The sequence below is a fragment of the Epinephelus fuscoguttatus genome, linkage group LG19 (genome assembly GCF_011397635.1).
Source record: "Epinephelus fuscoguttatus linkage group LG19, E.fuscoguttatus.final_Chr_v1".
NCBI lineage: Eukaryota > Metazoa > Chordata > Actinopteri > Perciformes > Serranidae > Epinephelus > Epinephelus fuscoguttatus.
Genome location: NC_064770.1, coordinates 15,683,329 through 15,753,692, shown reverse-complemented (window position 1 = coordinate 15,753,692; position 70,364 = coordinate 15,683,329). Strand labels below are relative to the sequence as shown.

The 70,364-nt window shown below is 41.1% G+C and overlaps 6 protein-coding genes across 8 annotated transcripts in view; 4 read left to right on the top strand and 2 right to left on the bottom strand.

Annotated features, from left to right (window-relative positions):
• The window catches only part of aclya (ATP citrate lyase a), a 22,908-nt gene extending 13,910 nt beyond the window's left edge, over positions 1-8,998 (top strand). For all 3 annotated transcript variants that reach the window (XM_049561648.1, XM_049561649.1, XM_049561647.1), the window contains 20 exons: positions 422-558; positions 654-715; positions 808-925; positions 1,043-1,197; positions 1,916-2,009; positions 2,752-2,893; positions 3,048-3,216; positions 3,303-3,407; positions 3,501-3,697; positions 3,775-3,856; positions 3,944-4,054; positions 4,185-4,312; positions 4,421-4,514; positions 5,837-5,991; positions 6,084-6,234; positions 6,330-6,473; positions 6,669-6,782; positions 6,893-6,975; positions 7,159-7,235; positions 7,327-8,998. In XM_049561648.1, the coding sequence (XP_049417605.1) occupies positions 422-558; positions 654-715; positions 808-925; positions 1,043-1,197; positions 1,916-2,009; positions 2,752-2,893; positions 3,048-3,216; positions 3,303-3,407; positions 3,501-3,697; positions 3,775-3,856; positions 3,944-4,054; positions 4,185-4,312; positions 4,421-4,514; positions 5,837-5,991; positions 6,084-6,234; positions 6,330-6,473; positions 6,669-6,782; positions 6,893-6,975; positions 7,159-7,235; positions 7,327-7,421 (2,413 nt within the window). In that variant the 3' untranslated portion in view covers positions 7,422-8,998. The remainder of the gene's footprint in view (positions 1-421; positions 559-653; positions 716-807; positions 926-1,042; positions 1,198-1,915; positions 2,010-2,751; positions 2,894-3,047; positions 3,217-3,302; positions 3,408-3,500; positions 3,698-3,774; positions 3,857-3,943; positions 4,055-4,184; positions 4,313-4,420; positions 4,515-5,836; positions 5,992-6,083; positions 6,235-6,329; positions 6,474-6,668; positions 6,783-6,892; positions 6,976-7,158; positions 7,236-7,326) is intronic.
• A 1,710-nt stretch (positions 8,999-10,708) lies between these two features.
• Positions 10,709-14,963, top strand: LOC125879942 (kelch-like protein 11). The gene is made up of 2 exons (XM_049562115.1): positions 10,709-11,494; positions 11,722-14,963. The coding sequence occupies exons 1-2, from the start codon at positions 10,941-10,943 to the stop codon at positions 13,304-13,306; spliced, it is 2,139 nt and encodes a 712-aa protein (XP_049418072.1). The 5' UTR covers positions 10,709-10,940; the 3' UTR covers positions 13,307-14,963.
• Positions 14,964-15,565: 602 nt separating this feature from the next.
• LOC125879944 (cytosolic 5'-nucleotidase 3-like) lies at positions 15,566-20,447 on the top strand. The gene is made up of 10 exons (XM_049562117.1): positions 15,566-15,669; positions 15,848-16,348; positions 16,752-16,850; positions 16,980-17,049; positions 17,153-17,199; positions 17,825-17,910; positions 18,002-18,091; positions 18,417-18,579; positions 18,660-18,860; positions 19,159-20,447. The coding sequence occupies exons 2-10, from the start codon at positions 16,346-16,348 to the stop codon at positions 19,267-19,269; spliced, it is 870 nt and encodes a 289-aa protein (XP_049418074.1). The 5' UTR covers positions 15,566-15,669; positions 15,848-16,345; the 3' UTR covers positions 19,270-20,447.
• Positions 20,448-23,955: 3,508 nt separating this feature from the next.
• fkbp10a (FKBP prolyl isomerase 10a) lies at positions 23,956-29,743 on the bottom strand. The gene is made up of 10 exons (XM_049562204.1): positions 29,433-29,743; positions 28,498-28,643; positions 28,222-28,411; positions 27,995-28,140; positions 27,037-27,226; positions 26,813-26,958; positions 26,507-26,696; positions 26,168-26,310; positions 25,916-26,079; positions 23,956-25,791 (listed from the first exon to the last, which is right to left on the bottom strand). The coding sequence occupies exons 1-10, from the start codon at positions 29,627-29,629 to the stop codon at positions 25,603-25,605; spliced, it is 1,701 nt and encodes a 566-aa protein (XP_049418161.1). The 5' UTR covers positions 29,630-29,743; the 3' UTR covers positions 23,956-25,602.
• A 4,197-nt stretch (positions 29,744-33,940) lies between these two features.
• Positions 33,941-41,148, top strand: p3h4 (prolyl 3-hydroxylase family member 4 (inactive)). The gene is made up of 7 exons (XM_049562229.1): positions 33,941-34,526; positions 35,686-35,835; positions 35,921-36,092; positions 37,142-37,270; positions 37,357-37,502; positions 38,003-38,086; positions 40,573-41,148. The coding sequence occupies exons 1-7, from the start codon at positions 34,086-34,088 to the stop codon at positions 40,720-40,722; spliced, it is 1,272 nt and encodes a 423-aa protein (XP_049418186.1). The 5' UTR covers positions 33,941-34,085; the 3' UTR covers positions 40,723-41,148.
• Positions 41,149-43,724: 2,576 nt separating this feature from the next.
• Positions 43,725-69,108, bottom strand: LOC125879825 (disintegrin and metalloproteinase domain-containing protein 11-like). The gene is given in 27 exon segments (XM_049561922.1): positions 43,725-43,858; positions 44,232-44,249; positions 45,479-45,569; positions 46,401-46,512; positions 48,193-48,361; positions 48,487-48,606; positions 48,723-48,828; positions 48,919-48,982; positions 49,066-49,116; positions 49,202-49,282; positions 50,577-50,669; positions 50,764-50,835; positions 51,081-51,180; positions 51,772-51,823; positions 52,275-52,365; positions 56,832-56,916; positions 57,022-57,188; positions 57,383-57,454; positions 58,781-58,968; positions 59,358-59,418; positions 59,540-59,603; positions 59,732-59,814; positions 61,702-61,768; positions 62,161-62,237; positions 67,423-67,613; positions 68,560-68,694; positions 68,697-69,108. Coding segments are annotated over 27 exon segments (2,490 nt in total). The 5' UTR covers positions 68,761-69,108; the 3' UTR covers positions 43,725-43,842.
• Between the last annotated feature and the right edge of the window lie 1,256 nt (positions 69,109-70,364).

Genomic DNA, 70,364 nt, shown 5'->3' with positions numbered 1-70,364 from the left:
AAGGAAGACAGTTCCTACATGAAACTGCTTGCAGCAAGGCATGTGGATTATCTTGAGTAACCTGGCCATGATTTTTGGAAAGAGACATTGCTGTTGAATTTTTCAAATGTAGTTTTTTGGCACTTTGCGCACCACAAGATGAGTGCCATCTAGTTCCATTATATTGGAGAGAAGGCAGACATCTTTCCTGATAACTCCAAAACTCTGCAACTCACACCAAAACAATCTAGACTGATAAATAGCACTACAGGTAAGAGGGAACATATATATGTATTTGATTTTAGGGTGAGCTGTCTCTTTAAGTTGCTGATCATCTCATTTCACGTTAAAACATTAGTATGACTGGCCCTATCAGAGACACAAAGCTGCTGTTGCTGTTGCTTTTCCCTGTTAGTGGTTGACTAATGTAAAACTCTCCTAGTGACACAATCTGTGACCTGGGTGGCGTCAACGAGCTGGCCAATTATGGGGAGTATTCAGGAGCACCAAGCGAACAGCAGACCTATGACTACGCCAAGACTATCCTGTCTCTGATGACCAGAGAGAAGCACCCCGATGGTAGGAAAATAGTTCTGTTCAAAGTTTCTCAGTGCACTCAAAATGGTCTTTGTTTTCTTCTTTTAAAATGATGTATCCTTCATAATGTTTTCCAGGAAAGGTTTTGATCATTGGGGGAAGCATTGCAAACTTCACAAATGTTGCAGCAACATTTAAGGTACAGTATCATGTTTTTTTCAATATGCAGTGAGCTTAATTGTACTTAATCAGTGTCAAGGTATTCACTGAGCATTTCCATGTCTTTGTTAGGGGATTGTTCGAGCCATCAGAGACTATCAGGTGCCACTGAAGGAGCATGAGGTCACCATTTTTGTCCGTCGCGGAGGCCCCAACTACCAGGAAGGTCTCAGGGTGATGGGAGAAGTTGGTATGTCGTACATTCTTACTTTACATGGACTTAAATATCTTGGGTTGCATTTTTATCTGCAGGCACCTGCTGATTTTCTGACACCACACTTAATTTGGTTCTGTCTGTTCTCCTCAGGAAAGACCACTGGGATCCCCATCCATGTTTTTGGCACAGAAACTCACATGACTGCCATTGTTGGCATGGCACTGGGCCACCGGCCAATCCCCAACCAGCCTCCTGTTGCTGCCCACACTGCCAACTTCCTCCTCAACACCAGCGGCAGCACATCGGTATGACACATACTGACCCCACGGAGACAAATAGGCTGTCGTGCTGTTGTGTAAGCTCACTATGCAGTGACTTTACATCATCAACTCCACCAGTAGTGTGGTGCAGTTTAGTGGCAGAGTGAGCAGAAGACTCACATGCCACAGCCTCTGTTTCAGTTACTGTCTTGTCCTCTTAGTGAACCAGATTATCAGAGCCCCAATGGCTCTTTTGTATGAGAGCATTGTAAGGCATTGTGGACTGCTCCCACTCACATAGTCGTGAGACCACGGTCAGTAACGCACTGTGACTGCCCCGAGGCATCCATTAAGATTCTGCAGTGCAGAGGCTTTCAGCAAAGTGAGTGTGTTTGCCAGCACGTGTGTGTACATACACACATGCTTTTGCCTGTTTGCTTTAAATCTAATGATAGATATATAACTCTAAAGCCAAAAAAACTAAAATTCAGTGAAGCATCCTTCAGGAAAATGTACTTATAGAGCCAATAGCATGAAAATTCAACACTCATTGTGTAACTTGTCTTAGAAAATAACCCGAACCCTGCTCTTTCATTAAGCATCTTAAATATAAATATAAAAGACGAGTGTTTTGCCAGATTTTTACCATTAAATCAGATCAGTTCTCAGCAGAGCTGTCCTCATTAACACACAGACTTCTTTAAAATGTAAACAGCAGAATAAAAAACTGATGCATCTTTTTTGTCGTTGTTGTCATTTTCAGACTCCAGCATCCAGCAGAACTGCTTCTTTCTCTGAAAACAGAGCCAGAGGTGAGGGCTCACCAGCCAAGAAGGCCAAAGCTGGAGCTCCCATCGGTGAGAACACACACACACAACCACACACACACACACACACACACACACCATCGCACAGGGAAATCTTGGCACTGTGAATGCCGAGGCTTTGAGGCTTTGATGTGTGTCATGCTGGGTCCACCGCTGGGCAGCGTGATAGGTGGAAGCCTTGTGATCATGCAAGGTTGAGTTAAGGTATTACAGCTCCCCCTTTGGACAGCAGGGGGGCTCTGCATCCCAACTCACTAAAATGGAGGTTTGGTGTGCTGACATACGATTTAATACAAGATCAATATGTCCATGTTGTTTGTTGTAATTATCAGTAGGGAATTAAACTAGGTTTACAATCTGTGTTCTGATATCAGTGTAGTATCTGACATCAATAGATGCCAAAACGGGCTTAGAGGGCAGACTGTCAGTTTCCATGTGAGACTAAATGTAAATTATATTGAAACATGAATTCATTCTTTTGTATTATTCAGTCTAGTTTGCCTAATTTTCCAAGCATTAGAAATAAAACCAGCCCACTCAATCCAACTTTTCATTTTCACCAAAAATAATTCAGGATTTGTGTTATGCATTCTCACACAGGTGCACACACCTTATCATATAAAGAAATGAATGTGCACTTATGGGTTGAGATGGTCTGGGTGCTCGCTGAGGCATGCACTGCTGCACCCATTTGGTTGAAATACCAAGTCTTTGGGGATGTCCCATAAATTTTTGTGACCTTTATTCTGTAACAGTGTTCCTTTTCCTCCAGCTAAGGTAACTACCCTCTTCAACAAACACACCAAGTCCATAGTGTGGGGTATGCAGACTCGGGCAGTACAGGGTATGCTGGACTTTGACTATGTCTGCTCCAGAGATGAGCCATCTGTCGCAGCCATGGTCTACCCGTTCACGTAAGTGTGCTCTGTTCTTCCTCTTTAATTAGTTTACTTTTGTTTTACTAATCTAATGAATCCTAATTATACATTTAATGTGATAAAAATCTCTTGAAGTAAATGGTGTCCTTTCACTGTGTGACAAGTGCTTTTCTGCGTGGCTGCCTTTCAGTGGGGACCACAAGCAGAAGTTCTACTGGGGCCATAAAGAGATCCTCCTCCCTGTGTATAAGAACATGAGTGATGCCATGAAGAAGCACCCAGATGTGGATGTGCTCATCAGCTTTGCCTCTTTGCGCTCAGCCTTTGATAGCACCATGGAGACTATGCAGTACCCACAGGTAAATACACTGTCATCCTGAAACATCTGCAAAGTACTAACAGCTGAGAAATACAAAGTCAAGCCTTTATGTTAATATCCTTTCAGATTCACACCATTGCAATCATCGCAGAGGGAATCCCTGAGGCCCACACCAGGAAGATCATCAAGGCAGCAGATGAGAAGGGTGTCACAATCATTGGACCAGCAACTGTTAGTCTTGCTTCACTTATCATTAGATTCATCCAGTGTCACTGTGTGTTCTTTTATCTGAACAAACAAGCAAATCCTTGTGTTTTTGTCCAGGTTGGAGGAATCAAGCCAGGCTGCTTCAAGATCGGGAACACAGGAGGCATGCTGGATAACATCCTCGCCTCCAAGCTCTATCGTCCAGGCAGTGTGGCCTATGTGTCCCGCTCAGGCGGCATGTCCAATGAGCTCAACAACATAATCTCCCGCACCACCGACGGTGTTTTTGAAGGCGTTGCCATCGGTGGGGACAGGTATGTAACTGCGTTTTTATCTGCAGTATACAAGCTTATGAATTTGAATTAGTGTGTAATTTTGGATTCTTCTGCAGATACCCAGGCTCAGTGTTCACTGACCATGTGCTGCGTTACCAAGACACTCCTGGAGTAAAGATGATCGTTGTGCTGGGAGAGGTGAAGAATAAATCTACACATACTGGTGTCTGCAGCTTCTAAACAGTTCTTGAATCGCTACATCCTTAATCTGTCTGTCTTCTACAGATCGGAGGCACAGAGGAGTACAAGATCTGCCAGGCTATAAAACAGGGCAGGATCACAAAGCCAGTGGTGTGCTGGTGTATCGGCACCTGTGCCACTATGTTCTCCTCAGAGGTGAGAGGGCGTGTGTACAGTCTGGTGCCTTTCAGACACCATTAGGCAGCTGCATAATGAAAATGTCAATGAATTGCTGACTGTTTTAATGACATTTCTGACCCATGTTGCACCTTTTTGTTCCTCTCAGGTTCAGTTCGGCCACGCAGGAGCCTGTGCCAACCAGGCCTCTGAGACAGCAGTGGCTAAGAACAAGGCTCTGAAGGAGGCTGGAGCCTTTGTCCCCAAGAGCTTTGATGAGCTTGGAGAAATTATTAGGTCAGTGCACATTGCCGTATTCATTTAACATTTAACATTTCCAGTGGGTTCTTTATATGATTCCTGAGCTCATTTCACAATTGTCTGTGTCTTTTTTAATCCATACAGTTCTGTTTATGATGACCTCGTTGCCAAAGGAGTTATCCAGCCAGCTGAAGAGATGCCTCCTCCCACTGTGCCAATGGATTACTCCTGGGCACGAGTGAGTATGCCTCTAAACAAGATTAGTACAAGTGAAGCAAAACAAGACTGGAACAAATCATTGTTTTTGAGACCAAGTGGCAACCTCTGAGGCTGAAAAATGAAGCCAAAAAGTGCAGTTCATCAAATGGCCACTTGAGGCTGGCTCCAAGAGCAAGACAATCCCCAAAGACTCCCATGTGAGAATGCCCAACTTTACAGCAGAAATAAACATGTTTACAGCCTGGTAATTCCGAAAGCCGAAGACGATGACTCTCGGTACCCCTCCCGCTGACATGTTGATGCCTATCTGATATAAGAGGGCCTGTTTCTCCAATAAACACATAAGTTATGTAGAGAGGGCATGACTGATTGACAGGGTAGTGATCCAATTATGACAACGCCATTCTCAGCCTGCGCTCCGACCGGGTAATCGACATTATTTTTTAAATTAATTTATTAATTTTATATTCTAACCGAAAACATGATGTGAATAACACTCAAGTCATTCAAGTCATCACGTCTCAAGTCAAGTCAAGTCCTGAGTCTTTAACTTCCAAGTCTTCAAGTCTTTTATTTTTTGTCAAGTCAAGTCACAAGTGATCAAAACAGCGACTCAAGTCGACTCGAGTCCAAGTCACAATTCCCCATCTCTGCAAAAACGGTTTGGGGCTCTGTAGCTAATATCAACATTGGGATAAATTTTTATATAACTCACCTGTTTCAATGTTATTAATGCTTAAAGTTATGCATAATTGAGGGAGTAGCCGCTTTGAGTGACAGGTACAGTAGATGCCATCTGTCTCCGCTACGGCAACAAAGTTGGTCAGGTAATAAAACAATGGCGTAACCCCAGATTTACAGAGTATAGCTCTAGCCATAGTGGTTGCTTTTTCAGTGTATTTTCAGTTCATGAAAGTTACCTCCAACATTTTGGTCTCATAAAAAGGTCTTATTCTATGTTTGGTTGTAGTTAAGGACCCTCTAAAGAGTTGGTTGTTCAGTTTGTCCTGTAAGTACATTTTGTTTTAATGGTTTTAAATCTGTTTTTCACCAGAGAAATTTAGCATAATCACATTTCACCATAGACTGTAAATACACTGTAATAACCAAGCTACCAGCTGGCATTAGGGTTAGCTCCACCCTCCAAATATGGGCTTTTCTGGCTCCAGAAATCTAAAATAGTGACAGCCGAAATGCCAAACTCCAGGCTTCAAAACATGAGTTCAAAAACCAATGAGTGACTTCACAGTGCTTATGTGCATTATTGTACAAAGTCTATGGATGAGACAGATGGATGACAAGTACATGGAGTGAATTTCCCCTTTTCTGTTTGCCCTGCAGGAGCTGGGTCTGATCCGTAAGCCCGCTTCCTTCATGACCAGTATCTGTGACGAGAGGGGTCAGGAGCTCATCTACGCAGGCATGCCCATCACTGAGGTCTTCAAGTCGGAAATAGGCCTGGGAGGAACTCTGGGGCTTCTCTGGTTCCAGAGGAGGTAAGCCTTGTAACCCAGTAGTTCTGATAAACAAACTCGAGAGAAATCTTTGGATGACAAAACTATTGTTGTTTCCTTTTCTTTGTGTTCAGGCTGCCGAGGTATGCCTGCCAGTTCATTGAGATGTGCCTGATGGTGACTGCTGATCATGGCCCAGCTGTTTCTGGTGCCCACAACACTATTGTCTGTGCTCGAGCTGGCAAAGATCTCATCTCCAGCCTCACCTCCGGACTTCTCACCATCGTAAGGCACTTAAGACACATGTGATTCATGTACTTAATTAACTGACCTGCAAAAGTCCACCATGAGCATGTGCTTTTCTTTTTGTCACTCTTCAGGGTGACCGCTTTGGAGGTGCTCTGGATGCTGCAGCAAAACAATTCAGCAAGGCATTTGACAGTGGCATGCTGCCAATGGAGTTTGTAAACAAGATGAAGAAGGATGGAAAGCTTATCATGGGCATTGGACACAGAGTCAAGTCGGTGGGTACTACAGCTCTGTAATGTGTTTATCTGGTGTGGACAGTAGCAGAACGATCTGTAAATCGGAGTTATTATTGAATAACAGCTGTACTACACTGCTAAATTGCTGCTAGGAGAGGTACTAGAGGTAGAGGAAACCAGATTGATTGGGGATGAAAGATTCCAACTGAAAGGGAATTTTCTGTGCTTCCCCAGATTAACAATCCAGACATGAGAGTCCAAATCTTGAAGGACTTTGTGAAGCAGCACTTCCCATCCACCCAGCTGCTGGACTACGCCCTTGATGTAGAAAAGATCACCACATCCAAAGTAAGATTTATCACTTCATCGTGTCATTCACAGCCTTTACTAAACAGCAACATATTCTGTTTTAAATTACATGATCTTCATTTCCCTGTATGTTGATTTTGTTCTGTTAGAAACCCAACCTGATCCTGAATGTGGATGGCTTCATCGGTGTGGCCTTTGTGGACTTGCTCAGGACTTGTGGTGGTTTCACACGGTGAGCTAATAAATACTCTCCATGTTGTTGTTTTTTGCCTTAAATCAAACATGTCATCTTGCACTTTCCTAATTGTCCATATGTTTGAGTTTAGGTACAAAATAAGTCGCAATATGCCTACATTTTGTGCAGAAACCTTTTAAATTCATGAGCTTTTATCCTTGTCCATCACACCCACCACAGGGATGAAGCTGATGAGTTTGTTGAGATTGGAGCTCTGAATGGCATCTTTGTTCTGGGACGCAGCATGGGATTTATTGGTAAGCCTTTTCTATGTACAGACACACAGCTACGGTAGCGTATGCAAGATGAACACTCGACATTCAATCCTTCCTCTTTGTACCTCCTCAGGACACTACCTGGACCAGAAGAGGCTGAAGCAGGGTCTGTATCGCCACCCCTGGGATGACATCTCCTATGTGCTCCCAGAACACATGTCCATGTAATCAGAGGGACTACACCAGAGTGTCGGCCTCTGTCTCCTCACCCCAGCCGTCAATACCCCGCCCATACTGTGATCTGTGCCCCCGAAACAGTGGTGTAATATATAGGGAAGATGTTACTATTAATATAGCTGTAAATTGCAAATATTGAACAGAAGAGTATGTTTTTAGTTTTGGAAACCTGTCAGTGCTGCAGTTGTGTGAATATTAGTAAAACCTGCTAAACTGTGAAGCTCAAGTAAGACAAAAGCCAGAGACTGATGATGTTTTAGGGAGATTTAAAGATGAATCAGACACACAGATGAGGGCGTATAACTGGACTTCTTAATGACTGACCGCCAAGTACTGTTATTTACGCCAAATATGTATCATTGTTGTATTAACCCAGCATGTATCACAGACTGTTGTGTTTCTGTGCAGCTCTCATCATCGTGCCACCTGAGAATCATGAGCTTGTGACCAGGGGTGAACATGTAACGCCTATAATATGAGGACATACTGTAGATCAGAGCTTTATTTATGTAGTGGTGTATTAATAGTGAAAAGTAAATGGTACAAGAATGTTATAGTTTTGATTTTCATTGATGTCTTTTGACACAGTGGCAAAAGTGAAACATCAGTCTGCTTGCTGTGGCAAACGGGACCATTATGAGTCATTCCTGGCAGGTGCTGCCAATTGCTGTACCCAGGAAATGATCTCTCTCAGCTAGATAAATATATGGGAGTATTTTTCTAAAAAGGTTGAAAAGGGAGTTGAGTGTTACTAGACATGGGAAGAAAAATATGTTTTTTTCCCCTCCCCAATTATTTAAGTGGATTTCATTTTTTGCCATAAGCCCCAGGATGCAGTTATACTGCCACCGTCTATGAGATATTAGATCTTGCAGGATTACATATTCACTGTTTTTAAGGCCTGTTCAGTCTTGATATTGTTTACATAAATGCACTAAATCCCATTGCATTACGTTGAATAACTATTAGAGTATTTCAGTGTTTGCACCATAAGACAGTAAATAATTTTAGCAGTAAAATCCCATCACTTATTTATAGCTTTATATATTTTCATATGATTAATACATTAGGTCTTCTTTTTTAAAATGCCAGTTTCTCTTAAAGTAGGATTTTAAATGCCATCTCATGTTGCTCCATCTATTACTCACTGACTTTCTTAATTTGAATAAAACAAATTAATATGACAGCATACAAGTCTCACTTTAGGACATTTAATAGACCTTGCAGAGAAACTTTATGTGGACATCTGCTCATAATCATCTGCTCATAGACTCTGAGTGCAGGACAAAACTTCTCTTTGAAGTGAAAGGAAAATATCCATTTTCCCCACAATTTATGAGGTCCAATAGAAAATGTGTGGCAGCCATCACCCGTGTCATCTTTTCTGTGAATGTTAGAAAACTGTAGAAAAATTCAGTGGACAACCAGAAACCTCACCAGTGATATCGCAATGTTTATGTTTCTAACTGTCTCAATGTGAACTGAATGTGCCTCTACTGATTTGTTGTATGTCGACAACTGTGTAATTGAGTTAAATAAAATGTAATTAATGTAATGTACTAATACAATGTGTGTGTGCAGCTTTATCTTCTAGCTCCTATCCATTAACAACATACATACATGTGTAAGGGTTGGGTAATGGACTTTGACATTATATTACTTCCCTACAACTCCGCACGCCCACTATCTCTTCAGACCAGGGGTGTCAAACATGCGGCTCGTGGGCCAGAACCGGCCCGCCAAAGGGTCCTATCTGGTCCACTAGATGACAAGACAAAGAGATGCCAGGTTTCAGGAGCAAGTTAAACAATGCATTACATACTTATTGTAAAATTCTTCTTCAGAGGCTTTTCCACCCTGACCAGACTACAGTTTTCTGATATAACAATAAACACTTACTGTGACCATGTTTAAAGATATTGAACATTGAGCAAAATATTGTCAATCAGCAGCTTCAGTGCAGAAGAATCTATATCAGGAAATGTATGGATGAACGCACATATAATGACAGTGACAGTGAATGTGGAAAAACAGATGCTGAACTTATTTTTCTTGAGACATCTCAGGCTGTTCATCTGTTTTGTAAAAGGATGAATGTCTACAGGGGCGGCACGGTGGTGTGGTGGTTAGCACTCTCGCCTCACAGCAAGAGGGTTGCCGGTTCGATCCCGGGCGTGGGAGCCCTTCTGTCCGGAGTTTGCATGTTCTCCCCGTGTCAGCGTGGGTTCTCTCCGGGCACTCCGGCTTCCTCCCACAGTCCAAAGACATGCAGATTGGGGACTAGGTTAATTGATAACTCTAAATTGTCTGTAGGTGTGAATGTGAGCGTGAATGGTTGTCTGTCTCTATGTGTCAGCCCTGCGATAGTCTGGCGACCTGTCCAGGGTGTACCCTGCCTCTCGCCCGATGTCAGCTGGGATAGGCTCCAGCCCCCCCGCGACCCTCAAGAGGATGAAGCGGTTAGAAGAAGAAGAAGATGAATGTCTACAGAATGTACTTGTAATTCGTTACAAAAAAAATGGAAAATGGAGCTGATGGTACATATAGGTTATTGTGCAATGGTTTTATTGGTCTGGCCCAAATTGGGCTGTATGTGGTCCATGAACTCACACCCCTCACTCCAGCTGTTTTCAGGTAAATGCAAACATGCTGTTCATTTTTACCTAATTTTAAACTGCAAAGATGTAAATGTCTCTACACATCTGAATTTGTGAAACACAGCTGTAACATAATGGTCATGTTTGCATTCCATGTAGTGTGTTTATGGCAGGATCATGCTTTTGTGCATCTGGCTCAGTGACTCAGTTACCTAATCACACAATCATATATATTGTTATAAATCCTGCTTGTGCTTTTCCTGCTGTAACAAGTCAAATCTCCTCCACGATTTGCCTTCTGTTTCTGTCTCAATTAGAATATTCAAATTAAAAGTAAAATGTTTTGACTTAATGGCTTTAAATGGCAGACCACAAAGGCATTAAATCACAGAAACAGTGTTTTAAACAATGTAATTATACATTATATGAACATACAAGGCGGTATGGTATGGAGCTAATCATTTATTGCAGGCTTGAGTGACTCGACCGTCCCTGGGCCTGCAAAGGTAACTACATGCGTGTCACAACAAGTTTCTTACCATGTGCAAGGCTCAGTTCAGCAGTGGGAACCGCCACTGACGTCAGCGACGCGGTTACGCCTTTCACCCACTGCGCATGTCAGAGATTCTGTCTGTGTTTACCGAGCGGAAGTTGCTTTCTCATTCGTCGTTTCCTATTTAAAAAGTATGGCTTCATTCGTCATCCTGCATGGTTATTCCGTCATTATGTGTCTTAAGTATTCTTAGGTGTTATAGGGATTACTAGTTTGACATTAAAATTAATCTTGCTTGCTGTCAAACTTAATTACTTCCGCTACAAAAACGAGTAATAGCGATATTCCCCTTTAAGTGGCGGATATGAGGCGACGAATACGAAACGCACTTCACTGTCGTTCTCTGTTTTGACTCCGTGTATGTGTGGCTGCGTATGTCGCCTCCTGTCCTCCACTAGCTTGACGCTACTTCATTTCCCACCACTGCCCATCTCCAGCGCCGGCAGCAGAATGGCAGCGGCGGCTCCCAACCCGGAGGACTCGGCCAGGAGCAGCGGTAGCAGCGGCACTAGTACACCCAGCGCTCTTGCCGGAGACGGGGACGCGGAAGAGGCCGAGGACTTCACCTCGTCCTCCCACTGCTCGGAGCTGTCACGGCGGCAGAACGAGCAGAGGAAGCAGGGCTTGTTCTGCGACGTGACGCTGGCCTTCAGCAGCGGGGCGGCTAGCGGGAGCGTCCAGAGCTGTGAGTTTTCAGCCCACAGGTCGGTCCTGGCTGCTGCCACCGATTATTTCACCCCCTTGCTCGGAGGACAGTTCTCCGAGTCCTTGTCTGGACGGGTAGAGATGAAGGAATGGAGCTCAGAGCTGGGGCCGGACCCGGATACAGTGGAGAGTGTCATCCAGTATATGTACACAGGAGAAATACGCGTTAGCACCTGCAATGTACATGAAGTCCTGGAGCTAGCTGACAGGTAAGATCTGTTTGCATGAACATTGCAGTTTGTGAGCGAGTGATTATGATCGTCAAAACATGAGGCCTTCTGTGGCTGCTCTAAAAGTATTGTTTTTGTCCTGTGCCTGCAGAAAGTAAGACAGGCCTGATCCAACCAGTCGAAACAAAGCAGTATTATCTAGTTACAGGAACTGCTTATTCTGTCTGATATCCTATACTGTCCTTTCTGTGTTGTCTCTATATTAGGTTCCTCCTGCTGCAGCTGAAGGATTTCTGTGGTGAGTTTCTCAAGAAGAAGCTGAGTCTGACCAACTGTGTGGCTGTGCACAGTCTGGCCCACATGTACACTTTGGACCAGCTGGCTTTACGGGCTGCAGACATGATCCGCCGCAACTTCCACAAGGTTATCCAGGATGAGGAGTTCTACACGTTGCCCTTTCACCTGGTCCGTGACTGGCTGTCCGATGCAGAGATCACAGTGGACTCTGAGGAGGTGCTGTTTGAGGCTGTGGTGAAGTGGGTGCAGAAGAACCCGGAGGAGCGAAGCCGCTACTTTGAGGAGCTGTTCCGGCTCCTGAGGCTGCCGCAGATCAAGCCCACCTACCTGACCAGGGTGGTGAAAACTGAGCGGCTTGTGGCTGCCAATGAGGCCTGCCTCCGGCTGGTGTCAGAGGCAGTGGAGGGCCACGCTATTCGCTTTGAGAACCTCAAGTCAGCTGATATGGAGTTCTGGTCGTCTCACATGGCCTCCTTTCAGCCTCGCTTTGGCCAGAACATGGACGTTATCATGGTAGTAGGTGGTGTGTCAGAGGGTGGGGACTACCTCAGCGAGTGTGTGGGCTACTTCATTTATGAGGATCGTTGGGTCAACCTGCCGCACATCCACAACCACTTGGACGGACATGCCATTGCTGCCACAGAGTCCCATGTCTATGTAGCCGGTTCTATGGAACCAGGCTTTGCTAAGACAGTGGAACGTTACAATCCTAATCGCAACACCTGGGAGCAGGTGAGCAACCTGACCACCCGCAAGCACTCATTTGGTCTCACCTGTATTAAGGATATACTGTACAGCATCGGTGGCCATGGAAACTTCAGTCCAGGTTTCAAAGACGTCAGTATATACGAACCTGAGCAGGACAAGTGGCACAACCTGGAATCTGCTCCCAAAATCCTGCGGGATGTGAAAGCAGTGAGCGTGGAAGACCGCTTTGTGTACGTCACAGCACGCACACCTGTCGATACAGATAATGAGGATGGACTAAAGACGGTGACCACTCGCTATGACACAGAGAGTCGCCAGTGGCAAGATGTTGACTCCTTGCCCCTTATTGACAACTATTGCATCTTCCAGATGGCTGTGGCCTCTACTAACTTCTACCACACAGCCTCCTGCTGCCCCAAGAGCTACACGGTGCGGGATGAGGTTGCCAAGCAAAAGATCAGTGTGCGCATCTCTGATGAGATCCTGGAGAGCCTGCCACCAGAGGTTACCAGCATTGAGGGTGCTGCCATTTGCCACTTCGACGAGGATGTCTTCATCATCGGAGGCTGGAAGAACAGTGATGATGTGGACAAGCAGTACCGCAAGGAGGCCTACCGCTACTGTGCTGAGAGGAAACGCTGGATGCTGCTGCCACCCATGCCCCAGCCTCGCTGTCGAGCCACTGCCTGCCATGTCCGCATCCCTTACCGTTTCCTGTATGGCTGCCAGCGCTACCCCATGCCCCAGAACCTGGCCCGCCAGCGAGATCGCATGCAGCAAATGCAGCAGCTTCACCGGCGCACACTCACCTTACGCCGGCAGCTCCAGTCACAAATAGAGTGCTGAGCAAATTGGTGTCTGTTTAATCCAAGAACTACACAGCTCTGTTTGAGGTTACACTGCAAGCATCTATTTCATCGCAGCCATCTTCATCGACCCCCACTCACACATAACATGCTGCAGGGGGCCTTGTGTTGCTCTCATACTGGATTTCATCAAACTGAACTCTGTGCCATTGGCTCTCATGCTGTGTTGTGTTAATGGCTGATTTGTTGAAAGCCATGAAATGTGTGTGCAGATGTGTGCTGACCAGCTGGTGGTCTCTGAGGAGGGATAAGGGGAATGTAAACATGTGAATAAGAGTGTTATATAGCAGCCAACAACTGAATATCCTTTTGTCAAGTATGTTGGTATAGATGCTGTTTATCTGTTTGTACATAAATAGTATAAAGCTGTATATGTAAACATTTATATGGATATTTTACATTCCTTTATTGTACGCCTGTACTGGAGAGGCTATGTGGCATTACCAATAGTGGCATTCCTACATTCAGTCCAAATCACTTAAAGAAGTCCCATTCCATTTTAACACTGTGACAATCTCTTCATGCAAGTAGAACAAATGTCTTAACTCTAACTTATATCATAATTGCTCTATTAGAATGGCTCTGCTTGTTGTTGTGCAGCCTCAACGACTAAATGTGAATTAATTCTGAAAGGCTGTTGATCTTAAGATCCTGTAGACTAGTTTGCTTTTAGATTGCAGTTTCCCTTCAACAGTTGTACTGAATATATTTAATCATAATTTAATTTTTGTCACTCATGTAAGTCAGTAATTTTTCGTCAGGTTTCTGAAGAGATGAAATAATGAGAGACGTGTTATGTTGAAAAGATGTAATAAAATGATTCCTTTGAGTTAGCTTAAGATTGAAACATTCTATCCGGCCACTGCAGTAAGCACCATTCACTGGCAACGGCTCGATCATTTCTTTCTTTTGCACTTTGGCAGTCTGCTACTTTGTGTTTTCCCACTCATTCGAGAAAAATATATTGAAAATGTATATACATAAATGTGAGTGCTAGAGTGTGTATGATTTGAGTTTGCAGAGCAGAGCTTCTCTACAGCTGCACTTTTTGACATGCAATTCTTTAAGTCTTACCTAAACATAGGGATTTAAGTTGCCACTGCACTTTGACTTACCTTATTTCTTTTGTTTCATATCAGACAAGGTGATTGTATTTTGGAAATGCTTTGTTTTAGCCAGCAGCTCAGCAAGTTTTGATCCTTGGGAAAAAAAACATGTTCTCATTATTTGCAGATTTGTTTCTAACATAAACTGTCTTGTTAAACCTTGTGTTACTGTACCTCACTTCCAGCTGGGTGTATATGAGAGATTTGCTATGTTGTTGTGTGGTCTCCTCTCACCCTCCTAATGAGATGAAAAGGAATCAGATTTAAAGGCAAAACAAACAGGACTGTTACGCGTATATGTTGTGACTGAAATTCAGATCCCACTGTCCATGCAGCGCTTATTACAGCTTAAAGGTTACAGAGTGCAGAAGTTATATTCATTTCCACTTTATGACCAACATAAATAGCACTGCAAATATTAAGTGGAATAAGCTATGTAATTTGCATGTGATTGTCTGACATTGTGTCCTTTATATTGGATGTAAAATGCTAATGTCATCACTTGCAATTAAAGTTGTTTTGTAAGACAAATGGTTGCACACATGGTGTATTATTGTTTTTTTTTTTTTTTTACTTAACCAGTTAAAGGAGTTTCTACCCAAAAGTCTTCATGTAACCTGTGTCTACAAAAAGACCGTTAAGTGCTTTGTCCTGCTGTCCTAGCTGTAAAAATGAAAAGTTACAAAGTTAAACATCATGCTCAAGTGGGTTTCCTGTAACAAAAGTTGGTAGACCACACTTTAATCTGATCAGTGGTATTGAATTACATGATTTAAAATATAATTTTTTTTCTTAGTTTAATTCATTTTAAAAAACATACATTCAATGAATTAATTTTAATTGTCACAGCAGGTAATATAAGGTACAGTTCAAGGACGTGCAGTCCGACCAGTTCCTTCAATTTGTGCATTGAAAAGAGTTTAAGTAGATTGCGCATAGTAATAAATATATATACAGATCAGCCAAATCATTAAAATACCAATGATAAGTGAAGTGAATAACATTAAGAATTTTGTTACCATGCAATGTTCTGCTGGTAAACTTTGGGTCCTGGCACTCACTTGAACGCAACTTGATATGCTCTACCCACCCAAACCCACCCCAGAAGTACCCACGATCTATGGTGGGGCCTCCTTGTATTGGACCTGGCTTTGACCTGTCAAGGCATGAACACAGGAGTTCTGCAGTATGTCCTCTTTTGGCAACCCATGGGGGAGTGATCTGCAACATTGTTTGGGTGAGTGGAGTGTTAGGTGGCAGACGAATGTCAGGACCCACGGTTTCCCAGCAGAATATTGCATTTTTACGACGTAATAAATGTAATTCACTCCACCTATCAGTGGTTTTAATGTTTTTGAATGATTGGTGCATATGTGTGTAATTGTGAACTGGCCCCGTTTTTGTTCCCTTCGCAGAGATACCCTTTGAGGAGCGAGAGACGAAGTGGGAACCTTCTTTCATCGCCGTTTCCTTGGGGGAAGAATATATACCGTCGCACCTATACTTATACAAGTCGTAGTGCTGCCTTTACGTGTTTATCATAGGCTCGCATTTGTGTAAACCTCGGACGAAAATAAGTGTTTCGTCGCTTTTAGCTAGAGAATACACGCCATGTAATTATCTTTACCGTCACCATAGCTTGTGTAAAGGGTTTATATCCATGTGTTCTGGCAGAAGTCACACCTCAGTCACTGGCAAAACCATTAAAATGTACCGTCTCCCGCTTTCTTTTGTCACATAAACAATCCCGACACTTTCGACAGTACCTGAAGGCAGCACCAGTGTTCTTGCCAAAACAGATGACTCTGTCGCCACCTTTGCAACATCAACGTTTCCTACCAACTGAGGCTGACAACTGATGATACGTCTGTTGTCAAATTAACCGCAACGGATCGGCAACCCATTACAGGAAAATGGTAATCATATTTTTCGATTTTTTTTTTGAGGAAGTAAAAAAACACACTACAACAAACTTGCATACTAGCTAGCTAGCTAGCTAGCTAGGTTAGTTAAACGTACCTAGCTTAGCGCCTCGCCACTGGCTAAGTTAATGTTACCCAACGTTTATTAGCGTACCGTCTCAGTTAATGACACTAAAACAGATTATTATCATTGCTATAGCTTCAGTGTTTGCTACTGACAAATGTGCAGGTAGGGAGTACGTAAGCTTAATAGTATGGTATTTAACTTGATGCTATAGCATCTGACCGGTGAGCTAACTATCCACCCAGCTGGAAGACTGTTTGATGCCTCAAGGGGACAATGAGTTTACCACACGTGTTACATGTTATGTAACTCGTTCATATTTTCAATGCAAAGATTCCAGAGTTGTCCAACCCCTCAGTGTGTATGAAGGACCCCCAGAGGGTGCAGGAGATCCTACAGTCCATGGTGAAGGCTGGCTCCAACACCGTGCAGGTATACCATGTCCAGGTCTACGACAGGTTTCAGTGTCCACATGTTTAGTATTTGTCCTATACATAGAGACTCTCAGTGAAAATGGATGCTGTCGTGGACAATGTGATGTTATTGTTATTTTTCACTCAGGTGATCTCAGATTTCGACATGACCCTCACAAGATTTGCATACAATGGCAAAAGGTGCCCTACCTGTCACAGTAAGTCCACTGACAAGTCAGCTGTAGTTTGAGGCTGTCAGGCATTCAAAGGTTAGTTTTTGCGAATCGTTGTTGTCATTTTGTGTGCGTATTTTATTTGCAGATATCCTTGACAACAGCAAACTCATTTCCAGTGACTGCAGAGAACAGGTAGGAATAAGGCTGTAGTACTAATGCAAGTTTTTTATTGGTAGGACAAGAGCCACTGAGTACATTTCCAGTATATATATTTTATCTACACACGAGCCACAGTGGAGACATCACAAATACAATGCATGTAACAGTATTCAATTTCATTTGGTAAAATAATTTATTTTTCATTCATTCATTGTCACCCTATTTATTCTGTCTGCCTTCTAGTGGACAGTGTGCAGAATTAAAACATAAAGACTATTCGGCAGTAATGCAGAAATGTGAATGGTTGTTGTTATAGACTTTCTACTGCTCAATCTTCATTTTCCTTAGTTCATATTTGTATTTGCAATGTGGGATTTTTTAGTAAGACCACTGATATAGAAAAACTTGAACTCTTGTCAATCTTGTGACAATATTGTGTCAGAACCACGAGTGATATCAGAGAAGCTTTTGGCACAGATTGTATGTACTTATCTGAAAATATCAAGCTATAACCACAGACAAATTATACATTTCTTTATAATTAATATGTTATCTCCCACAGTGACATGCTTTTTAAGTCGGACAAAAAAGTTGTAAATTGAAAATAGTCTCTAAATGTAAAAGAGTAAAATGTAGAGTATTGTCCTGTCTCCATCAGCTGAAGCAGCTGCTCAACACATACTACCCCATAGAGATCGACTCTTCACGGCCAGTAGAAGAAAAGCTGCCCCTCATGGTGGAGTGGTGAGTATCTAACGAAAGTATCTTTTACTAGAAATATGATATTGTGTACTTTAATGTGCTCATAAAAGTGTTCTGCATCTGTACCTCACAGGTGGACTAAAGCTCATGATCTACTTGTAGAGCAGAAGATTAAGAAAGACCTGCTGGCCACGGTGGTGCGGGAGTCTGATGCCATGCTGAGGTCAGAGAACCTGCTCCCTGAAAAGACCAAAACATCTATTTCATACTAGGACTCTGTCTTATGATGTTTTTATGACATGATGTATGATTTAAAAAATCTGACATACTCTACTGTGAAACTTTTTTGACATTTTTGTGACATACTATACTAAGACTTTCATATGTCATTCTTTTGTGTGATATTTTTTAATGTCACCTTTATGATGTACTATTATTTGACACTTTCAGTGACATACTATATTATCACATTTTATGGCATGCTATACTATGATTTGTTTTTTTATTACATTTAATGACAAACTATACACCATGATGATTTTTAACAGGGATGGCTACCAACTCTTGTTTGACCACCTGCATGAGCACAGCATCCCCCTGCTCATCTTCTCTGCTGGAATAGGAGACATCCTAGAAGAGGTTATTCGCCAGGCCGGAGTCTTCCACCCCAACGTTAAAGTCTTCTCCAACTACATGGACTTTGATGAGTCTGTGAGTAGCCACACCACTAATTCTGGTTTGATCTCCACAATGGGGATTGAAATAATTTGACTCTTGATCTGCTGGTACAGGGAGTGTTGAGGGCTTTCAAAGGAGAGCTGATCCACATCTACAATAAAAGGGAAGGTGCGCTGCTCAACACTGGCCATTTCCAGGAGCTGCGGACGCGGCCTAACGTGCTGCTGCTGGGAGACTCTCTGGGTGACCTGACCATGGCTGATGGGGTGCAGGACATGGAAAACATCCTCAAGATTGGGTTCCTCAATGACAAGGTAAATATAAAGCTCATCATATTCATCAAAGTGACTCCAGTCAACATATATTTATGACACTTAGATTTAAATTTCTGGCATTGCGTATATTTGGTTTTTGCACCTTACTTATAACCTTTGTTAATTTGCACACTTTGTACTTAAACTGCTGCACAATAATATTTACACCTGCTGCCCTGAGATAAATGTCAGAACTCAAATATGTTCACATCTACCCTCAAAAGAAATAGTACACTCCCAATTTTTACCGTGTTAAGTACTATTTTATTACACTTCTCATCTGTTTTTTTCCCCTCAGGTGGAAGAGAGGAAGCAGTCTTATTTGGACTCCTACGACATTGTGTTGATAAAAGATGAAACCTTGGATGTCCCTAACGCTGTACTGCACTATCTTACTGGCAATAAGTGAACTAAGAATCGAGAACATCGCTGGCCATTTGGTATTGAACACTCAGGTGCCATCAGCTGAGAAGGTCCCTGCTCAAAAAGTGCCAGTTAAAGACTGAAGAACAACCCACTATGAATGTTTTATGATTCTTTTTTATTTTACAAAACTATTCACAAGTCCAGCTGACAGCCGCAGCTCACGTACACCACGTCACTCTTTTATATTTTTGTCCATTGGTCTTCCTCTCATGGTTATGATTAAACTGCTTTTGGGACATGCTGTATGTGATGGAAGCCAGATTTACACCGTTTTATTTACTGTGCAGCATGTTAAGAGTGTGTGTGATTAATGCTGTTTTTTTTTTGTTTGTCTGTTTGCTTGTCTGGGAGAAGATTGGTCTTGTCAGACAGTTTTGGTCTCATATACTGTAGGATGTAAGGATAAAGGGAAAGAAAAACGCACAACATAAATGGCAGCACTTGACTCTGCATTTGGTTTGACACTGAAATTCAGCCTATTACACTAAAGCTCATTTCTAGCAAATTTAAACCTGAAATCTGATGCTTTTAAAAATGTTTAATGGTTTGGTTTTTTTTTTACAGTGTCAAGTCTTCCAGTTTCAAGCCATATTGTCAAGCGTATGGTACAAGTTGTATTTTTTAGGAAAGCTATTGTTTTTCTTGTGTCACACCAGTGCTACTAAGTGGTTAACTATGACTACTACACCAGACTTTAAGAGTAAAATAAATGGGTGAAAAAGTATGGCAGAAGTCAAACAATTTTTAACCACTAACTGCTACCTCAGAGGTGTTTCAGTATCACAGACAGTCTAACACAGGATTTTAAGAATTTTGTATTTTACATTATTTCACATTTGGTTATTTTAACTATTGTTTTGAAGAAATCTGTTACTTTCTGCACTGCAGCTTTTGTTCAAAACAAACTTTTCATGAAGCTCCAGGTTAACACCATTCAGAAAATATTTTTTTGTGGACAATATGCCAATTACTTATTCATGCATTTTTTTGTCATCTTTTGTCCAAACTCATTACCTCTTTATATGTTCCAACGTGTCTGAAATAAAATGTGTTTCAATCTGTGTCAGATCATCATGTTTCATTATGAATGTTTAATGAATGAAAGATTTATGCCACTGAGTCAAAGTCTTACAAGGACATGTTTGTACATGGACAGCGGGGAAGCGTGGTGTTGTTTGTATTTGACAACAAAAGTGTGAATTTTTTTGTTATATGGCATTCTGTAATATCTTTAAAAGTCAATTTGTGGTATATTATGCTATAAAAGAAGTTATAAAAAAGTGTAAAAAATATTTATAGTATATGCCATTAAAAAGTTATTATACTACATCAAAACATCATAAAAGTAACATTTTGTAGTATACCATAATATATGCCATAAAAATAGCATTAAAAATGTCACATCATAGGAAGCCATAAATAATGTCACAATATAGTATGCCATAAAAAGTCTCATAGTATGTCAAACAAAATATCATAATATAGTATGCCATTAAAATGTATGTCATAAAAAAGTCATAGCAAAGTATCCTATAAAAATGTTTTTTAAAAAGTCATAGTACAGTATGTCATTAAAAAAGTAATAGTATAATCATAGTGTCATAGTATAGTATGACATAGAAATGCAAAAAAGTCACAGTATAGTATATCATTGAAAATGTCATAGCACGCCATAAAAATGTTTTTTTCATAAGTCATTAAACAAAATGACATAGTATAGTATGCCATAAAAATTGCCATAGCATGTCAAACAACATGTCATAATATAGTATGTCATTACAAAAACCATAGTATAGTATGCCATTAAAATGTATTTCATAAAAAAGTCCTTGCAGTGTGCTAAAAAAATCATTGAAAAATTATAAAACAGTCATAGCATGCCATAACAAATTTTAAAAAAACGTATTGTATGTCATGAAAATGTAAAATTGTCATAAAAAGTCATTAAAAGCAATAAAAGTATGTCAAAAAACGCCACAGTATAGTATGCCATAAAAAGTGTCATAGTATGGCAAACAAAATGTCATAAAATAGTATGCCATTAAATATGCTAAAGTATAGTATGACATAAAAATGTCAAAAGGTCATAGTATAATATGCCATTAAAATGTAAAAAAATAAAATAAAAAAGTCATAGGATTGTATGTATAAAGAAATCAGTCATAGTATGCCATAAAAAAGTCATAGTGTATCATTCAAGTGTTTTTGTTTAAGTCATAGTATAGTATGTCAAAAAGATGTCATAGTATAGTATGTGATAAAAAAAAGTCATAGTGTATCATTCAAGTGTTTTTGTTTAAGTCATAGTATAGTATGTCAAAAAGATGTCATAGTATAGTATGTGATAAAAAAAAGTCATAGTGTATCATTCAAGTGTTTTTGTTTAAGTCATAGTATAGTATGTCAAAAAGATGTCATAGTATAGTATGTGATAAAAAAAAGTCATAGTGTATCATTCAAGTGTTTTTGTTTAAGTCATAGTATAGTATGTCAAAAAGATGTCATAATAAATGTCATAGTATAGTATGTCATAAAAATGTCATAGTACAGTATGTAATAAAAACTGTCATAGTATAGTATGTCACAAAAATGTCATAGTATAGTATGTCATAAAACTGTCATAGTATAGTATGTCATAAAAATGTCATAGTATAGGATGTCATAAAACTGTCATAGTATAGTATGTCATAAAAAAATTGTCATAGTACAGTATGTCATAAAAATGTTATAGTATAGTATGTAATAAAAACTGTCATAGTACAGTATGTCATAATGAATGTCATGGTATAGTATGTCATGAAACTGTGATAGTATAGTATGTCATAAAACTGTCATAGTATGTCATAAAACTGTCATAGTATAGTATGTCAAAAAATTGTCATAGTACAGTATGTCATAAAAATGTCATAGTACAGTATGTCATAAAAATGTTATAGTATAGTATGTAATAAAAACTGTCATAGTACAGTATGTCATAATAAATGTCATGGTATAGTATGTCATGAAACTGTCAGAGTATAGTATGTCATAAAAATGGCATAGTACAGTATGTAATAAAAATGTCATAGTATAGTATGTCATAAAAATGGCATAGTACAGTATGTCATAAAAATGTCATAGTTTAGTATATCATAAAACTGTCATAGTATAGTATGTCATAATAAATGTCAGAGTATAGTATGTCATGAAACTGTCAGAGTATAGTATGTCATAAAAATGGCATAGTACAGTATGTAATAAAAATGTCATAGTATAGTATGTCATAAAAATGGCATAGTACAGTATGTCATAAAAATGTCATAGTTTAGTATATCATAAAACTGTCATAGTATAGTATGTCATAATAAATGTCAGAGTATAGTATGTCATAAAAATGTCATAGTTTAGTATGTCATAAAAACTGTCATAGTATATTATGTCATAATAAATGTCATAGTATAGTATGTCATAAAACTGTCATAGTATAGTATGTCATAAAAATGTCATAGTATTTCATAAAAATATCATAGTACAATATTTCATAAAAATATCATAGTACAGTATGTCATAAAAATGTCATAGTTTAGTATGTCATAAAAATGTTATAGTATAGTATGTAATAAAAACTGTCATAGTACAGTATGTCATAAAAATGTCATAGTATAGTATGTCATAAAAACTGTCATAGTGTAGTATGTCATAAAAATGTCAGTTTAGTATGTCATAAAAATGTCAGTTTAGTATGTCATAAAAATGTTATAGTATAGTATGTAATAAAAACTGTCATAGTACAGTATGTCATAAAAATGTCATAGTACGTCATAAAAATATCATAGTACAATATTTCATAAAAATATAGTACAGTTTGTCATAAAATGTCATAGTACAGTATTTCATAAAAATATCATAGTACAATATTTCATAAAAATATCATAGTACAGTATGTCATAAAAATATCATAGTACAATATTTCATAAAAATATAGTACAGTTTGTCATAAAATGTCATAGTACAGTATTTCATAAAAATATCATAGTACAATATTTCATAAAAATATCAGTACAGTTTGTCATAAAATGTCATAGCACAGTATTTCATAAAAATATCATAGTACAATATTTCATAAAAATATCATAGTACAATATTTCATAAAAATATCAGTACAGTTTGTCATAAAATGTCATAGTACAGTATTTCATAAAAATATCATAGTACAATATTTCATAAAAATATCAGTACAGTATTTCATAAAAATATCATAGTACAATATTTCATAAAAATATCAGTACAGTTTGTCATAAAATATCATAGTACAGTATTTCATAAAAATATCATAGTACAATATTTCATAAAAATATCAGTACAGTTTGTCATAAAATGTCATAGTGCAGTATGTCATAAAAATGTCACAGTACAATATTTCATAAAAATATCAGTACAGTTTGTCATAAAATGTCATAGTGCAGTATGTCATAAAAATGTCACAGTACAATATTTCATAAAAATATCAGTACAGTTTGTCATAAAATGTCATAGTGCAGTATTTCATAAAAATATCATAGTACAATATTTCATAAAAATATCAGTACAGTTTGTCATAAAATGTCATAGTGCAGTATGTCATAAAAATATCATAGTACAATATTTCATAAAAATATCAGTACAGTTTGTCATAAAATGTCATAGTGCAGTATGTCATAAAAATGTCACAGTACAATATTTCATAAAAATATCAGTACAGTTTGTCATAAAATGTCATAGTGCAGTATGTCATAAAAATATCATAGTACAATATTTCATAAAAATATCAGTACAGTTTGTCATAAAATGTCATAGTGCAGTATGTCATAAAAATATCATAGTACAATATTTCATAAAAATATCAGTACAGTTTGTCATAAAATGTCATAGTGCAGTATGTCATAAAAATGTCATAGTATAGTATGTCATTAAAATGTACAAAAAAAGTCATAGGACTGCATGTCATAAAAATGCCATTTAAAGAAATCCTAGAGGTTGTTGCCTCCACGAACCACTCAAGTTCCACTCATAGTTTACATCCATGTTTGTGATAACATGGATGCTTCACACACATCTTCCCCCCAGCAGCTCAGAGGATCTGTACAATCAACACAAATCCAAGATGGGTACCCAGGATCACAGTCACCAGTTCAGTGTCTGACAAATGTCTTCTCTTCTGTTCCTGAGTTATGTGATGAGTAACAGCCAAAAAGTGTTTTTGCAGAACATTAGTGTCTCTGTGAAGTTGACCTTTGGTGAAGTGATGGCATTTTGTATCCTAAAAGGTCATTATATCCTACTAGACATTTGTGTGGAATTTTGCTATAATTAGTGTATGAATTCTTGAGTTGTGGCCAAAAGCATGTTTAGTGAGGTCACAGTGACCTTTGATCTTTGACCAACAAATTCCAATTGGTTAATTTTAATTCCAAATGGATGTTTGTGCCAAAGTTATGAAACCCTTCAAAATGTTCCTGAGGTATTGCATTCAAGGCAGACTACAATAATGATCCTTGAGTCCAAGTTGACGTTTGTGCCAAATTTTAGGGAATTTAAATTAGAATCAGGCATATGGGATTTCACCTTCATAGCCATTTTAACTGTGTTTTAAGCAGGTTCTTACTTTCTGTCATTTGTGGACAAAGTGTCACATACAGTCTGTCATGCATTTTTCTCTTCATTAATCCAGACTTTTTACCTCTTCATATGTTTAATTTTTTATCATTTAAATTTAGGCCACTGAATTGAAGTGTATGAAACTAATTCACAGGTACATGTCTGCACACGGACAGTGTGGAAGAAATAAAGTCGGTGTCGTCTTCATTTTACTATAAAACAGTTTATTTCATGTTTCCACAGCACACTTTGTAATAGAATTATCTATAATAGATTTTCTAGTATTGTACAAACTAACCACCCCCAAATATACTGTACAACCAGTGAGTTTTCATCCTTTTTATACGAGGCACTGCAATGACTACTAATCATATTTAGTAATATTCTGGAGAAAGGACCCAGCCCAAATGCTTTCTTAGGTAGCACAATGTAAATATTTGACTCAAATGTGCCTTTTCCAAAAGAACCCAATTTCCCCACAGACCATTTTTCTTCCCTTTCACATTTTCAAACACCTATTTCCTGCGTACAACATATTTTAATAGATTCTAGGAAAGGGAACTCTCTGTCTTAAGAAGACTTAACGTTTCAGTCTCTGAAACATCTTCAAAATAGTTGCATGACAGCTGCTAAAATGACGGCAAAACCACTGCCACTGTATGCTTGTTTCTTACCACAAATGAAATACTGTATGTCCCCTTTACAGCTCGTCTCTTCGTACTTTTTCAGACTCATCTTCTACCGTAACTTTCAGTTCATATTCTACAATCTTCCCATCTTTATTGGGATCCTGGTTGTTGAACATGTCCTTAATGATGCTGTCGGCATCGACCCCTGGCCGAAGGCGACCTTTACCCTCTTGCACTTGGAGCTTGATGAAGGCTGAAAACTGGAAAGTGGAAAAGAGATATGGTTGCACCATTGAAAGCATTTTTACCATTTATACCCAGGCTGTTTCTCTTGCTTTAAAAGATACATTAAGAAGGGAAGGTCGTAAACCGGGTCCTGCTTACCTCCTCTAGAGGTACCTCCTTGTCACCATTAAGATCCATAGCAGGAAAAAGGGGATCAGGACCATCTCCCAGCCACACAAACATATAGCCTTCTGGCACACCCTTCTGCAGCTTCACTAACTCCAGCTCAAAGAAGAGCACCGCACTCCTGGGAACTCCTCCAGCTGGAGACACCAAAATAGACAGGGAAAGATATGATTTGGGATAAAAGAAAGTGTGCAGAGTGTGATCTGAGCAGTTCCAATCACTGACCTCCATTTTCACCATGTCCCCAGTGTGGTGGAATGATTACCTCTCTCTTCTCGCCAACACACATACCACTCAAACCTTCCTCCAGACCTGAGATCACCTTGTTCGCTCCGAGAGTCGTGATGGAAGGTGAGTCGTACTGGTCCCTGGAAATGGACACACAGACTTTTATCTTAACAGTGGGGATAAAAAAAAAAACCCCAAGCTAAATAAAACTTTTCGAGGTATCAAAACCTTGAGCCATGCAGGCATACGTGCTGTTGTCATAGATACATAAATGCTGCCAGCAATGATTACATGCATGAAGCAGGAGGAGGATGCAGTGTAGCAGAGGGCGCTCACGAGGAGTACAGCAGGGTGCCGTCCATCAAGGAGCAGTTATAACGATACTGGATTAAATCGTCAGCTTCACTGGTCACTTTGCATTCCTGAGGCTTGTGGGTAACTTTAATGTCAACTGAGTCTTTGGGGTTGTGGAAATCTATGACATGGATGTCAAAGACTAGCACAGCAGAGCCAGGGATGAAGTCTCCTACAGCAGGACAAGAAATAAACAAGGCAGACAGTGTAGTAAACATAAACAACATTAAGTGGTTCGTCCATTCCAAGTATCTTTTGAATCTTTCCAAATGCATGTGTCAAACTCACCGACTCCATCTTCACCATACGCCATGTGTGGAGGGATGGTTATCTTTCTCTTCTCTCCAATGCACAGCCCATGCAGAGCCTTATCCATCCCTTTGATCACATATCCCATGCCAATATAAGTGTTATAGGTGCTGTTTCGCTTGTAGCTGTCAAAGGAAACATTAAATTCTGTCAATTTTGCTCATGTTTTACTGTTTCCTGATAACGGAGAAGTCTCAATTTACCTGGAATCAAAAGCGGTTCCATCCTGGAAGGTACCGTTGTAGTGGTAGCGGATGTAATCTCCAGTCACAGTCCTGCGGTCGCAGCCTTTAGGCACCTCCTTCACCTCCACAATCAGATCATCCTTTGGGTTGAATACGTCAACCAGCAGCACCTCAAACACCAGCGTAGCCTGGGGAGGGATCTTAGTTCCTGTTAGGAAAACAAATTGCAGTGTGTCTATATCTCACAGGCCCATGTCCATACCAGGCAAATATACTTCACCTTAAAGTGGACCATTGTTCAGAGCACAGACAAAGTTTTGAGATAAGCTTCTTGCCTTCCAGGCAGACCTTTTGTGTGGTATATTAGTGTGGTACGGAACTTTCAACTTGCAGTGACTTGCAGAGGCAGGCAGCCATGCAGGACATTTGCAATCCTTTTCACATTACTTGTCTACACTTTATTAATGCATAATAACGCAATCAGCATGGACTCCACTGAAAACTTGGTGTACCGAAAGGGAAAAAAATAATCAAACATGAACACTTTGACAAGAAGTGCCAATCAACAGGTAAGTTTTGAGCCTGATATATCAGAGTTTTACACATGTACCTGAACACACCTCCAGGGAAGCTTTTTTCAAAATAGTCTTTGCTCTTGACTGTGCTACCATGCAACAATAATGTGACTTGACAATAAAAGCAAATGAAACAAAATGCTCAGTGAAGTAGATGACTTATCTAAAGCCCCTTTCAGACTTCAGAACCTTTCAGAACCAAAACAAACAGTTGCTTGTAGTGTAAGTTGGATAATAATCAGCAGTAATGAAAAGTATGTGTAATTTGTAGTTTATCTCTGGCACTGAACAGGGCAAATCCAAGCCTATCGCAGTCTATTGAAACAACTATTAATATAAAAACAGTTGCTGGTGAGCAAGTTCGAAATGTAAATTAATTTCTTTAACAGGTTATACAGTACCATGGCCGGTCTCTCCATATGCCAGGAAGGGTGGGACGATGATGACCCTTCTCTCCCCAACACACATGCCCAACAGACCCTCCTCCATGCCTTTGATGAGGTCGCCTTTACCCAAGTAGGTGTCATAGGTCGCATTCCTCGTGTAACTATTAAACACAACGCGTTTTACAATCACAGAAACAGACGGAAAAGAGATACCTTCATGTTAAACCCTAACCTCACCTCACCTGGAGTCGAAGGCTGCGCCAGACAGCAGGGTGCCGTTATAGTGGTAACGCACAAAATCTGATGCCACAGTGGTGCGGTTGCAGCTTGCTGGTTTGCCAAGTGTGCGGATCTCAACCTTGTCCTCAGTGTTCCATATGTCCAGCAGGAGAACTTCATACACCAACACAGCGTCAGGAGGAATTACACCACCTGTCGAACACATAGTACAGATTGGCATAAACCAATACTAGCATACATAGCAGACAAAGTAACCTGACTGTCATGTTAATCTGCACCTGTTCCTATGCTCCCATAAGCCAGGTGTGGAGGGATGGTGATCCTCCTGAGTTCATTGACACACATGCCCTGAAGACCACGGTCCATCCCTGTGATGAGTCTCCCCAGGCCGACCTGGCTGATGAAGGCTTTGCCTCGGTCATGACTGTGGACACAAAGGCAGAGCTGGATGAGAGTGTACACTGGAATCCAAAGAGTATGTAGGAGTGCCAAATTAGTAGGTAACAAAAAAAAAAAAATAAAATAAATAATCTAGCGGCTGATGTCACGGTGTCATAACATTTTATGGCTTGTAAGTCAGCATCCAATGTTCCATCCACATCAGCGGTATTTTTAAAAGAGCCATTATGTTCTGCTTGGCTTAATTATTGTCAGACAGTTTCCTTTTTTATTTAATTTTGAAAACTTAGAGGGATGTTTGACACATGGCATCAAATAGCCACCACTGTAACAATAGAAAAATTCCTTTTCTGTACCTATAATTAATTTTTGGAGACTAAATCCCTGCAAAACTATAACTCATACACATATAATGCATGCATTTTTCTAGAAGCATTGAGGTGATGCAAAGTTTTAACATGATATGAGGCTTGACACGTCTGCATTTATCTCAGCTGCAGTAAATTATCTGTAAATCCATCTGGAAAGTGTACTTAGCATTCCTGCACTTTTCTTCGTTTAACTCTACATAATGTTAGACAGCATTCTTACTCCACTTTACAACATTTTAACCTCTGGAAAAGATATTTCTGCTAAAGCCATTACATGCTGAGGGATAGTTTTGCGGTTGCACGTGAGGTATATTGTTACCGTAGCTCGCGCTTCACTTTAAAACATGAAAGTTAAAATTCCCGTAGAGACAAACAGCTAAAGCTGTGTATGAAGTCAGTTTAAATTAACTGAAATTACACTTTATATTTCGCTGTAACATCACCTGGAGTCAAACTTTTTCCCGTCTGCATAGAAGGAACCGTTAAAATGATAACGGACAAAATCCTCTGTTTTCACCTCGCGAGGACAAACTCTCGGTATGTCGTACCGGTCGATAACAACGTCCACTAACGGCCCGGGGTTACATTTCACTGTGACTATATGGAGGTAAAGTAAAACCGCAGAGATTATCAAATCCATTTGGACAGTCGGGGCGATAGTTGCGGAAGCTGACAGGGCAGAGAGAGCCCGACTAACAGAGGGGTGATGAGGGTGAAGAAGAGAAGTACCGAGAGAAGCCAGTGACTGTTGAGCTGCGTCAAGACTGCGGAAGTGAGATACACTACTTCCGGTTACGATTACAAAATACTTGCCTTGACAGATGACGATATGAGGACACTTAGTTAGGACCTTATACAGTCTATGGTTAGGACAGGGTTTCGAGGGGGGGACGCAGGGGACATGTCCCCCTCGATATTTAGTTTTCAATATTCACCTACATTATTCATTTGGGAAAAATGTAGGTGAATTTCCTTTGGGATAGATACATTTGTGTTGAATTGATGGTTAGAATGTTGCAAAGTGGAGGACTTTTCTTTTAACAAAATTAAAAGCACGTACACTATAAATTGATATAGATAATGCACATAAAATTTCACCAGTGAAATGAAAATTAAGTGTCTGGTGCTCAAAATTATTTGGTGGGGGACCCTGAAACCTTCTGTTTCATATGTGTAGCCCCTTGTGTTGAAACGAAACCTACACAAACACATGGTTAAAGTTGGGGAAAAAGTCATGGTTTGAGTTAAAATGAATATATTTCTGTCAGAAAGGGGGTTCTTGGAGAAAGCCTACAAGAAAAACTTCTCCCACGTGTGTTGAGCACGGCCTTACAGTCTTGTTATAGTGGTGATGCTACATCATGCGACCGTGTAGTTCGTATAGCCTGCTGTTAGCTTTTTACTTCTGGCGATTGCATTTAGGCTTCAACAGTAGTAAAAGTGGTGTTCATTGAACAAACATAAGTATCACAAACATTTGTTTGTCACAGATCTTATTTTCTGCAGTAATCCAGAATCCAATGGGAAAATCCCATAGGCTTTTTAACCAGGGAAACAGTGTGATGCTAACTTCCTTGTCAGCCTACAGAGAACATTATCCCTGGGGCACTCTATACACATATGCATACACAGTGATGTAGTTTTTAGGTGACTCAGATTGCTGGGGCAATAACTACAATGTCATTGTTGATCAAAATCAGAGAATTAGGCTACAATTTTACAGTTTGACATGATAGTTCACATTTTCCACACAGTTTAACACAGGCTGGGCTCATACCCATTCTCCTCAGTTTAAAGATGCTGTCAGTTTATTGTGTTGTCCTGCAGCTTTCATGTTTGTTACTCCTCTCAAAAAGATGCTTGAGATCCTGAAGGTCTGTTGCTGACAAGATAGTGTTACCACTCTCTCAAAATAACATACTGGAAACAAAACAACTTCTTCTCTGACAAACTAGTAAGTAATTAGCCATTTTTCCTCCAGAAAACTCTCTCAGTGACATCTGATTATTTCCACTAATGGACTGGTTCATAACAATATCCCATGGCTGGTGGTCAACCGGTTGTTTCATCTCAAATTTTTCTCCAAGGGCATACTTTTAAACGTGTGGTGTAGAAGATTATCCACTTAGTTTATGGAAAAGAAAGTCTGCCGAGTAGTCAATGAGGAGAAATAGCCAATCAATTTCAGCTGGGGGCGGCACGGTGGTGTGGTGGTTAGCACTCTCGCCTCACAGCAAGAGGGTTGCCGGTTCGATCCTGGGCGTGGGAGCACCTCTGTGCGGAGTTTGCATGTTCTCCCTGTGTGAGCGTGGGTTCTCTCTGGGCACTCCGGCTTCCTCCCACAGTCCAAAGACATGCAGATTGATAACTCTAAATTGTCCATAGGTGTGAATGTGAGCTCTCTATGTGTCAGCCCTGCAATAGTCTGGCGACCCTCTCGCCCGATGTCAGCTGGGATAGGCTCCAGCCTTCATCCAGAGGATGAAGCGGTTAGAAGATGAATGAATGAATGAATTTCAGCTGGGCAACGCTCCACGTGGCTTCAAAATGTTGGGCATGGCTTTGCTGTTTTCTTACACTCCAGGCCTCTTGAGCCAAGAGCATTTAAAACACCATTTTAAAATGATTATACAGCCACTGACCTTCAATTGTAAAATCATGATGAATAACAGCACCAACCCATGATGTTTCCTCATCCATTAATCCAGAGTTTTATGAATCTCTCAATTAGCTATGCTAAAACCACACTTTTTTCTGCTGCCAGCAGGTGGCGCTTTGCAGATGTGATCGTTAAACGTGGGGAAAAAAAATGTCAGAATGTTTCACTGTTACCACTCCAAACAGTCAACCAGACTTTTGTGGAGTAGGCAGATTCAAAGGTCTTGACCCTGACAAACGATGACTATATCTACATTTATCTTGAAGTAGTGTATGGTACAGGCTTTGATCAGCTTTAGTAGTGTGGTGCAGCAGTGTTCTTTTACAAATAAAGTACAGGCCTATATCAAACACATTTTAACATATTAACCAGCAATCTCCAGGAATCTTGCCTACATATCTGACACAGGGGTAAAGAAACTCATTGATTGAAATAGACCATCAGCAAATTGCAGCTTGAGAAAATCCAGCATGGTCTGACATGACTTAAATTGAAGAACGTTGTAGTACTTATGCAACAGAATAGATTCTCTGAGGTAAAAAGAAATGTATCTACTTGGTGCTTTTATTCTGAATGGCAAATCGACACAACTTCCGACCTTGTTCTGTCTGTCTCTGTGGTGCTTAACACATCTATCGGGTCATTTACTCCAGAGAGCAGCAGGAGGAGTGGCTGCTGGCCCCCCACCCACTTTTTAATGGAATTCTGCAAACGTGTAATGCCTGGCCCAGAGGACTGGCCCCATGATTTCACTCACGTATGAAGTCAGCCCAAAATTATAACGTGTCTCTCCATAATCTGACGTTATTCCTCCGTGTCACAGCAAAGTATGGCAGACATATACAGCCTGAGTTTTTATATTCTCCACTTTAAACTGTTATTAAGCACAGACTTGCTTTACAGGCACATCTGTCTCAGTAAAAGAGGTCCTGGGTCCTAATAACCCTCCTACTCAGTCAAATATCACAATGTGTCTGAGTCCTATAACATTATGAAATATTACAGAGATTGCAGACTCAGAGGTTAATTGCCCAGAAGTAATGTTTCAACTATGCAAATCGATTTTTAAGATCACCAACCCATGTCCCAGCTTGTCAGTTTGCTGTAGGTATGCAGGTAACCAAGCTGAAAATACTGTCAACTACAGTCAACTACTGAGACAATATCTTATGAATAGGTACATAATCTGCCCACAGTTTCAGAGCTGGGAGCAAATTATTAACATTATTTTTTAATAACAATATAGTCAGATCCCTGTTAATAAGTTAAATTTTGGTTCCTGGGCTTGCTGAGTTTTACGACCCTGGAAACACTGAGGAAAGTTAGACCCTCTTCTCTGTCTTGAAATCCAAACTCTCTGACGGCTGCGTCAAGCAAACCACACTTAAAACTATTTAGATCGGAAGTGAAGACTTCTTCCTTCAAGGTAATTGTTAGGAGGTGATTTTTTTTTTTTCAGTTAAAGGGCTGCAGACACCAGTTAACTTGTTGATTAATCTTCCTTTATAGCCTAGTTTTGAATTTTTGATAAGTGAAAAATGCTTAAAGTTAACAGAGCCTGTAGTTGTATTAGCCTAGTGTTACCTGCAGCCACAAAAGCCATAAATGAGGACGTCTTATTTCTTTATGTATCATTTAATATTTTTTTTTATCATACTGGGAAAAAATTGCAGACATAAAACTCACTTGGGGCAATTCATTTTTCGTTTAATTAACAAAATGTGTGTGTTTGTTAAAGTCAAATATGCCTACAATACACCACATGATTAGAAAAGTCCAATGTCGATATGATGCCCTCTGTTATCTCAGGCTTTTAAAAAAAATATTGCAATGGATACCATGTGGAATTAACAGGGGAAAAATCTTAAGCAATTCAGTGTGCTTTACAAGATGGCTGGCTGTAATATTTTTCTTGCTTTTATTTAATTATTTGGTATCAATCATAATTCATATTTTTTATGTGTGCGTGTGTGATGGAATCTTATTTACTCTGTCTTACACTGTCTTCATATGTATTTTCTCATTTTATTATGCAAAGCACTTTGAGTTGCACTTGCTGTATGAATGGTGCTATACAAATAAAGTTATTATTATTAACATTATTATTATTATTATTATTATTATTATTATTATTAAGAATAGCAATAATATTCTGTGAACTCGGGGTATATATGCTCAATACAAAAATAAAAAAAATAAAATGAAATAATAATAATAAAAAAAAGACTCCTTAGTAGAGCCAAGATCAGCAGGCTTTTATTTTGAAAGTTCTGACCGGATGTTCTTGTTTTCACCATCTACCTGGACGCGGCTCACAGCCTACGTGCAGACAGACATGAGCATTCCCTGGTAAAAAAAAAAATAAAAAAAAATAAGAGGAAGTTTCCTGCTCCATTCAAAACAAGAACAGTCTCCTGCTGGAGCCGGTGAAGGTGCGATGTTCCTGCTAACCCTGTGCCTGGCCCTGGTCCTCCCAGCCCTGGTGGAGGCACAGTATGAGAAGTACAGCTTCAGAAGTTTCCCTCAGAAGGACATCATGCCGCTGGAGAGCTCCTACAACTACGCGCTGGAGCAGTACGGGGAGCAGAACTGGGCAGAGAGCATCAAGTTCCTGGAGCTCAGCCTGCGGCTCCACCGGCTGCTGCGGGACAGCGAGGCTTTCTGTAGCCGCAACTGCAGCTCCGTCAGCCGGGACAACGACACCCTGTTCGCCGACAGCAGCCTCCGCGTCGTGCGCCACATCCTACTGAGGGCTGCGTGCCTCAAGAAGTGCAAGGCGGATTTTCCAGTGTTTCAACTCAAGTATCCACGGAGGGATTTACTGGAAAATTTCGAGAAAAGGGTGCCGTATCGGTACATACAGTATGCGTACTACCAGGTGAGACCCGAGGCTTGATGTGTCAAGTGTTGTGCCAAAGACTGGAATGCAGATGTAGGCCTTTTCTAGTAAGTTCTGGAGTTACACTCCCCAAAGTCCCCACCATTGGTATTAAGGAAAAGTAATACAAACTGATACATAAGTGCGATTTGGCCTTTGTAAACTCATCGGGATATTCACAATAACGCAGCAACAGACTGTGGATTTAGCATTACCATAACTGTGCGTAACCTGCGCAAACGCACAACAAAAGTCAGCGCAGTCTCGACGCAGATTGACTCAGTTTGACTCACCAAAGGAAATTTCTAGTCGGCGAGATGTGCTGTATAGTTTCCCTGCTGTATAGTTTGTTGCGCCCTCTCGCAGATCAAGCAGCAGTTGAGCATGTGCCACGTCTCCTCCAGTGTTCCCCTGAAAACAATCCCCTTATTATTCTCAGCCAGAAAGAGTGATGAGGACCAGGTTTGCTTCCAAGGCAAAACCTCTGATCTCATTTTTGGTTTTATAAGATGTGTAAAGATCTCCAGGTAACCTCCGTGTGATAGTAGGCAAAATTCATTCACTGGTGTAATAAACAGCCCCCATCAGAAACCCTTGCACTCTTGGCTCCAGTGATCCTTCAGGAGCAGGAGGTGTTATTGATACTCACCACATCAAAGTACTGAAACCTTTAACTTAACTTAGATTACTTTATAGTTTTGTCTGGTAAATTAAAAGGTGAATCAGAGCTCTCCATTTGCTGATCAAACGGCCACCCTCAGCAATAACATGCTTTTAAGCAGGCCTACAGGATTTGCATGGCTTTGATTTTACGTACTGCTTGTTTTATGGCTTTGGAGCATGAATATGTGCGGCATCAAAGAGGGGAGATCTCCTCTCTTCTAAGAGGGTAGTTTGAGGGTGGGTAGTTGATGTGTTTATTACATGGCCAAGGCTACCTTTTCCCCCCACATCTCTGCATACAGCGCCACATTAGTTTTAAATTTATCAGCTCAACAAGACTTCATATTCTAACAGCATTGATCTACATCTGTTAGTCGTTGTTGGAGCATAGGTGTCAGAGGTCACGTCATCCAGTGAACAGCCTTTATACCAGCAAGAGAGATGGTGCTTCCTGAAAATACTGCATCCATTTTAACTCCCATCTGTTCTCCCTCAGCTTAACAACTTGGAGAGGTCTGTGTCAGCAGCCCACACCTTCTTGAAGAAGAACCCGACCGATCCCTATTTGACCAAGAACATGAAATACTATAAGACGCTGTTTGATGTGGAGGAATATCTCATCGACCACGAGGAGCAGCCGTACGAAGTTGGTAGATTAAAATTGTAGCTTTTATCCAGTGTGCAAATAAAATCCACGCTAAACTAGACAAATGCATTTCTTTGGTATCCAGAGTGTTTTCCTGAAAAGTGTGACGCTCTACAACAACGGAGACTTCAGCAGCAGCGCCCGAAACATGGAGCAGGCCATCACGCAGTACTTTGAAGTGTACAGTCTCTGCTCAGGAGCCTGTGAGGGCTCATATGAGATCTTAGAGTTCAAAGACTTCTATCCCACCCTGGCAGGTAAGAAGGGAGCGATTTAAAGCTGGGGTAGGCAGAAATCTAGAAAAGGTCAGAATTTTAAAACACCCTCATCCTGCAGCTCTCCTCTCTGTCCTGAGCCCTTCCCACTAGATGACCACAGGCATATGCACACGCTTCATGCAGTAACCCAGTGTTTCCCGTACATTGATTTATTTAATTCTATTTCATTGTACAGTTGCACACATTACATTCACTCATTTCCTTTTTACTCCACTCTCTCTCTATTTGTCAGACCAAAAATGAGACAAGAATTAGCAAGCTAACATTAGCCACCCCACCGTCCCTTCACCTCACTCCCCGCCACTGTGGACTGCTTCACTGGGAGGAGAGTGGGCAGTAGCTTGGAAGACGTGCCTTCAGTCGGCAGCTGTAGCGGTTGTAATTCAGCCAGTCTAAAAAAAAAAAAAAATCCTAGTGCCAGGTGTCAGAGCAGGCTGGTAGCTAGCAGGGGCGCCAAGTCTAATCTGTTAGCTGATCAGGTGGCGGGTCAGGGCTGTCCAACTGGGGTCCATCTCAGGAACTGCTGCCTGCTTTCCTCCCGACGAGGTGTCTGTAGCGGTGGGGACAGAGTCAAAGGACACACTGTGATTCAAGGCTCTAGCTGACATTAGCTACGTAAATGTGAACTCGAATGCAGACTGTCTGATAGACTCTTTTTCATAAGTTCATCTTCATGTTTTGGGTTGCTTTGAAGTGTAGGCAGCTGTTGCCAATGCTGAAATAGCAACTTTCACTGCAGTATTCTCCGCCATTGACATGTACGCGCATCTGCATTAATAGAACAGCCAGTAGCAACACCTTCTCTCTGAAAAGACCCATGATTGGCCAAAGTCTCCTGTCACGGCCTAGATTTTCTAAAGCCTGAAAACAGAGCCAAGAGGATGTGCAGACGTCTGGTGTTGTCTTAGTCCACTTGGATTACAATATGCTTAAAATTTATTATGGGAAATTATCTTGCCTACCCCAGCTTTACAAGCTGTTTCAGTTCAGTGTTTTAGGTATGAAAATAATGTTCGCTGTTCCCTCAGATCTTTACCTGGATGTGCTGAAATGTAAGGTAAAGTGCGAAGAGAACCTGACACCTAACGTTGGAGGCTTCTTTGTGGAGAAGTTTGTAGCCACCATGTATCACTACCTCCAGTTCTCCTATTATAAATGTAAGAACTATGACTCTGGTTTCAGAATTTTGATAGCAATCTGTGTTAGACTGTTTAAACATGTATAATTTTGTGATTCTTTACAGTGAATGATGTAAAGAACGCTGCTCCGTGTGCAGCCAGTTACATGCTGTTTGACAACAAAGACAAGGTGATGCAGCAAAATGTAGCGTACTATCGCTTCTACCAGGAGCAGTGGGGACTCGAGGAGAAGGACTTTCAGCCTCGGCCCGTGAGTGAAACAGAAATCAGAATTACTATTCTCTTTTGGTACTTCCTGGACTTTGCTTGTGAGAGCAGAGGCAGCACAAAGTGTTAGCAAAGTTCACACTGGCTGTACTAAACCAAAGCTGGAAAACTATAGCATGAAGTGGTCTTGGCGTGAACATTAGCACAATTTCAGGGTGGTAATTAGAAAGCCATGCACTCTCGTTAAGGCAGAGTTGTTGTTCTGTCTTTTTTGATTGGTGTAAAGTTGGCAGCAGCTGCAGTGTGCCAGCTCTGTGTGGTAAACATCATCGCCTTCTGAAGCTGCCTCTGCTTCAAATAAAGTTTGTACTGCTGTAAATGCTTCAAGGCTTCCAAACTGAGAAGCAAAAAAAAAAAAAAAGGAAGCAGTAAACAAAAGGACAGCAGGCCAAATTTGTTGCCTAGCGCCCAGCTATAAAACAGTTAGATTCTGGCTTGTTCTTGCCTGCTGTTCAGGTCACATATGTCACTTTTGTTTTTCAGGAGGCCCTGAGGTACTTTAACGAGACGACCAAGCAGAAGGAGATGCTGGAGTTTGCACTGAATTACCTACAAACAGAGGATGAGGTATGTTGCTGCAGGGCAGCAGAGTGATATTGTGAGCACAGCAACCATGCTTAAAGTCCAACTGAAGTCACATTTAGTTATCCATTTTTGAAGCAGAAGTAATATTGTGTTCTTTTAAATGTAGTTTTAGGTTTTTATTTTTTTAAAGGAGATAAAGAAAAGGTCATTGAAGCGAGTCTATGTAACTGTTTTTTTAACAGCACCACTGTGGCCACAATTGTGACATAATGTTAAAGGGATACTTTGATTTTAAACCAGCTTTGTTTCATAACACGGTGGGTAGTATGTGTAAATGAATGGTGGTAAACCTTCCTCCATGTAACCAGTGCCTAGATATCCCTCTTCCCCTTCCAGCGGAACTTTGCTGGATGATGCAAAATGGCACCTGGCGAAGTTTCCCTGGCTGGCACCCAAAATGTTCTTTAGAAACATATTTTAGTGCCCTGTTTAGCTGTATTAGTGAGAGTTTGTGAACAGGAAGTGGGCACCATACTGTTTCCCGCACAGTGAAAACAGGCTGAAAAAAACTGATTCTGTTACTGCGTTGTCTATTATTTAGTTCAGATGTTTTCAGAAACATATTTTAGCTCACTGTTTAACTGTAATATGTGATCATTTGTTCCCAGCCGGCAGCCACTTTGTCAAACAGACAAGTTTGCATTATGTCACCTACCAGCGGTAGCATTTATTGGTCTGTTGTGGCGCAATGCATTCTGGTAGTTGTAGATTTTCTACCTCTTGAGCAAAGCTAATGCCACAGCCCTTTTTCTTGTCTTGTAGCGCCACTTTTAAAAGTATTTGTGTCTTTCTTTCTACTGCATAGACAGACGAGTTTCAGTTTCAAATAATGGGGTGAACATGTGGAAAAGTAATACCTGTGAGCAAAAACTTCAAGCTTCAGCTTCAGCTCGTGACAGATTATATGGTTATCTGCTCCAGGCACATTACTGCAAGCGTTTACAGTACATACACTGCTATGGGTGTAGCTACATGTTAACATCAGAAAAATCTTTAATCTTTGTTGCTGATGTTGTTAATTTCTCCCTGAATTTTGGATCATATTCCTGCTGGAACATGTCCAATTGTGTTTTGAAGCTTTTACTGGGGATTTTTACAAAGAGACAGTGACCGTATTCTCCATTAATGTCATTCCCTTGGCTGCAGTGCCAGTGTAGAGACAGTAAGATGTGAAAGTCCTGGAAATGTTGACCAGTCCGAGCAGACTGGGCTTTCTTGGGAGGGGGACTTAAAGAGACAGGCTCTAAAATGTAGCGTTTCAGACAGAGGGTGAATACAGCACAGACAGTATGAGAATAATTAAGTGTTTTCTGAACATTAAAGCATGTAAACATGTTCTAATAGAAACCCAAATGACAAGTATGAACCTTCAAATTAGCGTAATAGGTCCCCTTTAAAAAACAAAACATTGTGGAAGTAGCACAAATAGAGAAAAAGAAAGTCTATAGATCACACCAGACCAAATTAGGTTGTAGTGGCAAAGCTGTGGAGCACATTAAATTGAGAAGTGGTTCATTTTATTTTTTTCATGATTTAAGCTTTTCATTTGTGAGAGGAAGACAGATATTTCCTCTTTCAAAAGATAAATAGTCCTGCTTTAAATTAGGAGCCAAGTTTCCTCTCGGCTTAAGTGTCAACAGATACTTAATCTGCAGAAATATGAGCTCTGTAGCTCTATCACCATGACTATCTATGCACGTAGAAATTTCATGAAGGAAACAGTAGATTACACACCAAAGGACCAGTTCCCCCGAACTAGACATGTTTTTTTCCTACTTGCTCCAAGTATGTTGCTATACTGATTTTATCTGATGAGGTTTTCAGATATCCTTCCCTGAGACTTTTTTTTCTTGACTGCACAAACAAAATTCCTTTGTGCTGGGGTGATGGCAGCAGAGGTTTCACAGACAGACACCTCAAAACCTCAGCAGATAAAACCCAAACTGTCTGCATGATTTTTAGTACAAATTCCACTTTTTTTTATTTTTACCTTTAAAAAAAATGTAGGAAAATATCATAAAACATATTTGAGGATATAAACTTTAACTGTGGAGTACACCAGCACACTAAATGCAAACTGCTGTTGAGGTTACAGAAAGGGTAGCACAAGAAAAAAGAGGATGAAAGGGAGAGAAAGAGGGGATGAAGACTGTGTAGAAAAAAGCAGGAGGGGGGGGGGGGGGTGCGCTGTGTGTTCCGCCAGCAGCGTGTGGTATGTGGCTGGGAGGTGTTGGCCACTGAGGCTGTGCCACATCTATTTAACTCAGGTCAGCTCCTCCCATCTCTACACACAGCCTGGACCTGAGATTTGGGGAGGACTGTGATAAAGTTTAGTGAATTACAGGGTGCATGTGTGACAGATTTATAGACATAAAAAGAAAAAATGTGAGTTTTGCAATATAGAATGGAAGTAAGATAATAAAATGGTTGCTTGCTGTTGACTGAATGTTTTTCATGTTACCTTTAAGGGAGAGGTCAGTCCAGAAGAAATGGCCTCCTCGTACTCGGAGCATCCTGATGCTGAGTTTGAGGGTATGGGAGACTATGAGGAGTCCTTCCTGGCTGAGTGGTGGCAAGAACCCAAAACTAAGTGGGACGCCGGGGAGATTGCAGATTGATATCTGTCCTCATCTCCTGTCCAGCTCTGTCCCACCTCTCAAGGCTACAAAACCAAAGAGTGTTAACCTTCAGACCTTACAGACAGACATCGACATTCCCAACAGTATTTAGCAAAAAAAGCACAACTCGGCCGTGTACTTTGACCCAGCTGAGAGATAAAACTAATCCGTCATGTTGATCACGATCAGAGATCGACTTATTCTGTCTTGGCTGTCATCAGCCTTTTAAAACTGTTATTCTTATAACTAGTCATCGGCCTGTTTGTCAATACTTTGTCATTGACTTTTCTACAGTTTTTATTTACAGTTTTAATTTAATGAAAGCTGAATGCCTCTGTGCAGTGGTGTAAGGAAGGTGACATGTTTTCTTATGCAGAACGATTTGTCAACCACCAGTTGGGTTGTTGTTGTAATAAATTGCTCATAATTAAAATAATATTTTAATATACTTTTTTGTTTAAGTCATTTTTATGCTATTAGATCATCGAAGATGCAGGAGGTGCAACAACCACTGTGATTTCAGTATTGTTGAAATTAATAATTGATTAATCTTTATCACAATTTTGATAACTGATTTATCATAAGTAAATTATATTGAAAAAAATGTTTTTTAATGAAACAAAGTAAATTACTTTCTGACTCTATTAAATAAAATGAATATATAGAAAAAACTAAACTAAACTAAATTCAGTTAAATTAAATTCAAACATTCAAATTCTGAGGATCTGAGGACATCGACTTTTTGGGCTTTTTCTGACATTTTTTAGACCAAACAACCAATTGAATAATTGAGAAAATAACTGAGTGATTGACTATAAAATAAACATTAGTTGCAACCCTATTTTATAGACTAAACAACTGATAAGAAAAAATACAGTAAAATAAAAATAATCAGCAGTCTCAGCCTTACACTGTACTTTATAATTCAACGAAACAATAACAATATACAGTTTTAAACTGTTATGCCCTTAATTACTGTGCTTCATACCCACTGTAATTTAACAAAGATGATTATGATATTTAAAAAATGTCTTTCAGAAGCAGAGAAGTTAGACGTCTCAGAAGTCTAACCATCTATTAAAACCATAAAATATAAGATACCATAACAGGGCGTCAGCTCCATGCAAGCGTAGGAGGTGTGGTTTCATGTTTTAGTATTTTATTTTCCTTTCATTTCAGTTCAACTACAAGCTTTAGTTCATTTCTCTCTTGTCATCTCAATTCAAAAAGATAGTGTCTAAAAATATGGGATAGGATGCATCTTATTTTCTCTTTTTTCCCCCCTAAACTTCAAAATCAAACAGACTGTATTTGATACCAACTCTGTACATATTGTAATAATAACAATAGTGCATCTGCCATAGTGCAAAGCTCAAAGGAACCAAACTGACCTCATACACGCATACAGTTTCAGACAAGCTGCCTCCTGGATCCCAGACTAGATCTCTTTAATCTCATTTACCGTGGGGATCTTTACACAGCCTCTGGGGTGAGGCGTCCACCCAGGGCTCAGGGCTATCAACAAATGTACAAAAGATTCATGACATTTAAGTGATAGCTGGAATGATAAGAGAGACGCCAGACAGCTTAGCTTCGCTGTTACGCCACATTTAAAGATGCATGGACAGCGTTGACTACGGGAGAAATTTGCAGATGCAGGTCCTGACAGCTATATGTTTGGAACAGATACAACTCATTATTTTAACATAGCTTTTAAATAAATCTTCATACAGTGCATTTAACATTCAGTATATCTTGCACATATTTACAAAGAGGTGTGCATACAGTTGGCTAGTGCTCGTTTTCTGTAGGTACATGACATAAAAACTGTTTTATTAATGTGCTGCCTTTATGGTGCCATGGCTGCAGCGCACAACAGTTTGTAGAAAGAGATGATATTCTAGAGGTAAAAACCTGCCTATCTACCTGTGATAGGAGGAGTGTTAAAGTGTACATGGACACAAACTGCCCCTAACACTAATGTAAACACGCATACATTCTTCCTTTCTTTAAAAATCTCTTGCACACGTACATTCACCCATGAACATGCGTACAGATTAAACCTCCTAAGCGTACAAACTTTGGGCCTGAAAGTGGTGAGCACGCACACAGACAGATATTGTGGAATGTATATGTTGATCAGTCTGTGGTTGAAAACACTAAGTTACGGTCTCTGCTGCTTCAAAGTTCAGTGGTTTAAAATGATCCCAAAACCATAACACCCAGCTTCCCTTTTTGTACCTGAAACTTGTGGGTGGGGGCAGGTAGGATGCCTCAAGTTAACAAATAACAATGAACATAAACTCAGTTAATCAGTCTGGGCTCTGGCTCATGGCTGGCTAGTTTCTGAGCCATCACTTTCTATGATCATCAGTCTGTCCTCACACTCGCTTTGGAAAACATGCGAACAGTCCAATGCAGTTGTATCCATGTTGCCAGGCTTTGTAGATTAAAACAGATAGTTGTCCACTTAGAGATGCACCTAGTCACGGCCTGGCCTCAGAGGAACTTCTCCTTTAAGAAAAAAGGAAACTATCCAGCTCCTGTTATGTCATTTCAGTCTGTCAGATGGCCGGTCTGTGTGCTAGTCCAACATTTAAGTGTGGACTCAGTTGGCAGCCAGTTTAGTTCATATGCAGGCAGGCAGGTCGGAAATACATGTCTCTTATTAAATTGGTCCACCGTTGATATGTTCTTCATCAGACTGTTCAAGATGTGAGTAAAGGAGGTACACAGACACCGAATCACATTCTTAGAGCCACCGGACTGGAGGAAGACCCTGGTGTCTCCCACAGGGAAAGCCACCTGCTCGCTCTATGGCGTGGCTCAAACACAGTCCTCAGCGGCTTGCTGGAAGCAGCCACACAAGTATGATTTGGCTGGTATGGTGAGAGGAGCTCCACGGGCCCAGAGGAGGATGGAGCCAGGCGGGAGGACAGACGAAAGGAGCCGACGGGGGAGTGTGGAGGAAACGATGATCGGAAGAGGTTCGGAGAGGTTTTGGGACAGGAGTGGAAGACTTTTTTTTTTGTTCCCCTCTTCTCTGATGTGGAAACGACACAGTGCGAGGAGGAAGACAGGAGTAGACAGGACACAAAGACAGAGAGACAGACAGGCATCTTATCCTCCGCCAGATCTGAAAGAAAAGTGAAAACAGAGACTGTAAAGAAAAATGCTGCATAGATAACAGTGGAGGAGTGAGGATGCTTGAGAAATGGAAGAAGGCAATCTGCTTTACAATGATAAGGGAATATTTTGGGATTGGGGACAGGGATGAGGAGGGCTTTTTTTTCTTTGCAAGATTTGAATAGGGATGAAGCATTCCAGAAAAAGGAGCAGTGAGATGTATGGCACTCTGTGGGGATGAGCCAAAAGGATGAACTTCAGATGGTGAATGAAGGAGTAAGAAGCCATGCTGAGGGAATTAGGGATGATGGGAGGATATGGATGTTTTGTCGTGCTGCTCCAGCGACAGAATATCACACTGCCATGGTCCTGCAAGGTTATACCTTCCTCTCCGAATGTTCCTGCATCCCATTAGCACACATCAAGAGAAAAGACAACATGTCAAGACACATCAGTGACAGTAGGAAAAATAACAAACAGCTTTGGGAAGCATGTTATGAAGCTGATCATCTTGCATTAAAATTATGTTAAATTTAAAAACAAATAAGCAATGTTAGTTAACAGTTAGAATTGTTGAAACCTTACATACCTTAAAACATCAATTAAAAGCCAAGCCTTTTTTGGACATAAAAGCTGAATCCGCTTTACAGTCAAGATTTAATCACGAAACTGTTTTATATAGATGTTAACTTTAAATTTAAGAGCAAAAACACAGATCAAACAAAGACCCAGTCAGTCATCCAATCCATTATTTCATCCACCAGTTCTCTCCAAAAACTTTCTTGCAAGATTACAGTGATGACATCACATGCAGCAGGTCTACAGTCATCATGGCACCGACTCTCTCAGCCCCAAAGAGTCTGACAAGGCGCTACACCAGAAACTACACCCGCCGTCTGAGCCAGAGGTCTGACTAGGAAGAGAAAACTTCCTGCTTACAGCTCATGCACACATGCACAGACACCGACCCCTGGCCCTAAAAGGACTGACTACATGCTATGAATGATTTAAATTCTGCTTTTTGATTAACAACTTCTCACTGGCCACAGATATCTTACAAATCTACCTGTGACTAAAGCAGAAGCAGTCCTTTTAGGTCAGAGTATTAGGAGTGAACAATAGCAAGCATGCACAGGTGGAACAGTGTAGAAGAAGCACATCAGCGAGGGCGTTTGGGGTTAGGATGCTGCCTCTAGGAGAAAAACTGGGTAATGCAGGCTAAAAGAGCACCAACGGTAAAACGTTAAATAATAACACTTTTTCATAAATGGCTAATAAATCTATTTGACTTGAGCGAAATGCTACAGCAGTTCCTGGCAGATTAACGTCTCGGTCCTGCCCTGTCATTACGATAAAAGGGACTGAAAGGTGCAGGATGGAGCTCAGGGTTGATTAATGATTCAATCAAAGAAAACAAAATGGCCAGAGTGATGCTTCGCACGGATTTTGACGCCAAAAGCAGTTCAAGCATTTGCACGGTTGAGCTCAGACTCAACCCCCAATTCCCCCTCCCCTGGTTGGGTGATGAGTTGCAAACTAGGGTCTATCCCAGAGGGGTGAGAGTGGGAGGGGCGGGGGTTTCCTTTAGGTAGAAGCAGACAGGTACACAAAGGCATGCCAGAACTCTTACTTAAATCCCCATCCTGTTCCCCCTAGGACTATAGCTGCCAGGAGAATAGCACCTGCGATGGACCCTATTATGATATTGGTGCCACTGGGACCTGCGCAGAGGAAGGAGGAGGGAGGAAGGGTGCGGAGGAGGAGGAGGAAGAGGAGGAGGAGGAGGAGGAGGAGGAGGGGCAGAAACAAAACAACACCACTAAAAAACACACGTCAGAGGACAGCATCAACACTGTACATCAACAACATCAACTAGAGAGAGAGAAAAAGAGAGAGGCAGATGGTAAGATACCTGCAGACAGAGAAAGAGAGATGAAAGGAAGGAGGAGGATACCAGCACGTGGGGTGGAGGTGGGAGAACGGGCGGGTGAGCGAGGGAGGTCAGGGAGACAACAGTAACAAAAAAAACAAACAAAAAAAAAAGCAAAGGAGAGAGAGTTTTATTACTTTGTTCTCATTCCCCCTCTCCTGCTCTCTCAGCCGGACACCCTCTTGCTCAGGGTGGCTTTTTTGGCCCTATGAGAGCAGCTGCTCAATTGCTCTGTGTCATTGGCAGACTGCAAGAAAGTAAGGAAGACACTTGAAGATGCCTGCAAGACATACAATACCACCACACACACACACACACGCACACACATTTACACTGACACACTGTACATGCACATATGCTCTAATGGATAAACGTGTCTCAACACACACCCACACTCTTCCAACACTGAAACCAGGACTCAGCAGGAAGTAACACACCGTGCGGTCTAAATGTTGATGTTTCTCACAACAATCAGGTGAGCTACTCTGTGTGTTCGAGGACAAGATACTGCGCTCGGCTTCAGTGCATAGAAACGCTACAGTGATGATGGGTAGAGACTATGAGAGGGAGATGAGAGGCAGACAGAGAGAGAGACATGGGCAGGTTGAGAGACACTATGGACCTTTCTTCTCTGGGCCCGTCGGGACTGTTGGCTCGGGGATGGGATCAAAGACACTGCAGTCCTTTCCTGTATAGTCCCTGTCACAGATACACTTCACCTCATTACTGCAGGTCTACAAGAGAGACAGAGAGAGGGAGGGGGAGCTGAAAATCAAGTGCAATAGCTGGTAATAGGAAGAGACAAGCAGAGAGAGATGTTGAAACTGATATGTAGCCGGTAAGCATGGATTTGGTGATTTGCAGCCTGGGCGCCGGAAGAAAATGGTAGCATTGTACATCTCTGCACACCACAGATATGTTGCATTTGTACATTTCATACATATCATATCATATCAACATTTCCAAACTGATGTAATATGAGTTGACTTCATCATCGAGAAGGTAGAGGGGATGTTGGATGGTGTGACACCTAGGTGATACGACCTACAACTAAATCGACCTGCATTTGTCAGTGCCTTTCTAGTGATCCGAATACTCAAAGCGCTTTTACACTATAAGTAACATTCACCCATCCACACATACATTCATACACTGGTGGCCAAGGCTACCATACAAGGTGCCACCTGCTACTCAGTTTGTTTAACATAGTCACACAATGATGGAACAGCCATCAGCAAATTTGGGTTCAGTATCTTGCTCAAGGATACTTCGAGATGCAGGCTGGAGGAGCCAGAGGTTGAACCAATGATCTTCCGATTAGTGGATGACCCGCTCTGCCTCAGTTGTTTTTATGTGAGTCATTGCTGCATTTTCAAAGGCCTTTAAGCACCACACATGGGTGTTTTTCAGCGACCCATTGCTGTGTTTTCACCTGGGACAATGCCATGAAAAAGCAGTTGTTTTTTGACGGAGCCGCCCCTGCATTTCCTGCCGGGATAGTGCCACCAAAACTAGATATTTTAAGCCAAAACATAACCTTTTCCTATCCATCACTAAGTGCTTTTGTGCTTAAACATAACCACACATTAACCACAGCATTGTTGAAACGTTAAGTTTTAGTGTATCTGCAACATAATATTAGAAATATAACGTTTCCTTGATCTGCAGAAACACATTTTGGCAACTGGGTTGGGATTTGCAGCTTAAAACAAATCTATGAATCTGTTAAGACTGAATTTCAAGTGAAACCTTTTTTTTAGACTTCAACAGACATTCAATTAGAGTATTTCAACATGTAGTTTAAACCTATTTCACAACAAAATAAAGTCATTTAGATACTGTTGAAGCAATACCTGCAATGCGTATTTGAATTCTGACCTTAAAATTTGGTAGATTAAAAGCAGAAGAAATCTTTAACATAAAAACAATAGTCACATCACCTATATTTAGATGTGAAACAGGTCCTAAATACATGTTAGATTATAGTTATGAATGAAACAGTGGATCTACACATAATGTTCCGTTTTTGTTGACACTGTCATAAAGGTATTAAATTTTATGTGGATTGAGGACCAACAATTAGAGACACCTCTCTATAAAATGTAGTCAGTACAATACAACCTTTAACTATAATCTCAATACTAAACATATCTTTATCAACAATGTCACCAAAAACACCGAGGAGCTTCACAAACATAGACGTTATGGTAAGGCTGTTGGATGTACCTAATAAAGTGGCCACTGAGTGAATGTACCTAATATGTCTGAAAAACATTCACTTGTACGATAAGAGGGACTTAATTCTTGTCAGTCTGTGTACACTGCAGTACAAAGAGGAGTGTCTTGATGTCTTTTGACCTGCAAATCACCAAATCAATGCTTGCAAAGAAGTTGTGAGCGCAAGAATTTTTTACCCCGTGGTCAGAACAGATGCGCCCATAGTTGGATCCCGAACAGCTGCTGAGGTTGAATGCCGCCACAGGGAGGCAGCGTCGCTCCAAACACATCATGTTGGGCCCACAGGGAGTGCCGTCCTCCACATAGCCCAGGTCTGAGCCGTCCTCCAGCAGAGCATGGCCGCCTCTGTGTGAAGCATCCAAACATGTCAGGCAGACGGGAGATAAGGGGGTAGAAATAGACATTTAGGGACATGATATTTAAATTTTCACACCCTATATTAGTTGTAGCAGATCAAATGGACTGCTTACCTGCAGTCCAAGTACTTGTTCTGGTGATAGAGGGTGAAGCTGGTCACCTCACCCTGCAGGTCTCCAAACTTTGGCTTCATCGTCACATTGGCACAAAACAGAAAGCCACATAAAACATCCCTACACAGAAAAAAACATAATGGCAGAGGACAATGTGCATTAAAAAAGCAGAAAAAGGTGAACACACTGTCTTCTATGAGAATATAAGCAAAGAGGATCAGAATAATGTGACTCACGGCTTGTTGCACTGCAGCCAGCCTTGACCTTCAGGGCCTGGACCACAGTTGCCTTTCTCTGTCCCCTCAGCGTTCAGCTTCTCATAACAAAACCTGTCCGCTGAATCTGAGAGGGCAAACGAAGACCTAAATTAGACTGTCGCAAGGGGAATGAGACTACATGTGCCCTTTCAAGGTGCATGTGTTCTATACTTACTATAACCCCAGAGTCCCCTACATTGTCCGTCACGAGTCCTGCATCGTCCTCCGTAACAGCGGCCCTGAAGAAATGAGACAACAATAATCACGCACATGTCAGAGTGCAGCATGCAGACTAGCAAACATGACACTAACGAGACCTTACCTGACTTGTATCACACATGTAGCCATCCAGCTTGTGGACGTTATGAGGACACTGCAAAAGGAGAAAAGTACTGAATGTTCTAGACACTCTGGTTGATCTTGCAGTTTTTCTTCAGTGTTATGAAAGTCAGCTCTACCTGGCTGGAGTCTCCGGTGCAGGTCTCTGGGATATCACAGTCGTTCACAGCCTCTCGACACACCACGCCTCTCCGCTCATACTAGGTCACAGCATAAAGAGGCAACATGTAAATGCTGGATACGTCATGTTAGTAATCATACAGGCTGTAGAGATGAGACGACACTTTTCTGAATTTATCACAGTTAGTTTATCTTTTCTTAAACAGTTTTTATGCTCTATAAAAGAAAGCACTATAATTATACACCAGGGCACACAGTGTGAATCCCTTGACAATAAGATAGAAGTTGTGGAGGCTGAAGCTCAAAACAAACCATATCTCTTGAACTCTACTGATGAGCGAAACCGAAGAAGATGGATGCCCAATGTGTTATGTGGTTAAAAAAAAAACTTCTCCTATTGCATGCAGAGAAAATAACTGTTGCTGGTACTGTTTACAAACCTTATCGTTTATAGGAACACAACACACAAAAATGTTTTAGCTCAACTTCCCTTTTTTTCTTGTGTGTGTGTGTCATTTTGTGTCATTCTGTGTCCCCTCTCTACATTCGGAGTTTGAGTTGCAGGTTGGAGAATTTACCAGTCAATCTGATCAGAGCTGATCAGATCGATGGATGACAGGAGCAGCTGCTGCAGAGGCAAGTCAACCAAACTCTTACACCTAGTGCAATGACTGGTTAAGTTTCTCTGTCATTACACCTGGCGATCTGCTGCTCACAGAGTGTGGTGCGGTGAGTGGTGCTCAATGTATTTATTCCAATAGTGCTCCTAAAATAATAAAAAAAATCAATATGTGGCGGCAGATGATGTTATCATGGCAGACTGCCAAAAATAAATGAATGTGTGGGAAACCCCGGTACACACTAAGCTGGCGTTTCCTTTTGTCTGTCTGTTACTGATGCTTATAATGTAGCCTGGGCCCATATTCATGTTCATAATCATCAAGATCGGTGCACTCCAGTATGTTACCGAACCAAAAGTCAAAATTAAAATAAATTTCACTGACATCTGATTTTGGAGAAATAGATAAATAGCCAAACATGAGCAAAGATTGTGATTCTCTTACTTAGCAATAAATATAAAGTAATTACATCCTGCACATCTCAATTCCTCTCTAGCAGCAAGGCAATGGAGATAGTGTGCAAAGGACGCCTCACTATGCACGTTTGGCCGTTACCACAAAACTTCACCTCAATGAGTTTGCAACATTTTGCCACAAGTCAGTTTATACGGAAGCCAGCACGCTACAGTGGTCAATGTTCTTTGCAGTGACAAAGGTACACATAAAAATGGCCACCACTCTGATCATCCTGCTATGCTGGTTTGAATGAAAATGTCCGTCTTACCCTCATTCTATTTCTATGGTGTGCACTCACCTTACAACTACTGCAGCAGAGTCCATTACTGCACATGGCATCATGGGTAAGTGTGCACTTTTTACAGCAGGCCCCTCCGCTACGGGCGCACTCCTGCAGCCACAGACATGAAAACAAACCTTCAGCTCTGCTCCAGAAAACAGCTCAAGAATTGGCTTTAATGCATGATGTCCAAATGGGTACTCACCACCTGGGATCCACAGTCACACTCTTCTCCTGGCTCCACGAAGCCATTCCCACACTCTGGAGGGTCCAACAGCTGAGAGAGACAGAGATGGACATATATGAGAACATATATAACTAGGTGACAGATGGATGAGAGATGAAACGTATCAGTGATATAGGAGACTGTTGGCTGAGACTACAGAGATACTAATATGCATAACATAAATGTATCATGGTCCTCTGAGTTTGTGTTTTCTGTTGGAAATTAGGCTACAAGAATAATTAATTAGTCTATAAATATGATGCTAAGCACACCCTATATCCCCACATGGCCCTCACCTTGTTTGGCTTGTTGAACAGGCAGCTCCCGCCCCCCTGGAGCAAGAACTGGATGTACTCATCTACACTGCAGCGAGAAAACTTTCTGGGCAGATAATATCTGTGTTCACACACACAAACACACACACAAAGATCGAGAGCAGGACATTAAAAAGTAAAAGAATAAGTGAAAAAAAAACAGCACAATGCTTTTCCGCCAGTTAGGAATGCCAGATCCACTGTGGGTGGCTGTGCCATCACTTTGCAATCTGACAGAAATGTTACCATCTGTAGTAGGATATTACTCAAACGAATAATTGAAATCTGTATTGTTCCATCTGGCAAGGACAGCCAAATCGAAATCACGCTTAGTGTATGGTAAATACTTTAAATTCAATTTGTAATTCTTACAAGGTAGTTGGCACAATGAGGTCTGATGTTTCAACAAGTTTTCTTAACACATCAAACACAAGCTGTGATTATCACAGGCTCAGCTCATTGAAGACTGTGTCAAAGTCAAAGCATCCCTCTGTTCCAGGTGTTTAATTGTCTAATTGAGTGAAATGAACGGAACAAATCGCAGCTTAGAGGGAGAGCGAAAGGAAAACAGGCTTGCTGCTTAATCGTGTCAACAAACACAGAAGAGATGCATTTTACAGGTGTGTTGTGTTCTTTTTGTCGTTCACTTCAATGATCTATGATGGATCTTTACCCCGTGTCTTCCATGATGCAGCCCAACCAAGCATCTGGGCACCTGCAGTCTCCTGTGAAGAAGGAGGAAGAGGAGCAAAGATGAGATGGGGAAACCTGAATAAATTACATGAAATTAAAAAAAAGGAACAATGTGGTGTTCATGGCCCGAGCCATGACACTTCACATGCTGCAGCAAGATTTATGATCAACAAAGAAGAATAGACTTGTAAAACTGGTACCTATTAACAGAGGTATGGAGAGCCTATAGAGTATGCACTGAGCTCTTGTCCTGGCATTGAATAATGGACCTGATGGCTCTTCAACATTAATCACTGAGCCCATTGTTCAGTGGCAGAAATGCTCTAACCAGCAGCCCCTCCCTCTTAGACACAGGTGACTAATCACCTAATGGAGAAGTCTAATTACAAAAGAGGACTGCTGGACAGGGACACCAACACCCAACGCTGTCTCTACCACCCCCCCCCCCCCCCCCCATTATCAGGCTTTGCTGTTGTCTTTTACCTGCAGAGTTGCGGATGTTATTCCACCTCATACCGACGTTCTGGCCGAGACTCTGGCACAAAGTGATGGCCATTGCTCCTACATTCCCATACTGCAACACACACACACATAGAATCAACACAGTGAGATGGGGATAACATTAATAAAGTCCTAATGGTAACTTGGGTTGCACCAAACAGGATGTACTTAAAGTGGCAATCTTTAAGATTTTAGTCCTCTGTGATTTGGTGACACCTGTAGTAACTGGTAGTCAAAGAGCTCTGCGGGCAGCGAAACAAATTGTTGTTCTTTTAATTAAGAATTCAGGCAATAATTCGACTTTTAGAACCATCAATTCTGTGAGCAACCATAACTGATTTTAAACTGCTCCGTGTATGAGTCTGCAGACAGCAGAGAGCAGTGAGAGGAGTTGGTTAGTCGCAGCTCTCTGTGGCTGCTTGTTCTGATGCCATTACTGCCTGCAATATTCCAAACTGATCCACTGTCAACAAATGCCAAAAATGATCATTCTCTTGTTTGGTCAACACATTTTTGATGAATGATAACAGTAAGTGCTGAGCTCACTGAAAAACACATTGCATTTCCTGTAACCCCCTCATAATTAAAGTCAACTGGTGTTTCGCTGGTTTAACTCCAACGGGAGCATCCATTTGCATATCTATTTTTAAATGCCGGTAGAATTGCAACAAAATAAGATAGAGCAATAATTCTTTTTGCATATAAAACCGGAGGAGTTACATTAACATATCACACATTCATTGTGTCCCAGAGCACTGTTTCCTTGCACTAATGGGTTTGTAGAAATCCAGTAAAAAGCGCACACAACAAAAACATTATAATCCAGATCGCAGGTGTTCACAGCACTTCCCACATTGGAATTAGCTTCATCATGTTGTGAGCATGACCTAATTTTCTTGCGTGTATTTAGAAAAATATGTGTTAAAAAAATTGATTTTCATTTTTTGGTTTATTACATGTTTTAGCATATTATTTTATTAGTATGGACATAAGTCCAAACATATTATTAAAATCTGGGATATAAGGGTTGTATTGATGTATAGTGTATTAAACTACTCAGAAAATGGCACTACAGCATGTAAAAATGTAAAAGAAATGCTCTGGAGGACTTGTTCTATGGTAGGTCTTAAAATTTGGAAATGTTTTGTTTGCATTAGCAGTAACTTAATACAGCACTTTGGCAAATGTCACCCTCAACACCCACTTCATAATACTGCAAATATATAAATATTGCAGTACTTTCATCAGTGGGCCATAGGCTCAATCACCACTGTGTTACCATTTGTTTCAGTGAAAATCTTTGAGATTATTACTTTCAAACCATAATTAAAATAATACAGTGCTGACAGAGCTAATGGTGTTAACGTGTAGGGGGGGACCCCTACCCCCTTGTGATAAGCTAGCCAGTGGGATACACACACAGGGACTCCCATGCACTAACATCGAAGCGCTGCCGGACTGTCTGCCACAACATCAGAATGCCATTACTTCACTATATCTTCACACAGACATAGTAATAGTCATTCGCTACTATATTAATACTCTGAATGTCACATACACTTCCTTTAATATTATCTAAATAACTGAACACGTTTAACATGCAAACTTCATAATCTTTAGTCCTCTCCTCGCCATGTTGCACCAAACTTTTACCTCTGATCTAAAATGACAGTTGAGGAGGTTCAATATAAAAACTTTAATCATCATCACACTTTATCTTTTAAATCAATGGTTTAATTTAAACTGTAGTAATAAGCAAAAAGAGCTGCGCACTTAACATCAGTCCAAAAACTTCTTAATTCTAGTGCGGTAGTCAGAGATGAAAGTCAAAAAGCGGAAAAGGACTCGCACACAGAAAACAAATGTAGACTGAGAGTCTTAATGAAAGATCATTTTACTGGGGATCTTCACAGACAAACAAGCAGCAAACGTTTCAGTCCTCAAGGGACTATCGTCAGTGCATATAATGAGAGGTCCTAGTGGCATGGTTCTTATAGTGTAGTCTTCTCAATCATACTTGATTGGGCACACCTGGAGCCTCTCACAGAGGGCAGGTAATCAATTAGAGGTACCAGCACTGTGTCACACATCACACCATTACAATATACATATATACAAACAGCCTTGGACAAGGAGCTCAAAGGTGAATAAGTACATCAACAGATATACATCTGTACTCTAGCTTGGGGACTATTAGGGTCAGACTAGTGCACACAGACAGACCTACAAAAAACAAGACATTTCTAATTCTTCATTTAACCCACTGGGTTGTAAGGTTTTTAAATAATAAATGTATTTGCATTCACATTGTAGAAGCATTTGGTCCACATTGCCACCACGACGTTTGGGAATTATCATGTCAATGCCACAAAATATCAGATCAGAAAGAGAATGATTTCCATCAGCAAAATGCCTGGCCACAGCTGATTTAGGATCAGCGCGGCGAATGGAGCTTTTGTGCTCATTGATTCTTAGTCTCAGTTGTCTCCTAGTTTTACCAATATATTGGATGCCACATTTGGTGCATACAAGAAGGTAGACAACATTTGTAGAGTTGCAAGTTATCATTTTGTTTATTTTGTATTCCTTTTTGGTAATAAAACTGCTAAATGTGTTAACCTTTTTAACATTAGAACAAGCAGCACAGTTGCGGCATGGGAAAAAGCCTGTGTCATTGTCCAGACGTGTCTGGTGGAGGGATTTTCTATGTGTGTCTGCATGCACTAGTGTGTCCCGAATGTTCTTGGCTCTGGAAAAGGAGAAAAGGGGAAGAGAGTTAAATATCTGTTTTCCAACATCATCAACAGACAGAACATTCCAGTGTTTTTTCACTACGGTACAAATGTCATTACCAAGTGGTGAACAGGTGGTATTGAATACACAAGGAAATGGTTTTTGTTTTTTAGCTTTATCATTTGTTAACTCATTTCTGCTTTTCTCAGAGGCTCTACACAGTGCCTGCTCCAAGATATTTCGTGGGTATCCTCTTTTTAAGAACTGATCAAAGAGTTTGTGAGCTTCTACCTGAAAATCATCATCTCTGGTACAGATGCATCTCGCCCTTAGGAACTGGCTGTAGGGTAGGCCTTTTTTGAGGGGAGGGGGGTGGTAGCTGGAGTAGTGTATTTCTGTCAGTAGGTTTACTAAAAAGAGTGGTGTAGATGTTGTTACCATTAAAGATTATCCATGTATCCAAAAAGCTGACTTTGTGACTGTCACATTCCATATTAAATACAATTGAATCAATGCAACTGTTGAGATACTTCAGGAATGCATGGAGATCGTTGTGGGAGCCAGTCCAAATTAGACATATATCGTCAATGTATCTTTTCCAAAACAGTACATTATGTGAAAAAGGATTGTTGTGGTATACATACTGATTTTCAAACCAGCCCATGAAAAGGTTAGCGTAATCAGGGGCAAAACTAGCACCCATTGCTGTACCATGGGTTTGGAGGAAAAAGTCTGTGCCGTGAAGGAAATAATTTTTTGTCAAGACAAATTTGGACATGTCAATCAAAAAATCAGTAGGAGGAACATTTTCAGGCCTGGCATCAAGGAAATACTTCAAAGCATTGAGTCCAGAGGTGTGAGGTATGTTGGTGTAGAGACATACTACATCTAGAGTGGCCAAGATCAAGTCTCCACTACTGTGTGTTACTGTAGAGAGTTGGGAGATGAAGTCTCCAGTATCTCTGAGGTATGAAGGAAGCTTCTCAACCAGTGGTCTAATATGATGGTCAACATAATTAGACAAAGGTTCTGTGAGAGAGCCAATACTCGCTATGATGGGGCGACACTTAGGAAAGCCATAAGAAAGTTTGTGCACTTTAGGTAACCCATAAATCACTGGCTTGATGGGGAAATCAGTGAGCAGGTATTTGTACTCAGATTCACTAATATAACCAGAAGACTTGGCTTGCTTTAGAAAACAATTAACTTCCCTTGTAAAGGACTGTGTCAGATCACATGGGAGTTTTTTGTAGAAATGAACAGCTGACAGCTGCCTTGTTATTTCATTAGCATACAGTTGACTATCCATCAGAGCTCCTCCTTTATCTGTGGGCTTTACAGTAATATCATGGTTCTTAGATAGGGATGTTAGAGCAGCCAATTCACCTGCACTGCAGTTTGATCTAGAATGAGCCTTGGGTGTCTGAAAGAGCACCTCTACGTCCCTTTCAACTAGCTTACAGAAAGTGTTAATACTGGCACAGTTAACCTGTGGACAAAATGTGCTTTTGCGTTTAAACTGTGTAGGGGTGGTGGTACTGGCAACATTGTTTGTATTGATAGGCAAGCTGGTTCTCTCCTTATGGTAAAAATATTTCAACTTAATAGAACAAAAGAATTTAAAAAGTTCTATTTTCACTTGAAAAGGATTAGTAGAGGGTGTGGGCACAAAAGATAATTTAAACTGTGCAACAAAAATGATCTGGTTTAATCTTATCAGTCTGTATTTAGCTAAATCATTATCTATAGTTTAAATTAATCCCCGTTGGTGCAACAGAAAAAATAATCCCTTTAGATTTTCCTCACCTCGTTGATGCCTCCTCCCCGTGTTAGAGAGCACACTCCTCCTGTGTAGGCCGTCCCACTGCGGCTACTGTGAAATGTGCGCCCTCTGAGGTTCACAGGAAAGATACCATGATTTAAAATAAAACCTTAACTTGCACCCAAACATCAAATAAGCCTTAATTCTCAAGATATTAGATTTCTGTCCTCTTACGAGAAAAGATGGACGACGTCACTCTGATCTTTGATGTTGTCCTTCCTGTATTTCATGAAGTTCTGCAGCGTTATCAATGGATCTTCCACTACTGGCATCATATTTTTAGAGATCCAGGTCTCCATGGCAACCAGCACGATCCTTGTGTTCAACTGTTCCTTGTAGATCTGGGGACCAAAAAACGCCCATCAGTTTACCGTTTTGTTGGTGTGACACCTGTGCTGTGAACACTCTGTGTGCTTTCTGGGATAAATCATTTTCAAATGTGGAAATAAAAAAAACACACTTCTCGACAGGTGGCGGTGTGTGTGTGTAGAGTTTAGGAGTAGGAGGATTATAATCCTTCAAACAAAGCTCTTACCGCATCTGCCATGTTGACCACTGCTTTGGCAAAGTTCTTGGTTTGGCTGCTAGAGCGACGCAGCTGTACAAACTGTGGAGACACAGAGATACACAGATGGTGTAACATTCAGTCTCTCACACACAAGTTTGTACTTCTATACTTGTACGGATGCTGACATAAGGCGTTACTTTATAGGAATGTTTCACTGACTTTATTGCCATCTGCATCGGCAGATCAAAATGCTGGCAAGTATTTGTATCCAGTTTCTAACTTTTGCTTTATTTCCAGCTTTATTTTGTCTTTACTCCTTTATGACAGTTATACCTATGAGGGCAGCTTAGTTTACTTTCACCATTACATACTCTGATGTCAGTGGATGCATGATGAAGTTAGCAGTCTGCCTGTGCGGCCTCTGTTAGCTTTGCAGCGATAGAAAAATTTCCAGCAGCCTAAATGTAGCTTTTTCATGTGTCTACATTTGTGAGACAAGCAAACATGATAGCAACTGGTAACCTAATTTTGCAATGCAATGTATGACTGCAATGTAACATTGAAAGGGTACACTGTCAGTTTACGTCCACTGAAAGTGTGTTTTTGCCACTGACAGGCTCAGCTTGTTCAACTGGGCCTTTTTGTTAATGAGTAAAATCCCCTTTGTTTAACCAGAAACCAAACCCACCACGCTCCATTAAAAAAAATATAATTTTATATTCCTAAATCACACCTCATTCAGAGCTAACAGAAACTAAATGAAAGAACAAAAAATGTCTTGATTGGTCTTTCCATTGTTCCAACAACTACCAACTCTAGCATGGCTAAAATAAACCCTTAATTCCACCAAATAGATGTGAAGATATGCTGCTTCCATGCACATTAAAAATCCTGTGTATTTAAATGGAGACTGGTGGGTTTGCCCTGACGATTTCGGGACTGATTTTTGGTCAATGCAAAAGGATCTTACTCTTGAAAAAACAGGTCTATCTCTGTGGGAATTCTTTTCATAATGTTATCAGACACATAGATTAACAATTTGAGCCTGTCAGTGGTAAAAACAAGCACTTTTAGTGGACGTAAACTGATGGTGCACAAATGGCTCAGGTGGTTACAATGCAGCCTGTTTCCCTGTATTCACTCAATGCTGGGCCAGTTTCAAAACTTGTTGTTCCCATTAGTCACTTGGACACAAATACCTGGGAAAACAGGGTTCAGGCTGAAAGTAAAAATTAAGTCATTCTTTGATACACACATCCCCAAGCCATGCTGGTAGATGGTTAACCTCACAAACCATGCTGGTAGATCTAAGCACTGTTGGACAGCCTCTATCACCCAGAACACTGTGCTTTCTCAGGATGACAAAGACCACCAGCACAGGACAGATGTCCACATAAACCACAGCAATAAGTACTTTCAACTCACCATGTCGTTGTCGTTGACCACCATCAACTCAATATATTTGGTCTCAGTCTGGACCGAGGGCTTGCGGGCATATCTCTTGGATCGCCTCAGCCCCCCAGACACCTGCTGCTCCCTCATTTGGTCTGGTCTGTCGTCATCATCATCACCATCACCTCCTGTGCTATCCCACTCACTGTCCTCTGTACAGTCTGGACACAGAGAAGCGGAGCTGCGGGCACTTAAAGCAATATTACTTTTTCCTGTGCTATACGGTGCAGTGCAAACATCGCTATCTCATGTTCAGTCAAAACATTACAGTTCCCTCTCAGAAAAGCTGTGACTGTTATTAACCCCATGTCTGAACACTTTTTTTAATAACATAAGCAATATATGGAATATTAAATAACATTTATCTTGATATTATTGAAACAGTTATGGATTAGAGGTTGGGTCTTATTTATCTAACTGAAGGTAAGGTGGTTATATTAAAATGTAATAATGGTAAGAAGATGAGGAAAGACTTGAAGGCAATATTAACATAATATTCTGGTGTGATATATGAGTGTCAGTAATTTATGTTTTAAATGCACTTATGTACCTGGGCAGCGGGGGGAAAGTCTGATATCAGGCATCCTGCGGATTAAGTGAGCACCATCATTCTAAAACAAAATACACCCAGTTGTCATTAGGCGCATAAGGATCTCAAATAAACAAAATAAGCTAATAATAAGTAAATAAATCAGTAATTATCATTACAACTACTGTCCACTGACTATTTACCTGATTGCTTCCATTCTGTATGGGCTCAATCCCATAAGAGAAGAGGCCATCAGAGAACATGCCACTAAAGAACCAGCAAGGAGAGAAAGAAAGGGAGATGCAGAGGAGAAATTTAACATATTAAGAAATTATGTGTGCAGAAAATATGCACAGGACAACAAATGTGATTATTTAAATAAAGTTCAGGCTCACCACAGGCCGTGGCAGGTGGAGAGAGCTGCCCAGGACTCTGGTAAACCTCTTAACCTTCCCTGGTAGTAGCAGTGTTCCCCTCCCTGTGGACACAGCGCACCACTGCTTCATGAAACAACATCAACTGACACACTTCAGGCTCTCTTTTATACTTCATTGGGTATCGTACTAGGTCAACTCCGAGGGAAAACCTTCCACAACCTCTGCACGTGTGACCCCCCCCTCCCCACTAAAGCGTTTATGGTACAGTTTGTGACCTACTTGTGTCCTGCGTTCTACTCTATTCTGCTTCACTGACAACAGAGGTGGAGGTAGACCTTTGACAAGGATCTCTTCAATAAATCAACACTCACGTTGCCCACACAGTTTGCTCTGAGAATTTAACATGGCATGACGGCACAGTGGGCAGGCTGCACCAGAAAAACACAGGATGAGAGTAAAAAGGGAACTGAGCTCTGCTCTTTACTGTCCTTATAACAACCTTGACTACTACAATAGAGCGTGAGCTTTTGTCTGCGGCTAACACTCCCTCAAAAGCGGGCGTGCTGCCTCACGCGGTCACAGCAGGTGAAAATGAACCACCAGGAAAGGTGAGAACAGTGAGAAACACTGGTTCACCTGGATCAAATTGGGTTCACCAGGGTGTCTCAGCCTTGCCACAACAGCTCAGCCAAACAACGCCTCGGTGTTCTGAGTGGAAACGAAAGCATTCTAGCAACAGAGATCTGCCTGGTGACGTGTTGCCCTGGATTCGTCGCACCTGCCATGTCCAGCAGCGGCATCGGAGGCGTCACGTGAGGCCTCCATCCAGCTGAGCGACAATCTGGCCTGACTACAGGTCTCCATCCCCAACCCTATAAGCCTCCTGTCTGTCCCGCCGCTCTGGGAACAAACCGATTGTCTATGAACATGCATACACCCCCCAAATTACTCCTCCCTGTTCCAAAGCTCATCTTGTCTTTGTATTAACTGGTATTTTACTCCTCATTTTCCCTCCTCCTCCTCCTCCTCCTCCTCCTCCTCCTCTCGCCGGCTCTGCTCTTCCCTCCCTCTCGCTCTTCTTTCATTCTCTTCGCTGCCAAGAACTTAATGACACTGCTGAGCTAACTCATTGCTATGGAAACAGGCTTTTGATTGGTCAGGAGGACTGAGGGAGAGTTTGGAATGATTGTTGGGGGGGACATGGAGCGGTGGCTGGGTGGGTGGGTGTCTGCTGGGGGGGGGCACATTTGTACAAGAAAAAAGCCATCCCTGCTGGCTAGCAGAACGCAGTGACATTCCTCTGGTCTGTTCTGACAAGCGCACATCACATTAGATGTCAATGCTTTCATCCATTTTCCTGTTATCTCTTAATTCTCTGACCTTGTGGTTTTACACCACAGGCATCTGCTGCCTTTCTTCTTGACTGTCTGAGAAAGGCCACAGCAGCGAGGCATGTAGGCACACCGCTGACAGGAAAAACCCACGTATGTAGAGCACAGTAACATGCATAATCTCAACAGTTCCACGGCAGCCTACTTTTGAAGCAGAGAGCACACAATGCACTTTCTATAAATAGATAAAACGGGCGATCAAACTGCAACAACATCAATAAAACATTGCAATCACGTTAACAAAAGATAAAAACAAACAGGAAGCACGTGTTTTATTTCTAAAATCAGACTTCAGTCAAACAGATCTGCGTTAGATGACCATAAAATATATACAAGATGTGGAAATTGTGTTGTATAACGAGCTCTAATAGTGAGCTACTGCATCTGACAAACAAAACTTTAAATTAATTCTAAGACTCACTGGCATCAGCACCAGTGTAAAATGTGACAAAGTCTCAGTTTCTGCAGCCAAAGAACTGAATGCTGCACCGCCACTCCGGTCATCTCATTAATATGCTGCCTTCTGTGTGCCAAAAGACAAGTTCACTCACTAAAATTCTGTCAGCACACATCCCCACCCCACGCAAACAGCCTTACCACTGACTGTGAGGGTCTGCCATCCTGGTTAAAGTGCCGCTCCACATATTCTGAAGACAGAAGGTGACTGCAAAGAGAGGAGAGATACCATGAATATCTCTAAAAGCATTATCTCTATCGCCTTGTATTAAAAATTGGTTTCATCAGGGTTATTTTCCACCTCTTGTTCTCCCCCTTGAATGTATTTCACAAAGAATAAGTGGACATATTAACATGTGGTGTTAATAAAATCAGTGGAACCTCATAAACATGCACCAGTGTGTGTGTGTGTGTGTGTGTGTGTGTCACATTGGTATTCCCCATCTTGTCATGTAACATAATAGAGGCGCTAAGTGCATTTGCTTAAGTGCTGGGAAATGCTAATGAGGACAGCTGCAGTGAATTAAAAGTGCCTACTGATACTGTACTGAAGTGTGTACAAAAAGGCAGATCTGATGATTTTTGGATGGTAATACTAACTGGTTTAGCTCCAGATCCAGAGTGAAGGTGTGTCCAAAGGCTTCCACTTGGAAACAGCTCTGGGCCAAGTGGACAGGCTGAAAAAAAAAAAACAAAAAAAACCCCACAGTGACAGAGACAGATTTGATAGTTGATAAATCAAAGTGTAACAAAGCAATTGTAGTTGCCGCTCTGTAAAAGCCACAGAGTGATTGTGGAAAAAGTCCCATGAATAATTCAACAGAATCAATACTGTGTACGCTCTAAAAGCAACTCGCCGGTTGAAATATTATGATTGATAAAGTCTCCATTGATCGACAGTGGCTGCCAACATTCGGGCAGGCCTGACTGCAGAGAGCTATGGCTGTTTAAGAGCTAAGCTTGAATTTCGTGATGGAGATGGATGGAGAGGGAGGAGGCAAGAAGGAGGGGAGGAGGAGAAGGAGAAAACTGTGCTAGTATGGTCTATATCAGTGGTCATCAATTACACTTGTCCAAGGGCAAGATTTTTTCTAAGTAGACACTGTGAGGGCCAGACTTTGGAAAAAAAAACCATTTTGACCTAATTAGCCTATAATAGTTTCTTGATATCATTAATACTTCTTTAATAACATAATAAAAATATTTTATTCATTTTATTCCTGGTTCAGACCAGGCAAATATCAGTGAGACCAGTGAGTGACAGAGAGAGGGAAACAGAAGGTGGAAGGTGGACTATTGCATGCAATGTTTCTCTAAGTTCGGCAGTGAACGACTCACTCAGAACGCTGTTTTATTGCTTTTTGACACTTCACTGCTCTTTGGTAATAATAAAAGCTACGACTAATGGCTTCATGGACAGTAAGGACTGGTGTGATGGTGGGAATATGAGGTGCTGTCCTGTTCCTGCTATGAATCATTGCACAGCAGTTCTAAGCTGTTCAAAGGTGTCTGTGGAACAGCGCTGCCCATGTTCAGGAGGAGTGACCGTGTGGCCATCTTGCTGAGGTCAGGATCTGTGGACAGTTAAGTCATTCCATAACCAAAAACCATGGATTACCAGAACCATCCGGAAACATGGACAATCACAAAGCAGCAGCTGACAATGTAAGAAGATGCCAATAATGACTAAATTACTCTGCACAAATGTGTTTGCATGTTCTCTCCCTGTCAGCTTGGGTTTTCTGTGGGTACTCCAGCTTCCTCCCACAGTCCAAAGACATGCAGGTTAACTGGTGACTCTAAATTGCCCGTAGATGAGAATGTGAGTGTGAATGGTTGTCCGTCTCTATGTGTCAGCCCTGTGATAGTCTTAAGACCTGTCCAGGTTGTACCCCGCCTCTCACCCAATGTCAGCTGGGATAGGCTCCAGCCCCCTGTGATCCCCAACAGAATAACTGGTTACAGAAAATGAATGAAGGAATGAAGTTAAGGGACCTAACGGGAACATGTTTCATTGGAGTTATACTTTGTATAATTCCATGTGATTGATGATTTTGTACCCATGGGTTTTTCACAAACATATCTGGGGTTGGTAAATCACTCCTAATAGGGAAAAATTATTTCCATTTCAGTAGTTTGGTACATTTTCCTACAAAAAATATGGCATCATATGAAATCATGAGCCAGCAATGTGTTTAACCTATGTATTTAGAGAGGCTACATCCGTGTGACCAATGCACTGACTGGAGCAAAGAAGAAAACAACCCCAGTTGGTGGAGTCGTTTTAAGGTACGTTGTCACCATGTTTCTTTTTCTAAACCTAAACCTAACCTCTGTAACTTTATTTGCCCACATCTAACTTCCCAAACTTTTTGTTACGTACATAACCCCCTTTCTGGGATGCTATCATACAAACCACTGTGAGCACATTTTTGTAGGATATCATATGAACGGTTGTGTGAGGTTATGGGGTTGCTTCAAATTAGGAATACAAAATGAAAATATTCTAAATACTAATAACACATTTTTTACCTCCTCACATCTTCTGAATTGATTAATATTCTGCGAGCTGGATGGGTAGCTTTGGCGAGACGTACGGTGGCCAGTAGGCCGCCAGTTGAGGATCACTGGTCTATATACAGCCATGTTGTGCCAATGTCCCTAATGGACAGCTGCCAGAGCTGAGGAGGTGAGGAGACAGCAGGGCCAGGAGAGAGAGAGATTTAGTGCAGACTAAACAGTGTGTCTCTTCAGCAGCTCTGACTGTGCCAGCGTGGCTTTGATCTCAGTCTGGAGGAACCAGGCTGCAGTGAATCACTGGGCTTTTACAATAAAATGCATCACTATCCAGGAATTATTCCCTCCAATGAGTACGGACAACAGATTTCTTACTACCGTCTTGGAAGAGGCTGAAGCATGATGTCCATCAGTGCTGCTGTCTCTGTACAATAATGTTGTTCCACAGCTTTACAGTGATAGCGTTTGTCCTCTGGTCACTATGTGTGACTGTTCTTGAGGTGTCTGACAAACCATTTTCAACACAAGGTCCTTTTAATAGCGGCTCTGGTGTTTTTGATTCTATCACATGATCTTGCTCAGCAAAGTGGATTGACATAAAATGGTAGATGTTCAAAATGACATTTTTTAAAGAACTTTAAAGATATACTGAGTGGGAATTGTCACTTACTGTTTGTAAACACTCGCCAGCGAAAATGAAATGGAAAGCCAACCCCAGATTCACACATTTTTTGGAACGAGCTTTGTTTGCTTGGTGTTTTGCATTTGCAGTTTTTGGGTACTGGCTCCACAATTTTCTTAGCTTTCTCTTTACAGTGTGCCTGGTCACTACTTCTTATAAATTCCTGACCTAACCTGCCCACTGTGCCCAGGAGCCTCCTGACCATGGCAAAATGAGAAGAAAATAAGAAAATACAGGCAAAGGGCAGAGTCTCTGAAAATAAATACACCACACCACACCTCTATTGGGTCATTAGTACATTGTGTTCAGAGCGATTACTTTTGCGTAAGTTTAACTATCATATTTCTTTAAGGACTTCTTGTCCCTGTTGGTTCAAAGCTGAGCTTGAATTTATCTTGACCAAACAATTTCTCCTGAAGATCATTTAAATAGCTGCTCTGGAGCTTTTGATCACTTGACATCACCAATCCATCTTCTTACAGACTTTTTTAAGCCATAATGGATATTAAAAATATTGTAAATTGAGTATTATTTACCATAAAATCAATATACATTTTTACATAACCATAGTACTGCCAAAAGTTGTGGATGCCTTCTGTATGTTAAACAAACTTATTTAAATCTATGTGGGAAGTGGTCTCACAATGAGTACTTAACTAAAGGTATACTACGCAGGATTTTCCTTAAAAAAATGTACAGACTTATACAGACGTAATCCTCTGCCTGTATTTCTTTATTTTATTCTTATTTTGCTGTGTTCGGGATGTTCCTGGGCACAGCACACAGTTGAAGTTGGGACTTTACAAAAAGGTGCCAGACCATAAGCTGCATGTACTGTATCTAAGAGGAAACTTAGAAAATCATGGACACAGCGGCAAAAAAAAAAAAAAAAAAAAAAAAAAATGCAGATATAACAAACAAGAGTGGATCTGGAGTTGGCTTTCACTTTCACTTTAGCTGGCGATATTGTTTGCAACCAATAAACGTCAATTCCCGCATAGCATATCTTCAACCAATAAGATCAATTTAAAAGACAGGATATCATCACACCAAACAATAATACAGATATCCTGATACAGCATATTTACCTCAGCCTGAAATTCTAAAAATAGCTGTCATTCAATCTGTGCTAAAAAAAAAATCTTTACGTAAGACATTCATCTTACAATTTCATGTTCAGTGTCAACTGACAACAACAAAATAAACACTACAGATAAAAAAAAAACTAGTTAAGCAAAATGCTGCCTCACCTATTTTCATCGCAGCATGATGTGACAGAAAAGAAAAAAAAGTTCAGTTCATCCCCTGCTGCTTCTAAATTTATCATCTCCCTCATTCCAGGCATCTTTAATATTTCAAAAAACAAAACACAGCAGGTCTAGACAAGAACAGCTGCTGGAACAGGAACTTCTGAAACCCTGTCTACTTGAGCAGTGTCATCATTTGTATCTTAGGAATATAGATTATGTTCGCTGGTACTATTTTTTTATTCATTTAATGTCTGGCTTGGTTAAGAAAGCCTCTCTTCCAGAGGCAACAGCATTCATCATTCGTCTTCAAACATGTGATTCTGTGTGTGTGTGTGTGTGTGTGTGTGTGTGTGTGTGTGTAAGGAGCCTAATGTGTTCTCTCATAACAGTTATATGAACCACATCATATCAGCATGACATAACAGAGAGAGAGAAACAGGGGAGTGAGGGATGGGGAGTGCTCAAGCCTCTTGGACCATGCACCACTTCTCACACAGGCCTGCTTCATAATTAATGGGGACATACTTCAACACACCACTGAATAATGAAGAAGTCGAGGGCTCAGCGAGGCAGCCGGATGATCGGACATGATGACTGAATATTTCAGGATGGGCCAAGCTTTGTCATGTGGAGATAAGGGGCCACCACAAACGCACGCTAACATTTAAACAGGTCTTTGATGAACTGTGCATTTACTACAATGCTTGCACAGCACACAAAGCAGGTCAGAAGGTTTTACTTTCAGAACTTGTTGCCAGATGTTACGATTTGAGTTTAGGCGGGAATAAATGGCTGCTCAACCATTTGTCTGTCTCGGTTGCGTCCCACCTGACATTGCTTCACTGTGGACATTCGGAGGGATTTTCGGTGACTAACTGGGTCAAAATCACGAGGAGTGGAGACTGCTGCAAGACACCACCCTGCACTGTCATCCCTGTGTAGCAGGAGCTGCGTGAGCAGCAGAGAGCCGAGCGCTGCACTGTTACAGACACTGGTTCCCCATCAGCAGAATTGCAGTCAGTCTTGGTACTGTCACACTCATATGTGTCCACACAGACTTGCTACAATGCCACCAATAGTGAGGATGCATCCTGAGCACTAGACTTGACATTTTTAAAGGTTTCCTGAACCTAATGAGCTGCACATTCAGCTACAGGGCCTGGTTTCATATGATTTTGGTCCAGAAAAAAAACCTGATTTAAAAGGCCATTCTTATACATTCTCAAACTGAGACTACAGTCAGATTAATCTGTTTCCAATTTTGCTGGGAGATTCCTGAAACCTTGTCAAGCTTGTGTCCTTGGCCCTTACATTAAGACCACTGGACTGAGCATCACAGTGAACAGTGATCCATTGCAAAGTTAAACATAATAAAAGGTCCAAAAGGGAGGGTTACCCTTAGTTACAACTTACCAAGGTGTTCCCAGTGTTGTTCTTCACCCTGGTATCCAAGTGGTCATGAGCCATTTCCTCCTCTGACTCGATCTGCTGCACCAGCCGTTTTGGATAGACAATCTTGGAGGCAGTGTCCTCGCTGTCGGACTGCCCTGCCGGGGTAAACCAGTCCCAGATGCCTCCATCCTGCTCCAGGCTCCTGGACACACCTACAGGTAGTACAACAGAGACAATCTCACGGTAGGCTCATGAGTGTGCAGAGGTTTTGGCAAGGTAGGGACAAATTGGACCTGCTAGTGATGCAGTGCATAGGTGTAGATCTCAGGGGGAAGCAGGGGACATGTCACCCTCAATATTTAGATAGCATGCAAAATTGAAGACACTTGCACTGTAAAAGTCACAAACTGGTGTTTAAAAGTGACTTAGAATGCAGGAAATTAAGTGTTTAATGCTCGGAATTTGTCTCATATGTCCCCCCCCAAATATTAACACAAGACCTATGCCCTTAGTAGTGAGCTAATCAAATGGTAGAAGTTGGTTTGAAAGTGAAATACTTTAAATAAGCCCCACTGTGTGAGTATTCAGATCAGTGTTTTTTTTTTCTGTAAACTAATGGTCTGCTGACCTCATTTATCACACTAACCAGTTAATAACCGTTTTATCAGTCGCAGCTCCAGTCCGAGAAATTCAGTGGGCATAATTAAGTTTTGATGGAAAATGATAATAATGTAGTCATAGTTTATAGGCTGACGCCCATACTGACACACACAGGGCCTATGTAGCTTAAAAATCCCAGCAATCATCAATCAGACTGTAAAAACACGTTGCCTTTGTGACTGGCAAGTTATATCATGGTGCTTTTAGATGTTGATTGGGTTAAACACCGCTGTAAATGGTTATGGGTACGTTGGATATAGGCGATGGGGCTGCGATGGAAATGTGTTGATGCAGCAAATCTACCGCATCGGAGAGTGCTCTGAGGCCAGCAGGCTGCTTGGCACTGTGCTCCCGCTACAATACAATCGCAGCCTACACACCGGGGTTAGAAAAGTGCTGGTGCAAGGGGAAAAAATGTGGATGCAAAGGAAACGAAAAGGGTGCTCCCGCTCTTCATCCAAACCCTCTCTCTCTCTCCCTCCTCTCTGCCTCTCTTACCTGAGACCGCAAGCCTGTCGCCCACTGCAGCAAAGACCATGAAGCACCACACCGCCAGCATGATCTTCACATATTCCCCCGGATTACAACATCGAGAGCCGCAAAATGTCACGAACCCGGCCGACGGAGGGGAGGAAAGGGACCAAAAAGCGCACAGCAGAAATGATGGCGAGGAGCGACAGTGAATCTGCTGCTAAACATCTGATGATGCGCGTCCTCTCATCTCTCCCCCCTCTCCTTCTCTCGCGCTCTCTCTCGCCCTCTCAGCTCCAGCAAACACCGCTACTGAGAATTTGGATTAGCATATCAGAGTAATGAAAAATGAATCATAACCTAGGCCAGGGCGGAGGTGATCAATACAGGCCTATACATTGATCAGTGAGGAAATAGTGAGGAGAAACGGGAGAGCGCGCACCGCGGATGCATAGCTCCGCAAAAATGCGCGGGTGCGTACTAGTGTATAGATGAGGTTGTACGTGTGTGTGTGTGTGTGTGTGTGTGTGTGTGTGTGTGTGTGTGTGTGTGTGTGTGAATCTGCGGTATGCGGAAACGAAGAGATGGGAAAGCGAGGAGAAATGCAATGCGTTGGGTCTGCGGTGAGGAGGACACGTGGGACCGCGGTACCTCCCTCATCCCGAACAGCCTCCTCCTCCCGTTGCCGGGGAGAGGATGCGACAACCCGGCTGATGCTGAGGCGCACGGCCGAACAGGAGCCATAAAACGGGATCATGGATTCACATGTCAGTCATTTGCTCAATATACAGCTATGAATGTCGGGATATCTGGGAATGCGTAAAGATGAGGCCTACAGGTCTGCAGAGGATGGATGTATATCATGACCGTGGAGGGACATCACAGCTAAACTCAAAAACATGTTGACTAATACACCGGAGGCCTTATCGTCATGTATCCCATAATGTTCCTCCTGTTTCTATGGTAACCAACTCAAACTGTTTAGGATATTTCAGTCATTTACTTTTACAATAAATGACTGTAATTCAGTCACACTTGTGGATAAGTCTCTGCATTTGGCTGCTGCAAAATATTGAATAAAGCCAAATATCCAAAAACTTATAATAAGAACTACAGTTTTTTTTTTTATTTACATTTACTGGGATAAAATAAAAGCTGGGACTGCTGTAGGACTGATAGTTCTTTGGATGTATAAAACCAGGTTGTTGGCTACCTTAAATTATGTGTCCATTCCTCGATTACCCTGTAAGTTAATCATATTCCTTTAGTCTGTAAGGGTCCTCAGATCAAAACAATCAGAAGGGTTTTTCATAAAAATGAATCCAAGTTGTATTGTTTGACAGGATAAAGTGGGGTTGTGTCGGTATGCTGGGTGCCGTAATCATCAAATGATGTAACTCTCTGATGACCAGATGCATCTGTTGAAGCTAGATCAGATGAATGACTCATAATTGTTATCTGAAGCCTAATTTTTAAATAAGCAATATTATTACTATTTTAAATTTTAAAAAATGATTGTGATAACTGAGCAACTGTTTTGTGCGAAAAGAATTAAAGGTTGATTTAAACAAATAATAGCCTGGGCTATTAATTGAAGTTTTATGGTAAGTTAATTTTAAACCACATTAACATGTCTGAAAAGGTAGACTTCCCCTTTAGACAGTTACACAACTTGAGAGCCCAGTGTGTAGGACTCAGGAGGATATATCGGTAGAGATGCAAAATATAAAATAAGGATGTTTTCTTTAAGGTTTAATTACCGTAAAATAAATGAGAATGATTTGGATCACCATGTTGCACCGTCATGTTTCTACAGTAGCTCAATGGCTCTA

Excerpts from the sequence above, each read along its gene's own strand:
- p3h4 (XM_049562229.1), top strand. The coding sequence starts at position 34,086 with ATGTTCCTGCTAACCCTGTGCCTGGCCCTGGTCCTCCCAGCCCTGGTG. Across the intron at positions 36,093-37,141 it reads CTTCTATCCCACCCTGGCAG|ATCTTTACCTGGATGTGCTG; the intron begins GTAAGAAGGGAG and ends CTGTTCCCTCAG. Across the intron at positions 38,087-40,572 it reads ACCTACAAACAGAGGATGAG|GGAGAGGTCAGTCCAGAAGA; the intron begins GTATGTTGCTGC and ends GTTACCTTTAAG.
- LOC125879944 (XM_049562117.1), top strand. Across the intron at positions 17,200-17,824 it reads CCAGTGACTGCAGAGAACAG|CTGAAGCAGCTGCTCAACAC; the intron begins GTAGGAATAAGG and ends TGTCTCCATCAG. Across the intron at positions 18,861-19,158 it reads TTGGGTTCCTCAATGACAAG|GTGGAAGAGAGGAAGCAGTC; the intron begins GTAAATATAAAG and ends TTTTCCCCTCAG.
- LOC125879942 (XM_049562115.1), top strand. The coding sequence starts at position 10,941 with ATGTGTGGCTGCGTATGTCGCCTCCTGTCCTCCACTAGCTTGACGCTA. Across the intron at positions 11,495-11,721 it reads GTCCTGGAGCTAGCTGACAG|GTTCCTCCTGCTGCAGCTGA; the intron begins GTAAGATCTGTT and ends TCTCTATATTAG.
- fkbp10a (XM_049562204.1), bottom strand. The coding sequence starts at position 29,629 with ATGGATTTGATAATCTCTGCGGTTTTACTTTACCTCCATATAGTCACA. Across the intron at positions 28,412-28,497 it reads TTATGGGAGCATAGGAACAG|GTGGTGTAATTCCTCCTGAC; the intron begins GTGCAGATTAAC and ends TGTGTTCGACAG. Across the intron at positions 26,697-26,812 it reads GTATGGTGAAGATGGAGTCG|GAGACTTCATCCCTGGCTCT; the intron begins GTGAGTTTGACA and ends GTCCTGCTGTAG.